The 60,948-nt window shown below is 53.8% G+C and overlaps 7 protein-coding genes and 2 pseudogenes across 9 annotated transcripts; 5 read left to right on the plus strand and 4 right to left on the minus strand.

The window, feature by feature from the left end:
- Positions 1 to 4,906: 4,906 nt before the first annotated feature.
- Positions 4,907 to 14,362, minus strand: MMP25 (matrix metallopeptidase 25). The gene is made up of 10 exons (XM_016211406.2): positions 14,276 to 14,362; positions 13,751 to 13,883; positions 12,078 to 12,213; positions 11,691 to 11,983; positions 6,865 to 7,041; positions 6,680 to 6,764; positions 6,430 to 6,512; positions 5,664 to 5,816; positions 5,338 to 5,595; positions 4,907 to 5,178 (listed from the first exon to the last, which is right to left on the minus strand). Exons 1-10 carry the CDS (start codon positions 14,360 to 14,362, stop codon positions 4,913 to 4,915), a joined length of 1,671 nt encoding a protein of 556 aa, XP_016066892.2. The 3' UTR covers positions 4,907 to 4,912.
- Positions 14,363 to 23,726: 9,364 nt separating this feature from the next.
- Positions 23,727 to 25,961, plus strand: LOC107535830 (small ribosomal subunit protein uS10 pseudogene; annotated as a pseudogene).
- Positions 25,962 to 32,374: 6,413 nt separating this feature from the next.
- Positions 32,375 to 38,379, plus strand: BICDL2 (BICD family like cargo adaptor 2). 2 transcript variants are annotated; one of them, XM_087815131.1, is made up of 9 exons: positions 32,375 to 32,656; positions 34,960 to 35,175; positions 35,297 to 35,413; positions 35,520 to 35,684; positions 36,480 to 36,671; positions 36,776 to 36,925; positions 37,620 to 37,747; positions 37,995 to 38,115; positions 38,218 to 38,379. In XM_087815131.1, the coding sequence occupies exons 1-9, from the start codon at positions 32,375 to 32,377 to the stop codon at positions 38,377 to 38,379; spliced, it is 1,533 nt and encodes a 510-aa protein (XP_087671257.1). The 2 variants fall into 2 exon arrangements, with proteins under 2 accessions (XP_087671257.1, XP_016066915.2); XM_016211429.2 differs by having other exon boundaries at positions 35,520 to 35,666.
- A 347-nt stretch (positions 38,380 to 38,726) lies between these two features.
- On the minus strand, positions 38,727 to 42,207 carry THOC6 (THO complex subunit 6). 2 transcript variants are annotated; one of them, XM_016211421.2, is made up of 13 exons: positions 41,959 to 42,207; positions 40,716 to 40,831; positions 40,545 to 40,609; positions 40,353 to 40,456; positions 40,225 to 40,262; positions 40,093 to 40,141; positions 39,902 to 39,973; positions 39,721 to 39,823; positions 39,586 to 39,635; positions 39,421 to 39,483; positions 39,212 to 39,322; positions 38,984 to 39,118; positions 38,727 to 38,906 (listed from the first exon to the last, which is right to left on the minus strand). In XM_016211421.2, exons 1-13 carry the CDS (start codon positions 41,995 to 41,997, stop codon positions 38,826 to 38,828), a joined length of 1,026 nt encoding a protein of 341 aa, XP_016066907.2. In that variant the 5' UTR covers positions 41,998 to 42,207; the 3' UTR covers positions 38,727 to 38,825. The 2 variants fall into 2 exon arrangements, with proteins under 2 accessions (XP_016066907.2, XP_016066906.2); XM_016211420.2 differs by having other exon boundaries at positions 39,721 to 39,973.
- On the plus strand, positions 42,034 to 43,669 carry HCFC1R1 (host cell factor C1 regulator 1). Its single transcript, XM_016211423.2, has 3 exons — positions 42,034 to 42,486; positions 42,936 to 43,064; positions 43,305 to 43,669. Exons 1-3 carry the CDS (start codon positions 42,392 to 42,394, stop codon positions 43,438 to 43,440), a joined length of 360 nt encoding a protein of 119 aa, XP_016066909.1. The 5' UTR covers positions 42,034 to 42,391; the 3' UTR covers positions 43,441 to 43,669.
- Positions 43,670 to 44,385: 716 nt separating this feature from the next.
- Positions 44,386 to 45,264, minus strand: TNFRSF12A (TNF receptor superfamily member 12A). The gene is made up of 3 exons (XM_016211385.2): positions 44,973 to 45,264; positions 44,604 to 44,738; positions 44,386 to 44,521 (listed from the first exon to the last, which is right to left on the minus strand). The coding sequence occupies exons 1-3, from the start codon at positions 45,022 to 45,024 to the stop codon at positions 44,466 to 44,468; spliced, it is 243 nt and encodes an 80-aa protein (XP_016066871.1). The 5' UTR covers positions 45,025 to 45,264; the 3' UTR covers positions 44,386 to 44,465.
- A 1,242-nt stretch (positions 45,265 to 46,506) lies between these two features.
- On the plus strand, positions 46,507 to 49,645 carry CLDN6 (claudin 6). The gene is made up of 2 exons (XM_016211424.2): positions 46,507 to 46,662; positions 48,266 to 49,645. Exon 2 carries the CDS (start codon positions 48,294 to 48,296, stop codon positions 48,957 to 48,959), a length of 666 nt encoding a protein of 221 aa, XP_016066910.1. The 5' UTR covers positions 46,507 to 46,662; positions 48,266 to 48,293; the 3' UTR covers positions 48,960 to 49,645.
- Positions 49,646 to 50,332: 687 nt separating this feature from the next.
- On the minus strand, positions 50,333 to 51,202 carry CLDN9 (claudin 9). Its single transcript, XM_016211425.2, has one exon. The coding sequence runs from the start codon at positions 50,984 to 50,986 to the stop codon at positions 50,333 to 50,335; it is 654 nt and encodes a 217-aa protein (XP_016066911.1). The 5' UTR covers positions 50,987 to 51,202.
- Positions 51,203 to 55,205: 4,003 nt separating this feature from the next.
- LOC148093561 (ferritin light chain pseudogene) lies at positions 55,206 to 59,630 on the plus strand (annotated as a pseudogene).
- Positions 59,631 to 60,948: the final 1,318 nt, after the last annotated feature.

The following is a 60,948-nucleotide window of genomic DNA, read 5'->3' on the forward strand; positions in this document are numbered from 1 at the left end:
CAGGAGGAAAGACTGGAAGAGAGCCATCTAAGGTCTCTGGAAGCAGAGGGCATGTCCCTAAACTCTGACCATGGGTCCTCCACTCTCTGAACCAAGGAATCTCTGAGACCAGGAATGGGCCTCTTCCCCATCTTCCCATAGCCTGAGACAGAGGAGGGGCAAGGGAAAGTCCAGATTGGGGAAGCAGGTTGGAGCATTTTCCAGAACTTCCAGAATAAAGTCACCCAGTTGGGGGTTCAAGGTACAGGGGAATGTCTGCCAGGTCCCTTGAAAACAGAGTGTACCCCAGCTCCAATGTCCAAAGAAGGTTCTATGGCAGCTCCAGGCTCAAGACGTCACAGGACCTGCAAGACTCCTAGGTGGCTTTGTCCCACAAAGCCTTGCCCACTTCTCAGCTCTGGACCAAAGCCCCACACAGCTCAGCACAGCCATGGTCTTGCCCTCTTAGTGCCCCAGGGCTGCCAGAACAAAGTACCACAGACTCGGTTTCTAGACAACACAAATTGATTTTCTTACACTTCTGGAGGCTAGAAGTCTAAATCAAGCTGTTGGCAGAGTTAGTTCCTTCTGAGGCTGCGAGGGAGGCCTCAACCCTAGGCTTGTAGATGGCTGTCTTCATGTTCACATGGCATTTTCCCTGTATACATGTCTGCCTCCTAACCTCCCACCTTTATGAGGACACTGGTTATATTGGATTAGGGCCTACCCTAATGACCTCATGTAACTCGATTCCCTCCATAAAGGCCCTGTCTCCTATTAAGGTGATATTCTGAAGTACTAGGGGTTAGGACTTCAGCTTGTGGGGGAACACAGTTCAACCCCAAACATCCTCAAAGAGAGCCTGGGCTCCTGAGAGGCCACTCCTATGAGGCGCATAGGGACAGAACTACAATTACACTTCCTTGGTAAAAGTCTCACTTGGGTTAACTGGACCTCAGGTGACGTCTCCCTGTCCCTTAGGAACCCATTCAATTGTCTGAAACCCCCTTTCCACACCTAGGAAGTGCAGAGCCTTCCTTGAGCTGTCTTTGAATTCCAGGGTGGAAGAGAAGGGAGCTGTTCCTGCTTCAGGTACAAGTATCATTTCTGGGCTTTATCTCCAGAAACCTGGCCTCCTGATCCACCCTAACACTCATCCCCTCCATGACTGTCTCACAAAAGCCACCATCTGAAGACATTTTGTGTTTCATTGTGCACTGTACCACTATTTAAAAATATATTTTTATTGATTTTTTAGAGAGAGAGGAAGGGAGAGGGAGAGAAACATTGATGAGAAAGATACATAAGTTGGCTGCCCCCTGCACACCTCCCACCAGGACTGAGCCGGGAACCCAGGCATGTGCACTGACCAGGAATCGAGCCAGCGACCTCTTGCTGCATGGGACGACGCTCATCCAACTGGGCCACACTGGCCAAGCCACTGTACCACTCTTTAATATGGCTAGTAAGATATAATCCACAGACAATACAATTCACCCAGTAAAGTGTACAATTCAATACCCAGAACTGTTCAACCATCACAATTAATTTCAGAGCATTTTCATCCTCAAAAAGAAATTCTGCACTCCTTAGCCACCATCCCCAAATCCCCACATCCCCCTCCCCACCAGACCTAGGCAACCACTAATTTTCTTTTTGTCTATAGATTTGCCTATTCTGGACATTTCAGGTAAGTGGAATCATACTATATGTCACCTTTCTGTGTCAGATTTCTTTCTTTTTTTATTTTTTTAATTTTAAAAAAAAATATATCTTTATTGGTTTCAGAGAGAGGAAAGGAGAGGGAGAGAGACAGACAGAAACATCAATGAGAGTCATTGGGGTGGAGCCTGCAGCCCGGGCATGTGCCCTGACCGGGAACCGAACCCCGATCTCCTGTATCCTAGGTCGATGTTCAACTGCTGAGCCACGCCCGGCTGGGCAGTGCCAGATTTCTTTCACTTAGTGTAATACGTTCAAGGTTCATCCAGTTTGCAGCAAGTGTCCGTGCTTCATTCCTTTTCATGGCTGAAGAATATTTCACTGTACAGATAAGACTGCGTTTTGTTTACCCATTCATCTATTGATAGACATTTGGGTTGTTTCCACCTCATAACATTGTTATGAACATTCATGTACAAATATCTGTGTGGTTACGTTTTTTCTCTTGAGTATACGCCTAGGTGTGGAATTGCTGTGTCATATGGTAACTATGTTTTTTCCAACCATTTTACATTCCCAGCAGAAATGTAGGAAAGTTCCAACTTCTCCACATCCTCATCAACACTATTATGCCTTTTTTATTCTAGGCATCTAGTAGGTGTGACATGGTATCCCATTACGGTTTTGATTTGCATTTTCCCAATGACTAATTGATGTTGAACATCTTTTCATGTGCTTATTGGCCATTTGTGTGTGTGTGTGTACATTCCTTAAAGAAATGTATGTGCTATCCTTTGCCCATTTTAAAGTTGGGCTATTTGTCCTTTTATTATTAAGTTGTAAGAGTAGTTTATATATTCTAGATATGAGTTCCTTATCAAATATATCATTTGCAAATATTTTTTCCCATTCTGTGGGTTATCTTGTTACTTTTTTTTTTTTTAATATATCTTTATTGATTTCAGAGAGAGGGAGAGAAAGATAGAAACTTCAGTGATGAGAGAGTCATTGAATGGCTGCCTCCTGCACGCCCCCGAGTGGGAATCGAGCCCGCAACCCGGGCATGTGCCCTGACCCGGAATCGAACCCCCATCACCTAGGTCGACGCTCAGCTGCTGAGCCACACCCGGCCAGGCTCTTGTTACTTTTTGATAGTGTCCTTTGAAGAACAAAAGTTGTGTGTGTGTGTGTTTTGTTGTTGTTTTGTTCATCCTCATACAAGGATATTTTTTCCATTGATTTTTTTTAGAGCGAGTGGAAGGAAGGAGAGAGAGAAAAACATCGATGTGAGAGAGATACAGGGACTGGTTGCCTCCCGCACGCACCCCTACTAGGGCCTGGGATTGAACCTGCAATCCAGGTATGTGCCCTTGACCAGGAATCGACCCCACGACCCTCCGGTGCGCAGGCCGCCGCTCTAACCACTGAGCCATGCCGGTCAGGGCTAAAGAACAAAAGTTTTAAATTTTGATTATGAGACTGTATCATTTAAAAAATAATGTCAGTCCATTCAACCTGACATTTTTGTGTAGTAGACTTAATACATTCTTAAAGGCAGGAGAAGTTCCCATGTAGCACTGAAAGCAGTCTCAAATTTTATGCTGGACATTCATCCTCTGGGCTCCCCCAACCCAACCAACTTTGGGGTTCCTCTGTTTCCTCCTCCCGCTCATTCTTCTTCCACCCCCTATCCTGTGGCCCATCAACTCTGGATTCCAACTCCAGGATGATTCAGGTCCCTCAAGTTCCTGCCACCAAAGGTCAATCTGTGCTCCAAAGACAAGAAGGGCTTTCTCTCCAGTCATGTTTATTGTCCTCATGGGTGGGGCTGATAAGCTTTTAAAATACAAGTTTCCCCCTCCTCATATTTTGAAAGGATCCTGACAGAGCCCCAGGTGGTTTTCTGGTAGCTTAGAATTCTCATGTCACAGGCTGGTCAAAGACTCGCCTGGCTGTTGCCTTCACACTGGTCTGCTTGCCTTGGCAAACAGCAGGCACTCTTTGCTCACTGGGCTTGCAGCCCGCAGACTCAGCTCCAGTTAGCACTGTGGACCCATGAGGCTGGAGAGTAACCCAAGGAGAGGTCACTAAGTGACTCCAACCATGGGGGTGACCCCTCTCAACCAAGGCCATCAGTTTGGCTCTGTAGGAGACATGAAAAGGTTGGCTTCTGGGAGAACATGGCAAAAACACAGAATAGTCACAAGACAGAGATGGGCCCAGCCCCCTTGCCCATCAGGCCACCCCCACCCCCACCCCCACCCCCACCCCCACCCCAGCTTGTTCAAATGCAGACTCCTGGCCCCATCCCAAGTGAAGATTCAGGGTGAGGGCATGGGATCTGCATTTTTAAGTTCCCTGGGTGATTCTGATGTGGAATATTCCAGAAGCATAGTTCCAGAGGCACTGATTTAGAACCTGAATTCTGTGGAGTGTAGGGAGGGAGGGAGATGGCCCAGGTTCCACCCACTCTTTCTTCACCCAGGAGTGCTGAGGAAGCAGTGACCCCTGATTAAGAGGATATTCAGTCCACTGTCTTTCCATCAGCATTGAGAGGACAGGCGCTGAGCCGAGCCAAGCCAAGGAGTTCTCCCTGAGGGAACTGCAGACACCCCAGTGTGGAGGCAGAAAGAGATTTTTAAAGATAGGAGGGCGTCCTATTGAATGGAACAATTTTGGGTCCAGGGTGGTGACCAGCAAAGAGGTCCAGGGGCCAGATTGTGGAAAGTCACCCTTGTGGCCACTGGTGTCACCCAAAAAGTGCAGCACTGTTGCCACGAGGTGGTCTCAGGACTGGGTTCCAGTTCCCCACCCATGTGGTGTTGACTGGGACCTGATGGAAACAGACAGGGTGAGAAACTTCTGGAGAAGCTAGGGGGTGTGGGCGGGCTGAGGTTCAGTCTCCCAATCAGGCCTGTCCTCTAAAGACCCAAACAGATGTGAACCGCTGTCGCCAGGCAGGGCGTGGGCTACAGGGAGTCAGCCTGCTGTGCTCCGAGAAAAGCCAGCAATTCCGGGAAAACGACAGTCCTGCGGGGTCACCGAGGGTCGCAGCAGGTTCGGGGAAAGGGAGACCGAGCACTTCCGCTTTCGGTCCCAGGGCCAGCCCTTGTCCCCCCTCCCCCATCCCCAGGGCTTAGCGCCACCCCCCTCGGTCCCGCCGAATCCCTGCTGAGCCCGCCCCGCGAACGCAGCAAGGGGCTCGGCCGCGAACACAGCCCCGACGGGCGGCGGTGGGAGACCCGCCCGCAGTGCGGCGGCCCAGCCCCGCTCAGCGGGAGGTGACGCCCCCCACCAGCAGGGGCAGGAGGGGCAGCAGGAGGGGCCCCGACGGCGGCCTCGCGGCCCGGTTGATCTCGCACTGACAGTTGCAGGTTCCAGGCCTGAGAGTCGCTTTGGGGAGCCTGGGGGAGCGAGGGCCAGGGGCCGGGCAGTCCAGCCACTGGGGGCCCATGGGTTGGGGGGAGTCCGGGTCGGCCTTGACGCTGCCCTTGGGAAAGCGCCAGTAGTGGACGCCCTTGAAGAAGTAGGTGTCACCTGCGGGGCGGACGGAAACGCTGCAGGGCTGGCCCGGGCCGCCCCAAGCCCCGCCCCTCCCGAGGACTGCCCGACCCCCCCAGATGACCTCTGGCCCCAACCCCGGGGACAGCAGCTTGCAGTCCCGGGGCCTCAGACTCTCCCCGCCGGCTCTCTTACCTGCGTTGCTGACGGTGACATCGTCGGGGGTGAGAGGAGCCCCCTCCCAGAGACTCAGGTCGCGCGGGTAGCCAGGGTCCGGTTGCGCCGCAGCCTCGTCGAACCGCCAGTAGCGCTGGCCGCGGACCAGGTAGGTCTTCCCGTTCAGCGGCCACGAGAACACGGCGTCCACCTCCTCCCCGGGCGGCAGCCCCAGCTCGGCCAGCGGCCGCGGGGCGCCCTCTAGCTGCCGGTCCTTGAACACCCAGAACTGCGGGCCTGCGGGGAGGCGGCTTGGTGAGCACCTGCTCCCGCGCCCTGCCTGTCCCCGCCGGCGCCCCACTCACCACTGAAGAGCAGGATTCGGCCATCTGGGTGCCGGGCGTAGGCAGCCTGGATGACAGTCACCTGGAGCGGCAGCCCCTCCCAGAAGCGGTGGATGCGGGCAGGCCGGCGGGACACCAGCTGTCCTGAGGGTTGGACGCGCCAGAACCAGGGGCCTGCGGGAGAAGGGGTGGGCAAGGAGCATGAGATGGCAAAAGGTCTTGTCCCCCTCCCCCGAGTGTGTGGCTGGGACTCGGTGCTGTGTGGAACGTCCATCTGGAAATTAAAGGGTCCAGTGGCTCTAGGGTGACCAGCTGGCCCAGGATTTTCCTTCCACCCCTGCCCCCATCCCCACTCCCAATTTTTTTGTTTTGTTTGTTTTTTTCAAATACAAGCAAAAGTTTATTTAGAAAGTCACACAGGTAGAAGAAGTGAGCCCTGGAAGAAGCGAGCCAGCTGAGCTGTGTGGGATCAGGAAGCAAGTTACAGAGGCAAAAGTAAGGCCCTTGGAACTTAGGAGAAAGCCAGCAAGGACATAGGCGCCTGGGAGAACGACGGGGGTGGGGGGGTGGGGGGGTGGGGGGGGTGTCAGGGTGCTTAAGAGAGAGTGTGCACTGGACTGGGGAAAAGGGGGATGGGGAAGGGCAGGCACTGATGTGCTCCGCAGAGAGCCACTCCCACCCCCCAATTTGAAAGTCTTGCATCTTAGGGAACCCCACAGGCCTGGTGTCATCCTAAGTGGTTAGGAAGCCAACTCTATGAGGTCCGGGGAGATCCCAAGTGACTCACCTTTAAAGAAGAAGGTTTCCCCACGGATGTTGGCGATGGCATCAAAATTGCCATCACATCGATCAGGGACAGGGAGGGAGGGGCTGAGGAGGAAAGGAAAAGTGAGGAGAAAGGGATCAGGGTTCCTCCTCTCTTTACTTCACTTGATGACAATCCTATGGGGCAGGGACCCTTACCGTGCCCATCTCACCCAGGAGGACACCAAGGGTAAGGAGCTCACCCAAGACTGAAAAGCTGGAGGAGGACTCACCTGTCTGGGGGCAGGGCAGGGGGTGGGGGAGGAGGAGCCAGGGGTTTCCTTGTGGGCTCATCAGATGGGTTCCGGGGCGCTTTCCCTGTAGAGAGAGTCAGAGAGGTATGGGTGCCCTGACCCTGCTGCAGAGGCCACATGGGAGCACCCCCCCCCCCCGCCCACACACACACAACTCCCTGTACCGTAGAGCTGCTGCAGTCCTTCACGGTCATCCTGGGACAGGCGGTACTTGGTGGGATCCCCAACAGGGCCCTGGTAAAAGGGCCTCATGATGGAGTCAGGTGCAGAGGAGTGGCCCAGGCCCAGGGCATGGCCAAACTCATGAACAGCCACAGCAAACAGGTCAGTCCCCTCACCATCTGGGGAGGAAGGGAGAATGGGCTGGAGCTGTGGCAGCCAGGAAAGGGCAGCAAGGAAACCCTTGGGAGTGGGACTTCCTGGCAGACAGGAACAGCCAGGAGACTCTCCAGAGGTGGCCACAGCCATCTCTGCCCAAAAGCCTCCCTGAGCCATTTCATCCTTCCTGTATGTGTTCACTTATTTGGCAAATATTTTTGTTTGGCAGTGCTAGACATTGGCATGCCAAGCTAAAAAGATCCATGGAACAGGTTAGGGGAAGGACAGGAGGAGACAGTCTGGACAGAGGAGGGACCAGCTTACACTGATGGAGGCCCAGCCTGCAAGAAGGGAAATCTGTGCATACAGAAACATGGGGGAAGGAAAGCAGGAGTCTGGGGGTGCATACAGTTCTCTCGAGGAAGCCTCAGCCCTTGGAGTTTCCTCCCTCCCAGCTCCAACCTTTGCTCAAAGGTGCCCACCCCTCCCCACTTTCCCACTCCCACCCACGAGAAATGTTGGTCAGTCTCCTTGGCCCCCACTCCCAAGACATTCAGAACCCCATTCCCACCCCCATGGTCCTTCCCTCCTCCCCCTTCCTTCCATCTGCCCACATCCTCTCTATCTTTATAGCTCTCCCCCATCTCTCCCTCCCACAGCTTCCACCACTCCCCACCTCCCTGGGGTCCCGGCCTCTCCTCCCCCCACCTGCAGCCTTCATCCATCTCCTTAGAACCCAAAGCCTCAGCATGCACTCTCTGACCACAGTCTGCTGGCCTGGGCGCCCAGCCTCTCTGAACACAGAGGCCTCTTCCTTGAGGACCCAGCCCAGGCGCCAGAAGCAAGCCTCTTCACGCTCCCAGTTGCTGGCCAAATATCAGTTCCTCATCTATCCACAAGCTGCCTGCTGACTCCTGCTTAGCAGGTAAGAGGCCAAAAGAGACAGAGACAGCAAGAGGGGTGAGCAGCCCCCAGAAGGCATAGATTTCCCCAGATGTTGATCTGCTTCATGGAAATCTCTAACTAGGGTCAGCAGTGTTGAAAGTGGGTTTAATGGAAGTGACCTGGTGAACTGAGAAGCAACTTTCTCTCAGCCACTAAAGGCCACGAGATGACAGTCTAAGAAAGAAATGCGTAAGTCATAAAAAGAGTAACAAACACTTGTCCTCATTTACTTCTCACAAAACCTCTACCTCCAACCCCATTTTACAGGCCAGGAAACAGGCGCAGAGAAGTGAAGTTAAATGACAGAGCTGAAACTAAGGCTGAGTACTCTGGCTGTGCTGTCCTGCTTTCAGCAGTGATTTCAGATAGTCTTGGTCATGCTCATATGTACTGATGAGTTCCCACATTGACTGTGGGTTTTCTGATTGCTGAGTCCTTTTTCTGAAAAGCTAGAGGAAGTTTGGTGTCTTAATCAGGTAGATCTCTTTCATCTCCCTCCCCCCACTTCCCTGCCTTGCCTCTCCTTTGGCCACACCCCTTACTTGCGTTCTCAGGCTACGCAGCTGGGGGAAATTACCCAACTGTGCCGATCAAGCCTCACAGATTAGTCTATGGGAGTCCTCAACACCTCTTCTCATCCTTGCCCTGAGCCTCAGCCCGAAGCTCCTTTGCTGTCGGCATTCAGCCTCAATTCCAGGCCCACAGCCCCTCAAGCTGCCTCCCAGGTCCAGCCCTTAGATGACAAATGCTGGCAAGTGCATTTCCTATTGCATCAAGACAGGCCATCCTACGTAATCTGTAACTTCCTGTGTACCCAGAATAGATAGCTTCATCTCCCCCATGCTCACCTCCCGCCCTGCCTCGCTCACCTCCTCTAGAACAAGGACAATGCCAGACCCATTCGTCCATTCCCCCACCCATCCGTGCTTCCATCCACCCATCTGTTCATCCATCAACCCTCTCAGGGCTCCCCCATCCTACCCCGTCTGCCCGCACCCACAGCCCTCTCCCTCCCCAGCGAGCAATTCGGTCAGTGGTCTAGATTCAGTCCGCACGTCCTCAGTTCCTCTCATGCCTAACCTCACTATGGTCTGGATCCTTCCCCCACCCACCATGCCTACAGACACTAAGGTCACTTCATTCCCAGATGACCAAATTGAAACCATATAGCCTGCTGCACTGGTTTGCCACTGCTGTCCACCTCCTCTTTTGCTCTTGCTCTTTACCACATTTGGCCTGTTCTTTCTCTGTTTCGTTGATTCCTCCTCCCCTGACGCCTACCCCTTTACTATGGGGCTCTCCGCAGCTCTGTACTTGACCTTCACATTCCACATTCTCCCCCTTATCAACGCCCCCAGTTCCGCTGACTCTTAAATCTGCCACCAGGCCCAGCTCTGATAGCAGCTGGCCATGAAGAGAGCGCCACTGTGTGAGGCCCTGTGCAGAGAGCTGGAGGTAAATGGCTCGCTTAATCTGTAAGTCCGTGCTACCAGCAGGTAACGTTATTAGCCCCATTTCTCAGATGCAAAAACTGAGCACACTGAAGCCAGGTAACTTACACACTTAGCAAACAGAGGATCCCTGCCTTGAGTTCCACTTCAAGCTTGCAATCCTTTTTATTTATTTTAGAGAGAAAGGATGAGAGGAAGTGAGATGGAAAGGAGAGAGAAGGACCAATAAGGCTGCCTCCTGCACGCCTCCTACTGGGGATTGAGCCCAAAACCCAGGCATGTGCTCTGGGAATTGAACCTGCAACCTTTCAGTGCAGGGGACAACGCCCAACCCACTGAGCCACAAGGACCAGGACAAGCTTACATCCTTAAATGCTGTCTTACACAGTCTCACTATTGTGGATGTTAGCTGCACCTCACCCAAATCATCTCTGAGCCCATGTGCCCATCCCCTTCCCCAGAAAAATGGCTCTCCCTCCGAGGCCACCCCTGCCCAGCAGGTCACGATGGCTGGCTGATACAGGACTAGGAGAGCTGGGCACCTCACCTTCATGCAGAGCCAACCCTGTGGCACCATTTGTGCTCTAGAGCTCCCAGTGGGGTCAGGCTCCTCTGGTGCTGAGACCACATCCTTGCTCAGCTTCTTTCCCTAGGCTTCTCCTGCTTCCCTTTCCCCTGAGAACGTGTCCCCAAGAAACTGCTTGCATAAGAATTTCCATCTTGAGTTTCAGTTCTGGGAAACCTGACCTAAGCCAGAGGAGTCCAAGCTCTAGAGCAACGTACTGAACTACCATTCACTAGCTGCACTGACTGCCCATAAGCGCTGCAAACACCCCCCACACACCTGAACTCACCCCTACCTTGCCCCAGCCTGCTCCTCCCCCTCCCACACTTCTCACCTGCATTAACAGGACTCTGTCCTCCAGGGGCCAGGGCCCCACCCTCCTATACCCTTTGCCGCCAAGATCCAGTCAGACCCCAATCTTTGCCCATCCTAGTTAAACTTCACTCACAGCCACTGCCCTCCATTCACCAGTGCCCACCGCCCACCACCATCTCTCACATTGACCCTGTAGCAACTTCCTGCCTCCCTGCCCCTATCTTGCCCTGCACTGCAGCCAGTGGCATTTCTAAAATGCAAAACCTTCCACATCTATTGCCTTCAGAATCCTACAATTCAGACTCCTCCCCATGCTCTCCAAGGCCCTTTGTATGGTATGAAGGCTTCCATCCATCCTCTATAGTCTCCCTCCCGACATTGTAGTTTTTGCCTTCCAACCCCGAATGTCCCAGGCCATTTCTCACCCCAGTGCTCCCATCCCTGACCACCCCTGACTATCCTGCACTCAGCTAGCCCACTGGCTTGAGCTTTCATATTGTGCCTCACCCCCTCCCTGTATACTCCAGGAGAGCGGGACCTTGTGTGCTAGTTGGCACTCAGTGTGTGTTTGCGTGTGTGTGCGTGTGTGTAATGAACAGGGTCACTGCTTCCAGGGAGTCCTCTGCAGCCAAAAGCCTCATATCAGTCCTTCCTCTGAGCACCCACAGGCTTGAGAACTTCCCTGTAGCTGTGTCATCACATGTGGCAATTGCCAATACTCTTCTGACTCAACTGCTGGACAGAGATGTGTTTTTACCTTTTTAAGTTCTCAGCCCCAGCTCGAAGCTGGGCACCTAACAGGCCTCTTTGATGAGTAATTTTCTGTCAGTGTGGCCATACTATGGTGCCCAGTTGCTTGGTCAAATACCAGCCTAGGCGTTGCTGTGGAGGTTATTTTGTAGACGTAATTAACATCTACAATCAGTTGATTGTAAGTAAAGCAGATTATTCTCCATACTGTTGGTGGACCTCATCTAATCAGTTGAAGGGCTTAAGAGCAAAAACGGAGGTCTTCCAGAGAAAGAATTCTGCCTCAAGACTGCAACATAGAAATTCTGCCTAGGTTTCCTGCCAGCTGGCTCACCCTACAGATTTTGGACTCAAGACTGCAACATCAATTCTCAGGTGAACTTCTAGCCTGTGGGCCTGCCTTACAGATTTTGGACTTGCCAGTCCCACAATTCTGTACCAGTTCCTTAAAATAAATCACTTCATGCACATGTGCCCGTGTGCACGCGCGCGCGCACACACACACACACACACACACACCTTATTGGTTCTGTTTTCCTGGAGAAGCCCAACTTATAGAGCCTCCATCAATAAATGTAATTTATACCTAATTCTTAAGGACAGACAGACCTGGAGAGAGGATGTCTCAGGAGAAGGGACATTGTACCTTTTGACCCAAAAGTCCAGATTTCCTCATCGTCGAAGTGAGTGTCCCCAGAGATGGAATGCTCCCCGGGGAAGAAGGCGTGGGCTAGGGTGCCCCCCTGCCCGTCGAAGGGGTAACCGTCCTGGTGGTAGGCCCGGGCAAAGTCGATGAGGATGTCAGGCTCTGTTCGGCCCTGAGAACCCACCTCCTGGAATTTGAGGCCTGACTCAATACCCCAGGTGGTCAGGGCATGGTGCATGAGAGTCCGCACAGTCTCCTGGTTCAGTACAGAGTTGCGGGGGAAGGACTGTATCCTGGGGAAAGAGAAGTGGGAAATAAGGATAGCCAAGGTGACAGACTAGGGCCTAGCAGGCCAGCCTGGGGGGGGGGGGCGGCAGCAGGACCTACCTCCATGTCAGGGTTCGCTTCTTCCAAACACCGCCGCTCAGAGCATAGCGGCGGCGCCTCCTAACCAGCCCTGCCACCCCCAGCACATCGGGCAGGGAGCAGCGGGGCTTACGCATGGTGGCCACTGTCACTGGGTCTGTGGGAGAGGTTGGGGGAGTGAGATCAGCGGAAGGACAATCTGCCCTAATCATGGTACCAGCTAACTTTCTCCATGGGGAAACAGGTTCAGAGAGGTTCAGAAACTTGCCTCACTTGGCTTTGATTCCATGAAGTCTAATTCTGTAAGCCAGCTCATACCAAATTATGACACTGCCCCTCTGCACCTGGCTCTAGGAGGACTGACTGGCTGCCTCCAAGTGGTGCCTAGAGCCTCAGGCAGGGATCTTGGGGTCCTGCTTCCCTGAGCCTTGGCAGTTGGACTCAAGAAAGGAGCCCTGGGGGTACAGTGAAAACTCTTCTCTTTGAAGCTGAAAACCCCTGGGAGGTTGCCCGCACCCCACACCATAGCTCTCAGGACCCCATCATGACAAGATAAAGTCCAAAGTCCCCATGCCAGCTGGGTCTCTGGTTTCCTGTAGCTAGCCACCCCTTCCCAGGGGTCAGAGCTGCCTGAAATCCCCTTTTCCAGCTGAGCTCAATTTCTAGAAGTCTCCTCATCTTCAAAAGAAAGTCAAATCTCACCAGATGGTTGAGGTCACAAAGTGTAATTGAGCACATGTAGATGCCAAACCCTGCTGGTCAGTGGACAGGACAGGGGAAGACTCTGCCTTCCCTCATAGCTAGCCAGGAATCTACCAGTTCTCTCTCCTTCCCCATTTAACCCAACAGATGAGCCTCTCGGCTCTACCTCCAAAATGTGCACCCTGGATTCAACCACTTCTCATCACACCTTCCACCTTAATCCAGGCCACCATCATCCCTTGCCTGGACACTGCATTACTTCTTCCTGGCCTCTGTGTTCCCCACCCGCCATTCTCCATCAGCAACCAGAGGAAATGTAAAACTGCAAAACAGACTAAGTTGCCTTCCTCCTTCAAACCCTCCCATGGTTTCTTACTTACTGACTTTGGAATCAAACCCAAACACCTTTCAAGCCTCCTCCCCCAATCAGGCATTTGCTTAGCTCCTCAGTCCCCTTTCTTCACAGGCATACAGCCTGTGCATGCCACAGGGCCTTTGCACTGGCCTGGTACATTCTTCTCCCACATCTTCCCATGGCTGGCTCCTCCTCTTTGTGTCCTATGAGTTCTTTGTCTTATAGGAACTCCTTTTGACTCATATGACACCTTTCAGAGCACCCTGACCTGACCAGACCCTCAATACCATTAGCACTTTATTTTCTTCCCAAAACACCACTATCTGAAATTATCTTGCATATTTCTGTTTCTGATCTCTAAAATGTATCTGTCTCTAAAAGGTCAGCTCCATGAGAGCAGGGACCTTATCTACTTTGTTCACGGCTGTACGAGCGGAGCTGAAATGGCCTCTCATGTAAGAGATTCTCGATAAATATTTATTGAAAGAGGAATACTTGAGAACTTCTTGGGTTAAGACCTGGGATCAGCACTGTCATAACTCCCGTGATTCAGGTGCATGCCGAGGTTTAAGAAGGGCTGGGTAATGGTCAGGCTGGGTGCAGAGGCAGGGCTGGGAAGGGGCTGGGGGCCACCTACCCAGGACGCCGGTCTCAGGCAGCCCAGCAAACCTCTGCATCACCTTGATGGCATCCCGAAGCTTCGCAGGGCTCTGCAGCTGGGCCTGGGATGGGTGGGGTGGCGGCAGGTAGCCATAGCGGGTCAACCAGTCCTGGACCGTGGAAGTGAACAGGTGAAGCGGGAAGGGCGGGAGGGATGGGACTCTGCCTTCCCACCGCCTTCTGAACGTCCCACCTCTCACCAGTTAGGGACCCAGGCTTCCAGCCCCAGGTGCGTGCCTGCTCCCCTCTCAAGGTCCTGTCCTCCAGCCCCGGGTTTGCCAGCCTCCATCAGGACCCAAGAATCCTGGTCCCCGCCCTGCCACCCTAGTCCCATCCCAAATCTTCAAATCGGGTTCCCAAACTTGACGGATCCAAGAACCCCGGTCCCCACACCCCATCCCCAGTCCCTCTTTGGACGTTTGGCCAGCCTGACCTAGGTGGCACCGGCTTCCCTCTCCCCGACCCCCTACGAACCCCAGAAGCCAGGAGGCCCCGTACTCACTAAGCCCAGGCTCACGTCCTGCGCGGCGGGCTCGGGGGCGAGCAGGGACGGCGGGAGCAGCTGCAGCAGCAGCAGGAGCCCGAGCATGGCGCGCTCCCGCCGGGCAGCCGTGGGGCTCGGGGCCGGGCAGAGCCGCCGCGGGGGCCGGGGAGGAGCCCGGAGAGGCTGGGGGGGGGCACCTGCTGCTGGGCAGGACGCGCGGGCAGGAGGACTGCGCAGCGCGGAGCGGGGTTCCTGGCGTCCCGCGGAGGGGCTGGGGCGCTGGGGCCTCGGAGGGTTGCGAGAGCGCAGAAGGGGCCGAAGTCCGAACTCGGGGGCCGCTGAGCCGCCTCGCGGTGTCCCGACGGGTCGCGTCCCTGCGAGGCGGACACACCCTGATCGGCTGTGGCGGCGCCCCGGGGAGACGGCCCAACTCTCAGACGTCCAGCGAGAGGAGGCGGGCCGCGTGGTGGCCCCGGCGCCGACCCAGAGACCCTCCTTGGAGCTCAGGCCGGGCGCGGGTGGGGACGGCAGCGAGGGGCCCTGGCCTCGAGTTTCTCTTCCCAGATGCCGGCTCTGGTGGGACTCCGGGCTCGGCTCGCTTCTGCTTTCTCTGACCGCGGAGCGGGGCCGGGAAGGTGCGGCTCGGAGCCCGCCCCCTGCACGCCCGCCCCCAGCCGCCCGCCCCCAGACCCTGCGCCCCGAGGCGGCCGGAGCGCTGGGGCGGTTCCCGGGGCGAGGGCTACGATGCTTCCCATCGCCGCTGGGCCGGGTCGCTGCGGGTGCCCCCCGCGTCCACTCCCGCAGCCCGGCGCCTCAGCCTTCGCGCGGTGGCCCCGGCATCTCCGAACCCCAGGCCCGGGAGCTGCCCGGGACCGTGCCCTTTCTTCGCAGGCAAGAGGCATTTATAATCTAGTCACATCCACGGAGGAGCTCGGGCCCAGGGGAAGCAGAGCCCAGAGCAGAGATTTGGGGGCCCGTGGAGCCCCGCCTGCCTTCGGCAGTCCCCTGGGCTGCATAACAAATGACCACGGGCTGCCTGACATAAACGACAACAGGTATCTTCTCACAGTCGTGGAAGCTGCAAGTCCAAGATCAAGGAGCAGGCAAGGCTGGTCTCTCCTGCCATTTCGAGGCCCCCTCTCCTGGGTTGAAGGTGGGTGCCTTCTCCCTGTGTCCTCACACGGCCTTTCCTCTCTGCGCCCGTGCAGCTCAGGTGCCCCTGTGTGTGTCCACATGTCCCCTTCCTTAGAAAGACACCAGGCAGGCCCTGGCCGGCGAGCCCAGTGGTTAGAGCCTGGCCTGCACAGTGAAGGGCCTGGGGTTGGATTCCGGGTCCAGGGCACCAACCAGGTTTGCAGGTTCTACCCGGCCCGGGTGGGGGCGCCTGCCGGAGGCAGCCAATCCATGTGTCTCTCTCACATAAGATGTTTCTCTCTCCTCCCTCCCTTCCACTCTCTCTGAAAATCAATGGAAAGAATATACTCGGGTGAGGGTTAACAAAACAAATAAATTTTAAAAACCCTGGCCGGATGTGACTCAGTGGTCCAGCGTTGACCCAGGAACCAAGCAGGAACCGCTCCATTCCTGGTGGGGACACATGCTGGAGTTGCAGGCTGGGTCCCCAGAAGGGGCGTCCAGGAGGCAGCCGATTGACGATGTTTCTCTCTCATCGATGTTTCCATCCCTCTATCTCTCTCCCTCTCTCTCTAAAAATCAATAAAAACTTATTTTTTTAAAAAAAGACACCAGTCAAGATTTAAAACAGACACCAGTCAGTCAGATAAGGACCTACCCTAACACTTTCATTTTGCCTTAATAACTTCTGTACGGGCCCTGTCTTCAAATAGAGTCACATTCTGAGGTCCTGGAGTGGGGAGACACAATTCAGTCTGTTACAGATCCCACACTCCTCCTGGGTGTTTCCCCTCTACTCTCTCCCTACTACCACACTTAACAACACTTCTGACAGCAGATGGGTGGGGTTCCTTTCCACATGAAGTAATTCTCTGTGACACTAGCTGGGTGTCCTAAAATTCAATTCCAACACTAACCAAAGTTAGCACATACCCCACAGGTTAAGGGCTCTGTCCCAGGAGATTGCCCCCACTTCAAATGCCAATTGCAGATAGTGGGACCGTTTACCCACAACTTCTGCTGACTTGACTACAAATCGTAGGTTCCCGTGACCACCACACGCATTTGCTAGAACAGCTCATGGAACTCAGGGAAATATGATAAAGGATACAGATAAACAGATACATCTGGTGAAATCTGGAAGGGTCCCAAGCACAAGAGCTTCTGTCCATGTGGAGTGGGGGTGCGCCACCCTCCCAACATGTAAATGTGTTCACCAACCCTGAAGCTCTCTGAACCCCATACTTTTGAGATTTTTATGGTGGCTCATCACATAAGCATGACCAGTTAACTCAATCTCCAGCCTCCCTCCCCTCCCTGAAACATGAGTTGTGAGGCTCAAAGTTCCAAGATGCTAACCATGGTCTTCTGGGTGACCAGCCCCCATCCAGGAGGTATCAGGAGCCCACTTGAAGTCCCCTCATTAGAACAAAAGACACTCCTCTATCACCCAGGAAATTCCAAGGGATTTAGGAGCCCTGTGTCAGGAACCGGGGGTAGAGGCCAAATATTAGAACAAAAGGTGCTCTTAGTGCTCTTATCATTTAGGAAATTACAACTGCTTTAGAAGCTCTGTGCCAGGAACCAGGAGCAGAGACCAATACACATATTTTCTATTATTTCACAGCCCACCCCCAGAACACTTACAGCAAAATGATATATTACTCAAAAGATACTGGCATATTACTAAAATCCCACACAGTCATTAGTATTCATTTCAGTCATCATATCATATGAAAATGTCCCCCAGAACGAGGCCACTCAGGTTTGCAGGCATCCATTCAATCTTGCAAAAGCAGGCGTTCCAAAAGCAGAGGTGGTCCCAGCAAACATGGGCTCATCCATTCAGGTATCTGATATAATTGTGCTAAGAGACAATATCATCTCTTGCTCTGAGCCTCTTTCGAGGTGTTAATGCAATATTGGTTCCTCATTACATAACCCATTTATTCATAACTTTTCCCTTAGCTTCTATCTCTCCTCTTTATTTATCCCCGAACTCTTACACCGTTGGAGGAGATGTTAGGCTTGGGCGCTGTGCTGGTCTAGACTGCAGGCGGCAACATTAGTCCAGCAAGTGCCTCTCCCTCGGTCCACTCTGTTCACGCAGGTACGGACCTTGCAGCCTGTTTTTACCTCCAGGCACACAGCTGCATTCACTGTTAACACCAATTTTGGCAGATGGGATAAAGGCATATCCTGCTCCGTGAGGCTTTTAGGCATTCTGACATAAGGCTTAAAATATAGTTGTAACCTCTTATTTAGGAATCATTGCTGTTTCAGGCACTTGCATTTGCAGCCCCAGTTATATGACCACTGAATCAGATATGAGAAAACAACTGAGGTGATGTGGCAAAGAAAGAAAGAAAAAAATAAGAGTCATTATAACAGCATCTTCTCTCCTTGGGAAGAATTGCAGTGCCTTACCAGCCTAATTCTCCCCCCCCCCCCCCCACAGGTCATCAGAAAAACAGAGAAATCTGTCCAGTGGGGAAACTCCTTTAGCTCCACTTGTGTTCATGTTGTGTGTGAGTACACACTCATGAAGGTGTGTAAGCCAGCCAGCTCTTCAGGTCTTTATCTCCTTTCATTTTAGACAATTAATGTTTTTATTGCCCATTTCAATTCTCTGTCAAATAAAATTCTGAGAAAGGACATCTCTCCATTGTTGGATATCATGGACTATAAAGTGTGGTCCTTGGCCTGAAGAAATGACGATTGGCCATAATAATTGGTGTACTATCTTCTGTTCTGTTTTTTTAAATAGCATCTGAGCATTTGCATCTACCCCTGGGTAAGCAAAGCCCAGTCCACAGTCAGCATCTGTTCTCATCCAAACCCATTTCTTGCCCCCTAGGGCCACCAGCATTAGTCTCACTTAACAGCTATGATCAAGGTCTTTCCCCCAGGGAATTTGGCACGTAGCTACTTTTGGTCTTCATGTACACTTATTTTATGGGCCCAGGGGGCCACCTCAAGTGAGCACACAGAGATATCTGCTTATAGATTCACCTTCCAAATCTGGAAGAGGGTTCTTCAGATGAACACCAACATGTCCTACTTTATTCACCCCTCAAACTCCCACAAGGATTTCCACAGGGACCAAGTCTCCATTTCCCTCCTGCCTACTCAGATGGTCAGACCGCTGGCCACTACCCATGAGTTGTAAAAACCAAACATAGGGGATCTTACTGTTCAATTCTTCCATCACTGCTGGGAAAGCAGCATGCGATTCGGTCCATGAGCTGATCTGTTTTTACCTTCTTCGATCAGAGCCTTCCAAACAGGATGTTGTCCATTTACTGTGGAATTACTGTCCACAAACCAGGCAGTTCTCTGTTGGTCAGTCAAGACTATTTAGCCCTGGCTGGTGTTGCTCAGTGCTTAGAGCATTGGCCCATGTACTGAAAGGTGGTGGGTTTGATTCGCAGTCAAAGGCAGGCACCTGGGTCACAGGTTTGATCACTAGCCCCGGTCAAGGCACGTGCAGAAGGCAACAAATCATGTGTCTCTCTCACATCAATGTTCCTCTCTCTCTCTCTCTGTCTCTCTCTGCCCTCCCCCTTCCCTCCACTATTCTCTGAAAAATCAATGGATAAAACATCCTCCAGTGAGGATTAATAAAATAAAATAAAAAGAGCTATTTATAGGGCACCATCCAAGTGACAATAGAAGCCATGAGCCCTTTACACCATCCCGCAGTTGGTCCCAGGGGAAAAAAGGCTCCCTGCTTGTATCTCTTTGTGTTCCCAGCAGCACCAGCCTGTACAAACCACTTCCATTTCATTATCTTACTCTCTGGGCCCTGCAATACCCATTAGAGCATTTCTCTGACATCACCAAAGACACTGTAGGTATTTCAGGTTTCAAGATCATTTTATGTCCTTCAGGCGTGAGTAGCTTCAATTTCTGTCTGACAGCAAGGTAGTAAATGCTCCACCAATGAGAAGTGTCTTGTCTAATGTACCAGTGGTCATCACTAGGAGGTGCTCATGGGGCGCGGCCACAGCCCGTTCACACTCCACATGGGCTATGGCCGAGAATCTGTTCCAGCTTCGCTTCCACACTGTGCAGGCTCAGGCAATCGCGCACATTTCCATTTAGCACATCCAATTTATGTGGCTTGAAGGGCGTTTTTACACACCTGTTTTACAAGACTAGGTAGGGAAACGTTCCCCAGTGAGATACAGTGTCCACCCCCATAACAAAATCAGGCAAAAGAGGCATGACTTCACATAAAGTCTGTTCAAATGTGCCAATTCTAACTTTTACCTGAATTCCATCAATCCTCACATTTCTTTCTTTCTTTTTTTTTTTTTTGGTTAATCCTCACCATTGATTCTAGAGGGAGCAGAAGGGAGAGGGAGGGGGAGAGAGAGAGGAGAGAGAAACCAGGACTGGGAACCTGAAACCCACGCACATCCCCTTGACCTGGAATTAACAGTGAACCTTCAGTGCACGGCTATTGCTCTAACCATTGAGCTCGCCGACCAGGGCCAAACCTCCCATTTCTAACTGCAGGCCCTATTAGGACTTATCAACAGGTCTTGGTTTTACAATACTAGGTAGGGGAAGTGTTCCCCAGTAGGACATAATACCCATTCCCATAAAACAGTAGTTAAAGGGGACACAACTTCTTTATATAAAGCCTGTTTAAATATTCCAACTTTCAGAATCTTTTTATGTCCTCTCAATCTAATTATAGCCCCAGTCAGGGCTTCGTCAATGGGTTTTGGTACCACCGTGTATGGGGCTCCTGTATCAAGCAGCCCTGGGAATTTTTTTCCTTCACTCCCTGACCAAGTAACCCGCTCTTACGCAAAAGGCCTTGGATTAGAGAGAATTCTGCAAAGATGGTAGAGTAGGAAGCACCAGGAATGTGTCTTCCCACCTGGACAATAATTCCACTGGCAGAATCTGTCCAATGGAACTCTGAAGGCTTACAACTTCCAGGGAAAGTGTTGATCAGTAATTCGTGGTAAATTTCATCTCTTAGCACAGTAGCAGCTACTCAACCCACACCCCCCGTCCTGTGGCAGGAAGCTGTGCATTTTACTGGAGCAGCTGGCACACAGCTTTCAGGGACTTGTTAAAATGTCAGTACTACCCAAAGCAATCTACAGATTTGATGCAATTCCTATTAAAATCCCAATGATGTTTTTTGCAGAATAGAAAAACCCTTCCTAAAGTTCATAAGGAGTCTCAAGGAACCCTAAGCAGCCAAAACAATCTTGAAAAAAGAGGAACAAAACAGAAGGACTCATACTTCCTGATTTCAAAACTTCTTACAAAGCTGCAATAATCAAAACAGTGTGATAGTGGCATATAGACCAATAGTACAGAATAGAAAGCCCATAAGTAAACCCTCACATATACAGTTAAATGATTTTTGACAAGGGGCCAGCCCATTTAATGGAGAAAGGATAGTCTTTTCAACAAATAGTTTTGGGAAAACTGGATAATCTACCCAAAAGAATTAAATCAGATCCTTACCTAGAAAAATTCACTCAAAATGGATCAAGGGCCTAAATTAAGACCTAAAACAAACTCTTTGAAGAAATATAGGACAAAATCCTCACAACATTGGATTTGGCAATGAGTTCTTGGATGTGATACCAAAGGCACAGGTAACAAAATAAAAAATAGACAAATTGAACTTCACAAAATGTTTTAAATTTTGTACATTGATACTATCCATGGGGTAAAAAGGCAACTCAGAGGATGGCAGAAAATATTTTCAAATCATATCCCTGATATCTATAATATCCAGAATATAGAGAGAGCTCCTAAAACTCAGCAATAAGAAAACAAATAACCCAATTCAAAAAACAGGACTTGAGCGGACATTTCTCCAAGGAGGATACTCACATCACTAATCATTAGTGTTTGCTCTTTGTTTCACTCCTATCAATATTTGCTTAATTTGCCCTATTTCTTTTTTCTTTGTTTCTTTTTTAAAATCCTTACCAGCAGATCTTTTTTCTCATTGACCCTTCGAGATAGTGGAAAGGAGGGAGGGTGGCGGGGGAAGGGGGGAGAGAAAGAGAAACATCGATCTGAGAGAGACACATCGATTGGTTGCCTCCCACACGTGCCCTGACTGGGGCCGGGGATCAAACCTACAACCCAGGTACATGCTCTTGACCAGGAATTGAACCCACAACCCTTCGGTGCGTGGGCCGACGCCCTAACCACTGAGTCAGACGGGCTAGTGCAAGACCTGTCTCTTGATTCTCTCCTCTGCCTTTCCCCATTTTTCTTGTTCATTAACCTAATATTTGTCTTAGTAGTAAGACCCATGAGGGAAGGCAGAGAGAACAAATTCTGTCTTCCTGAACTGTCCTTCAGTTTTGTAACAGTTAGATTACACGGGGCGCCTATGCAACAGGGCCCCCCTAACCACAGCACTTACCATGACCCGGGTAAAGAACACGCTTCCTGGGTGAACAGCCCGGTCCTCATCAAGCCAGTCCCGCGTGGCTTGCCCACAGAGCATTTCAGCTGCGGCGCTCCACTTGGCATTGATAGGGGGAAACCAACAGTCCCCACTCTCAGGGTGATCCGACCTTTCAGTGGCTTTTATCCAATCCACCCGGCTGGCTGCTCCCTTGGGAATGACTGTGTGTGTGTGTGTGTGTGTGTGTGTGTGTGTGTGTGTGTCCCCGAATGAGGACAGCCATCTGTGACGGCTCCATAGGAGCTGGGGGTCCTGTACTAACCTAAAAATGCTCTTCCACTCACTCTGCAGCATCAACAGCCCCCAGCTTGGTTACTCTCACAATCCATTTCAGTCAAGGTTCTTCAGAAAGCTGGTGATACCGATCTATGAAATGAAACAATTCTTTCACAGGGTACCCCTGGTTTCTCTAGTTTCTTGGTTTTGCCCTTCCCCCATGTCGACTACTTCTTGGTGACCACGGGTCTTAGAGGTTCTTGCTGTTCTCCCACATAATTTTCACCCTGGGCAGCCGCTGTGAAGCCAGTGGTTGAAGGTCAGCCTCACTAAAACCTGAACTTGGTCTAGCATCAAGGTCCAACCAGCACTCTCTTTTAATTTCGTTTTAGATATTACAGATAACAATAACTAAGAGATGGAACATTTTACCTTTTTCTTATTAGTTTGCATGTCCTTATAGATCCCATGAACCAGCTCCCCAGGAGAAGATTCATCTCTAAATTCTATTGGTACATGCACCGTTGGTAACCAAGGACAGCACAGCGGCTGCTCCAGCCGCGGATGACCATGTGGCCACCAGAAACCAAAGGCTCCTTCTTTTCACCCTTTCTCTTCCCAAATCACGTTTCCATGAGCCAGAGCCATACTAGCAAAATCCCACTTTTTTCATACTAACTGTAATGAGAACCCCATTTCTTGTAGCGCAAGGTTTTAAGAGCCCTGTGCCAGGAAATGGGGACAGAGACCAACATATATATTCTTTTCTATTATCTCACACCATGTTTGTCATCAGATTGGCAAAAACTAAAAAGTCTGATGATGCCAAGTATGGGGCAGGTGGGGGCCAGGTGAAATTCGTGCTCTGCTGACAGGGTACACTTTGTGGCCCCACGATGGGAGCAGCACTCCCCACAAAATCTGGTTCAGACGTGGAGACTGGTGAGGCCACACCCACCAAGAGACTGTCATGAGAAGGATTACTCAGATGATGAGGCTTTCGGTGGGGAGCAGGGTATTTCTGAAATGGCTTGAAAAAACAAAGAGGGGCTTTTCTTGTGGTTAGGGAGTGAGGCTGGGCTGAGGGCCCCTCCACACTGCCAGGGTTTCCTGGTTTCAGTTTCCCTCCCGTGCGAGGGAAGGAGCACAGGGCCTTCTCTCCATCCTGCCTGGCTGTGGAGCACAAGGTGGAGAGGGAGGCTTGGGGCTTTAAGACTGTCAGCAGTCAGACATCAAAAATGGAGTCACACTCTTTATTACAGAGTATAAATTAGTATGTATGCTTTGGAAACCAGTTTGGCAATGCTTAATAAAGCTGAAGAGCATAACCTCTGTGGTAGATAAAAGATGGTTGCAAGTTCTTTGCTGCTCCTCCCATTAACAGGTGAAATTGAATCCTCTCCCCTTGAACCCTGGCTGGCTCGGCGACTTGCTTGACCAGTGGAATGCCATGGAAGTGATGGTTCTGGGACCTCAAGGCTGCATCTGAAGGGGACCTGCAGCTTCTTGGAACTTCTCTTTGAGGGAAGTCAGCTGCCATGTCAAAAGTCTGAGATAGTCAAACTGTGAAGAAATCCACATAGGCCACAGGCAGAGCTGAATGGAGACAGAAAAATGCTGTCTGGCCTCAGCCGATGCAGCCATCCAGCCCAGGCACCAGACATGAGAGCAAAGGAACCTTCGGATGACTCCAGCCCTGGCTACTATTTACCTAACTATAGGAGCAGCAGCAAGACCCCCAGCAAAACCAGCCCACCCTCAGAACTGTGAGAGAGAAAACACAAGTATTGTTTTAAGCCTCTAAATTGTGGGATGGTTATTACACAGCAAGAGATCATGGGAACGCCTCTCCCCACTGATTCCACTTCTAGATGGATTGTACCATGAAACTCCCACCAATGTGTCCAGGCAAATATGCGAACAAAGGATGTGCATTAGGATGTTGTTTATAACACTGGAAAAGTACCAACAAACTAGGTGCTCATTGGTAGGAGAGTGAAGAAATAAAGTAAGGCACAGACATTGGATGAAATGCCATACAGTTATTACAAACAAACAAAATCAAAATGCATCATCCTGGATAAATCTCAGGAACCTTCTGGAAAATAGCTGCCTGGATTCTTTTTTTCAAAAAAAGTCAATATCCTGAAAGACACAGAAGAAGGCACAGGGGCTATTTTATTTTATTTTTTTATTTTTAAAATATATATCTTGCCCGGCTGGGCGTGGCTCAGTGGTTGAGCGTCGACCTAGGATCCAGACGATCAGGGTTCGATTCCCTGTCAGGGCACAGGCCCGGTTGTGGGGTTGATCAATGACTCTCTCATCATTGATGTTTCTATCTCTCTTTCTCCCTCTCCTTTCCTCTCTCTGAAATCAATAAAGGCATATTTAAAAAAATAAAAATAAAAAAATATATATATATCTTTATTGATTTCAGAGAGAGGAAGGGAGAGGGAGAGAGAGATAGAAACATCAGTGATGAGAAAGTCATTGATCGGCTGCCTCCTGCACGGCCCCCATGGGGTCGAGCCTGCAACTCAGGCATGTGCCCTGACTGGGAATCGAACCGCAATCTCTTGGATCCTAGGTTGATACTCAACCGCTGAGCCACGCCCGGCCGGGCTTGATTATTTTAAAGAGAGGAAGGGAAACGGATAGAGAAAGAGAAACAACCATTGGCTGCCTCTTGCATGCGTCTTACTGGGGATTGAGCCTTCAGCCCGGGCATGTGTCCAGACCAGGAATAGAACCGGTGACCTCTTGGTTCCTGGGTAAGTGCTCAACCACTAAGCCACACTGACGGGGTGACATGGGGACTATTTTAGATTAAAAGAGTCTAAAGAGAAATGACAGCTAAATGTAATATGTGATCTTTGATGGGATCCTGGATTTTTAAAAATCATTTAAAAAGGGCATTCCTGTAATAAACAGTAAAAAAGATTATTGTATCTACAGTATTTTACCAATGTCTAATTTATCACATGTGATAATGGTATGTGCTTATGTAGACTATATGTATCCTCAGGAGATGCTGAGTAAGAAACTGAAGTAGCCAACGGTTAGCAAAATGTGTGGCCATGTGTGTAGCGTAAGAGAGAGAAAGCAAATGTGGCAAAATGTTCACAATTGTGAGTCTAATATAATATTCATTATATTATTGAATATAATGCAACTTTTCTTTAGGTTTGAAAATTTTCAAACCTATTGGTTCCACTGATACATACAACACAGATGTATCTCAGAAGCATTATGCTAAACTTACCAAAGAAGTTTATAGTATAGGCACAAAAACCACGTACTACTTATGCTTCCATTTAGAGAGCATTCTGGAAAAGGCAAAATGATAGCGACAGAAAGCAGATCAGTGACCCCCGGAAGCTGGGGTGGAGAGAGATGGGCTGCAGAGGGTCACAAGGAACTTATGCGTCACGAAAGTGCTCTGTAGCTCTTTGAGGAAGACGCTCTGCCCACTCCTGTTCCTGACTCACCGCTGCTCATTCTCACAGAGGAACAAGTGGGTCAGGAAGCTGCACCTCGGCCGTGGCTTTTAAAGATCCTGCAAACACACCCATGGAACCAGAGGTGGCAATTCGCCGAATTAGAATTACTCTAACCAGCCACAGCATAAATTCTTTGAAGAAGCTCTGTGCTGACATGGTCAGAGGCATGAAGGGAAAGAATCTCAAAGTGAAAGGACCAGTTCAGATGTCTTCGAAGACTCTGGCAATCACTGCAAGAACTCCCTGTGGGAAAGGTTCTAAGACTTGGGACCATTTTCAGGTGAGGATCCACAAGTGGCTCATGGACTTACACAGCCCTGAGATTGTTAAGCAGGCTACTCCCACCAGTATTGAGCGAGGAGTCAAGGTTAAAGTCATCACTGCAGATGTTTAAATCAACTTTTTAATAAATTGACTATCAGTGGTTTTAAAAAAATGTGTTCTAGCCCGGCCGGGCGTGGCTCAGTGGTTGAGCGTCGACCTAGGATCCAGGCGATCAGGGTTCGATTCCTGGTCAGGGCACATGCCTGATGTGGGGGCCTGATCAATGACTCTCTCATCATTGATGTTTCTCTCTCTCTCTCCCTCTCCTTTCCTCTCTCTGAAATCAATAAAGATATATTTAAAAAAATAAAAAATAAATAAAAAATGTGTTCTATATCATGACTGTGATGGCAGTTATGTTACTGCATATACTTCTCAAAAACTCATCAAATGAAACACTTAAAATTGATGAACTTTATTATATAAAAATTATTCCTTGTATTGAATTGAATTGTGTCTCCAGAAAAGATAAGTCCAAGCGCTGGGCAGTGTGCTCAGTGGTTAGAGCATCAGCCTGTGCACCAGAGGGTCTCAGGTTTGATTCCAGTCAAGGGCACACGCCTGGGTTGCAGGTTTGATCCCTGGCTTGTGGGGCTCCTGGGGGGGGGGGAAACCAATCGATGTGTCTCTCTCACATTGATGTTTCTCTCTCCCCCCACTTCCGCTCTCTGTAAAAATCAATGGAAAAATATCCTCTCTCCTTGAGTGAGGATTAAAAATAATAATAATAAGTCCAAGTCCTAACCTCCAGTCCCCGAGAACAGGACGTTATTTAAAAATAGGGTCTTTGCAGATGTAAGTTAAAAGTCTCAAGATGGCATCATCCTGGACTTAGAATGGGCCCTAAATGTAATGGCTGGTGTCCTTATAAGAAAAAGTAGAGAGCAGTATGAGGCCCAGGGTCACAGAGAAGACCCAGAGGGGAAGTGAAAATGGGGCAGAGATTGGAGTGATGTGTCTACAAGCCAAGGAATGTCAGGGATTACTGGCAGCGCCAGAAACTAGAAGAGAGGCATAGAATAGATTTCATCCTAGGGGCATCTATAAGGAACCAACCCTGCCCATATCTCAATTTTGGACTTCTGGCCTCCAGAACTATGAGACAACAAATTTTTGTTGTTTAGTAATTTGTTACAGCAGCTCTAGAAAACAAATACCTACCTCAATAAAGCTGATTTTTAAGTTGGGGAAAAACTTGGAAATGTCAAGTTAAATGGATAAAGCAAGCTGCAGAACAATTCATTCAATGTGGAATATTTTATATAAAGGTTTTAAATGCTCCCAACAATATTACTTATGGTCCACAGACTTTGTATATGTCATAAAAGCCTGGAGGCCCCTCAGTCTGGAATTGTGCCATTCCCGCTGGGTCTCCTCGATGGTGGGGGCGGGGTGGGCAGTGGGGTATTCTGCTGACCTCTGGATTCCCCACATAGACTGCCCAAGGTATGTGAGGTCCCTGAAGGCTTCCCCAGGGAGGAGACCACAAGCTGAGGCTTGGGACCCCAGAGGCCCAGCAGGGGCTGGGAAAGTGGGGGGGGAATTCCAGGTTGAGCATGGGCCTGGAGACTCCAGGGAGCCAGCTTGTTTGGGTGCTGACTGGGGAACATGTGACGGCTGGGTTGACATTGCCTCCTTTACCTGGACATATGCCAGTTTCCCTCGTGCTTCTCTGGGGCTACCCTGCCCTCGCCTATCCATCTTCCTCCTGGGCTCAGCAGGGAGGCTGAGGGCCAGATTCAAATGTCGAAAGAGCGACTGGGGTTGGGAGCCAGGCAAGGGCCTACCAGGTAGGCACAGGCCTATCACTTCGCCTCCCTGAGCTGGTTTTCTGTTTGAAAGGTATGAACTCATCCAATTGCTATGAGGATAAAACACATCATAACATGCGTGGTGAGTCACCTCCTATGGCCAGGCTGAGGATCACTAGCATGGCCTAAGTATTTGTACTTCACTCCCATTTAATCCTCACAACCCTATGAGGTAGAAGCTGTCACCCCCATTTTACAGATGGGGAAACTGAGGGCTGAAGAGGTTAATCAGCTGAACAACACAGGCACGCACAGTTGATAAGTGGCCAAACTGGGATCTGGACTGAGGCTATATGATGTAGCTAGCACCCATAAGCCAAGTTCCTTTGCTGTACTGTTTTATTGGTTCATTTCTGGTTTATGGGTTGACACCTGTTCCAGCTCCTGGGTGGACTGGGAACCTCTTGGGAGCCAGGCCTTGACCACGTAATCTCCAGGTGAGCCCAGCTCCCTGCCCGGCAGGCGGAGCACTCAGGGAAGGTGTGCTCAGTGTGAGTGAGTGTGGGTCAGGCCCATGGGGACCCTGGCATTTGGAGGTGGGCAGGTGGGAGCACCAAGGGGAGGCTGGGGTATGTCCAGCCCTGCAAAGTCCACCAAGCTATTCCCGTAAGTGCCACAAGACAACATGGCAGCCTTGCTGGGCAATGTAGCCCTCAGACCCTTTTGCTAAGGAATTAGCCCCTCTACTCTGTAGTGGCAGCAAACCTGTCCCAGCCTCAGGGCTCAGGAGTCGCAGCCCCTAAAACACCCCACTGTTCCCAGCCCTCCATTTGTGCCTGCTCAGCAGGCCAGGAGTCCCTGTGACAGGAACCTAGGGAGCCCTGGAAATCTGAGGAGACTTGTGACAAACCACAAGGCATGGCTGGGGCATCGCCTGAATGCCCAGGCTGCATTGGGCTGGGCCTGGAACCCAGCCCTGGATCCTCCAGCGTCCATTCCTGAGACTCTATCCCTGACTGGAGCCCAGCACCCAGCTCTGCGCAGCCTGGGAACTGAGAGGCCCAAACTGGGAGCCACACAGGCAAGTCACTGTAACTGTCCTCCCCCGCAGCATGGAAATTAGTATACCCTAAAGTCACACTTCTACAGGTCACATTCAAGCTCTGTCCATATGACCCCAAGCAAGTGAGACCCTCTCTGAGCCTCAGCATCCTCATCTGTAAGATGAGCATAATAGTGGTTCCTGTTTCACTAGGATAACATAAAAGTACACAAGCTGTGCCTGTAAAAGATCTGACTTAGCAAAGTGCTTAATATGTATTAGACTTGTTGTTACTATAATTGTTAATAATTTCCTACCCCAAACCACAATGAGATAGCGACTCACATCTGTCAGAATGGCTATCATCAATAAATCAGAGCCCTGCCGGGCGTGGCTCAGCGGTTGAGCGTCGACCTAGGATCCAGGCGATTGGGGTTCGATTCCCGGTCAGGGCACATGCCTGGGTTGTGGGCTGCAGCCAATCAATGACTCATCATTAATGTTTCTATCTCTCTCTCTCCCTCTTTCCTCTCTCTGAAATCAATAAAGATATATTAAAATATATATATATATTTTATAAATAAATAAATAAATAAATAAATAAATAAATAAATAAATAAATAAAATAGATCAGAGAGCCCTGGCCGTGTGGCTCAGTTGGTAGAGCATTGTCCCATGTACTGAGAGGTCTCAGGTTCGATTCCCGGTCAGGGCACATGCCCAGGTTTTAGGCTCGCTCCCCAGTAGGGGGTGTGCAGGAGGCAGCCAATCAATGACTCTCTCATCATTGATGTTTCTCTCTCTCTCTCCCTCTCCCTTCTTCTCTCTCTAAAATGAATAAAAACAGACTTAGAAACCAATCAATCAACAAAGAACAAGTGTTGACAGAAATGTGGAGCGAAGGGAGCCCTTGTGCACTGTTAGTGGAATTGCAAATTGGTGTGACCACTATGGAAAACAGTATGGAGATTCCTCAAAAAATTAAAAATAGGACTGCCATATGACCCAGCAATTCCACTTCTGGGTATTTATTCGAAGAAATCCAAAACACTAATTTGAAAAGATATATGCACCCCTATGTTCACTGCAGTGTTATTTACAATAGCTAAGACCTGGCTACCTGTCTGTCTGATTGTCTAACTCTCCATTGATAGACAAATGGATACGGAGGAGGTGGTGCATATACACAGTGGAATATCTCTCAGCCATAAAAAAGAATGCGACCTTGCCATCTGCAGCAACGTGGACGGACCTAGAGGGTATTATGTCCAGTGAAATCAGTCAGAGAGAGACAAACACCATATGATTTCACTTATCTATAGAATCTAAAAAATAAAATAAATGAACAAAAAAGAAACACATTCATAGACACAGAGAACACACTGATGGTTACCAGATGAGGGGGGGTTGGGCGTAAGTGAAAAAGGTGAAAGGGATTAAGTACAAATTGCCAGCTATAAAAATAGTAATACCCTGGCCAGTGTGGCACAGCTGGGTGGGTGTCCTCTGGTTCAATTCCAGGTCCGGGCACATGCCCAGGTTGCAGGTTTGATCTCTGGTTGGGATGTGTGCAGAAGGCAGCTGATCAATGTTTCTCTCTCTTTCTCTCTCCCTTCCTCTCTCTCTAAAATCAATAAAAATATTTCTTTTTTAAAAATAGTCATGCCCTGCTGGGCGTGGCTCAGTGGTTGAGAGTCGACCTAGGATCCAGGTGATTGGGGTTCGATTCCCGGTCAGGGCACATGCCCGGGTTGTGGGCTGCAGCCATCAATGACTCTCTCATCATTGATGTTTCTCTCTGTCTCCCTCTCCCTTCCTCTCTCTGAAATCAATAAAGATTTTTTTTTTTTAAATAGTCATGGAGATGTAAAGTACAGCATAGGGAAAATAGTCAATAATAACTACTATGCATGGTGCCAGATGGTTACTAGAATTATTAACTTTGTAAGGTGAACACTTTGTAAAGGTATATAAATACCTAATCACTATGTTGTACACCTGAAACTAATATAATAGTGTATGTCATTGAAAATTTGAAAAATATAGAAAATATATATTGAAAAATAAAGAAAAAATAAACAAATGAAAATAATTTTCTATCCCATAGGTCAGTTGTGAGGGGAATAGAGCTGACATGGATGCTCAGCGCAGTCTGCACGCAGTAGGCCCTCAATTAATGGGCCCTGTTGTTCCTGATGGCAGCAAGATGGGACAGTGTCTCAGACCTGAGTTGAGGTGACTTTTCTTGGGCACTGCCTGGCCATTCAAGTCACCAGGGGGCGCCCCAGCCCCGCCCAGGGCACCGCCCCTCACCTGTGGACCGCGCACCAGGTGCCGCCTCCGGAAGAAGGAATCCGACGGCGGGGATCTCGGCAGGAGCCGGGCGTCGTGGGGTGAGAGCCTAGGGGGCGCTGAGGACAGGGGCCCTACAAACGGGGCGGGACAGAGCAGGGGCCGGTTGGTGTGCTTGGCTGGGCGATGGAGGCCTCGGGATGCAGGCAGGCAGGAAGGGGGCGCTGGGCTGGGGGTTCAGAGGGACTAGGGGCCCTGACGCCTGGTTTGAGGTACTAAAGGGCAGCTCGGTTCAGGGAGGGGAAAGAGGAGCGAGGCACTGGGATCTTCAGAGGGGGTCCAATTGCAGGGCCAAGTCAGGGAGACCCTGGGATCCAGACTGAGGGCAGCTGGACTGGGACTGCTGGGACACCTGGGTTCTGCTGGTAGGACGGGGCTTGGGCACCTGGTGAGGGGAGCAAAGGGAGGGACAAGTGTGCGTATGTTGGGGAGGGTACCCCAGAGGACTGGTAGTGCAGGAGTGTGCCAGGGAAGCCCCTGTGTGGTGTGTCCCCTCCCTCTGGAGTCCCTGAACTGCTAGGCCCTGGGAGGTCCTAGGGGAGTGCCACCAGGCTCCTGTCCCCAGGGGCGGGCCAGGGAGTAAACAGGAACCTGGATTGGCAGGACAGCAGTAGCTGGCACAACCTGTTGCCTCGCCCTGCCTGGGCCCTGGGAAACTAGAGGGCTGGTGCCAACACTCCAGAGGGGACAGCTGAGTGTCGGCACCTGAGTTCTGAGGGGTAAGAAACAAAACACCTGGCTCCTGAGAAAATAGGAGGACAGGGCCAGGGCCGGGATACCTGGGAGGGCATCTGAGTCCCAAGGAGGTGGGAACCCAGGCTTCTGAAAGAGGAGAGGGCTGAATTGCTGGGGGCTAAGGCGTCAGGATACCTACGTCCCCAAGGCCCTGTATTCTTGGAAGGAGGGGGGTCTAGACTTGTCCCTGAGTCCTTAGTTCCTCTGAACCTAGGTTCTGAGAAGTTTCCCAGCTGGTGAGGGGCTGGGAGCCAGAATCCACCTGGATTCTAGAAAGAGGGAAGCAGGAAATGTCAGCAGGGTGGCCTGTGTCCCAGAGCACTGGGAAAAGGTTGTTTGGGGGCAGAGAATGTCTGCCAGAGACAGAAGAGAGGGCAGCCCATTTCCTGCTTCTCTCTGCCTCAGTTTACCCTGGGGACATTACTGAGCTGAGTGGCCAAAACACAGATCATTAACCCTTCATGGCCCAGGGAGGCCCTGGCTGCAAGACTGGGGGGGCCAGTGGACAGGTGAAGAATTAAGGGAAGGGGGGGCTGTCAAACCCCAGGCTGCAGAGTAGAGTGTCCCACATACCTACCTGTCCCCATATGCAGTGCAGGCACCATGAACTCCCCAGAAGGGCCAAGCTTCAGGCCAGAGCTGTTCTCTGGTGGCGCCTCCCCGAGCTGTGATGAGGGCTTCTTCCCCTTCGTGCTGGAGCGGCGGGACTCATTCCTGGGAGGGGGCCCAGGCCCCCAGGAGCCCGAGGACCTGGCCCTGCAGCTGCAGCAGAAGGAAAAAGATTTGCTGTTGGCCGCAGAACTTGGCAAGATGCTTCTGGAGCGCAATGAGGAGCTGCAGCGGCAGCTGGAGACGCTGAGCACCCAGCACTCTGAGCGTGAGGAAGTGAGCTGGCAGCAGGGGTGGCGGCAGGGTGCAGGGGTGGGCAGATGGAGGACAGGTGAGCAGGGAGCAGAAAGCCAGGCAGGCAGATGCTTCTGGAATAATTCAGGGCTGGGCCCAGTTCCCCCGGCAGTGTTGTTTGGTGGTTAAGAGGATGGGCTCTGAGGACAAGTCAAGACCTGGATTCAGACCCCTGCCTGGCTGTGTGACCCTGGGCAAGCTGCTGGCCCTCTCTGAATCTTGAGTCCACCTCCTCAGCAGGATAGTGCAACCCCAGCCAACAGTTACTGGGCACCCCCTCCCCATCTGGCTCTGGGCTAAGCACTTTCCATGCATCATCTCCGTAAATTCCCACTCAGTCTTTGAGGTAGGAACAGTTCTTCCCTCTGCCCAGGTTCTGTTGTCAGCCACACTGTCACCTGGGGTCACATTTGGCCCCTAAACACCCTGGATACCACTAACTCCTAGACCCATGTCACCAGCCTCAGCCACTTCCCTGAGCCCAACCTGGGTAGCTTACCCCCTGCACCTCTCCAACAGGCCATCTAATGGGCATCTTAACACAAGTGGCACTCTTCATTCTGACCCTACCAGCCAGCCTCTGTCCCCATGCCAGCTTCCCACCGCAGGGCCAGACCCTGAGCATTTTCATGACCTCTGCTACCACACCTGCGAGCCCTATTAATTCTTCTAAACCAGATTCTGAGGCCATCCACTTACGTTTCTGCAGCCTCCAATCTGGTCACAGCCTCTGTTATCTCTGCCCCAGACACTGTGGCCACCTCTTCGCCGGTTCCCAGGTTCTATTCTTGCTCCCTGGAGCCCATTGTCTATGGGGCAGCTAGAGGGATCTTCCAAAATTACAAATCAGATCATTCCTGTTCTTGCTCAGAATCTCCCAATGGCTCTTCATCACATTTAGAATGAAACTGAAACTCCTCACCAGAGCTTAAAAGTCCCTGTGGGCAGCTTCCCAGACCTGAGCTCAGTTTACCACCCCTCCTACTGGGGGGGGGGGAGTAGGGGGGGCTCTTTTCAGTTCCTTGAGTAACCCAAGTTTGTTCCCTCGGGCCTTTGCACTTACTGTTCCTTGCATTTAGCTCTCTTCCTTCTTGCCCTGCAGGAGTCAATTCAGACATCACTTCCTACTGAGGGAGCCTCCACCCCCGCCCTCCTCTTCATCGCTTTCCAGGGTTTCTTTACAGCCCTTACTGTCCCCTCCAAAACTACCTAGTTTAAACATGTGTCCATTTGCCTAAGACCTCTGGATTTTAAGCTGTGTGAGGCAGGGAACTTTGTGGTCTCACTTACTGCTGACAGCCAGACCCCAAAACAGGAGGAGCTCAGGAAATATTGGATGGATGAATGAATGGATGGGACATGGTGATATTAAGGGACCTGGCTGACCACAAAGCAGCAGCAGAGTTGGGCACCAGCCAGGACAATTGGACCCCAATCCTGTGGGCTTAATCTTAGAGATGTGTTGTCCCCACAGTATTTGGTTAAAAGCTTGGCTTCCCTGCCTCACTAATTCATTGTGTGACCTTGGGCAAGGCATTTTACCTCTCTGAGCCGGTTTCCTCATCTGTAAAATAAGGATGTTAATTCTGACTCCAGTGGATTAAATAAACTAGTAAAGGTAAAGCACTAGCACAGGACCTGGAGGGAGTACTGCTAATAACTGTAACTGTGGCTAATATCACCTTCCAGCTTTGAGAATCTAAAGAAAGTGGAGGCTGACTTGCCTGCCTCCCCAAGCTGGGTATCTGGGTGTGCCAGGCTTGTCCTCCCACTAGTTGGACAGGTTTTGGGGAGGGCAGGAAGAGGCATGGGGCCCAGGTGGGGCTGGCCAGTGTTAATTAGAGGGAGCTGGCTGGGAGGAGCTGGGGAGAGGGCCTGAGCAGAGGCTGGGCAGAAGCTGAACCTCCAGAGCCCCTAGTTGTGTGAGGCCATGGGTCGGGGCTTAAATTCTGCCAGACTCAGGCGCCAGAAACGGCGCCTGCGACATCGGGTCCAGAAGCCCAGGCAGCAGCCAGAGGTGAGTGGGCATCAGGGAGCCCCACCCCATGGCTGGGGGTCAGCCCTGTTAGGCCTGGAAACTTCTCTCTACTATACCCCGCCTGCTCTCCTTTTCTCTGACTCTGCATTTTGCTCTCTGCCTGCTTCCTTCATGTCTCTTGCCTTCAAGCCTGTTTCAGGCTCCCTCAGTCTCTCTTTAGGTCTCTGTTTCTCCATCTGGGTCTCTCTGTCCGTTCAAGTCTCATCTCTCCCTCTCTGTCTCTGACCCTCTATCCTGGCCCCCACAGTGGCTGCAGCAGGAGAACCATGAGCTCCGCCGGGGCCTGGCAGCACGGGGAGCTGAGTGGGAGGCCAGGGCTGTTGAGCTGGAGGGGGATGTGGAGGCCCTGCGGGCCCAGCTTGGGGAACAACGCTCAGAGCAGCAGGACAGTGGACGAGAACGCGCACAGGCCCTCAGAGAACTCAGCGAGCAGAACCTACGGCTCAGCCAGCAGTTGGCCCAGGTGGGACAGCCTTGACCTATCCATATTCCTGGGTCCCAGTTGGGGGGTGGGTGCCCTGCAATTGGTATTGAGGCTTAGACCAGCTGAGGGCTCCACTACCTTCTCTCCCCACCCCCACCAGGCCTCCCAGACTGAGCAGGAGCTTCAGAGAGAACTAGATGGCCTTCGAGGGCAGTGCCAAACCCAGGCCCTGGCCAGAGCAGAGCTAAGGACACGACTGGAAAGTCTGCAGGGGGAGGTGAGTACTGGCTAGGGCTGGGGGCCTGTTGAGCCAGGAAGGCTAGGCTGAGGGCTATCTGGAGCTGGCCCAGCACCTCTCCTCCAGCTCTGAGACCTTTCTCTAGAACCAGATGCTGCAGAGTCGCCGGCAGGACCTGGAGGCCCAGATCCGAGGCCTGCGTGAGGAGGTGGAGAAGGGCCAGGGCAGGCTACAGGCAACCCACGAGGAGCTGTTGCTGTTGCGGCGAGAGAGGCGGGAGCACAACTTGGAGGTCACCAGTAGGGTTGGGGTGTGTGGGTGCATCCAGCTGGGGCCTTGGCCACTGTCTCAGGTCTTCCTGGGAGATGAGGCCAGAGCTGGGTCACTGGGAGCCCCAGCAGCTGGGCCACAAGAGCATAGGCATTAACCCAAGGACAAGTGGGAGCCATGGAATGGTATTAAGCAAGGGTGGTACACTCTTAGGATGCATCAGAACCAAGCAGCTGGGAGGTCGGGAGAGGCCAAGGCTAGAGCTTAGGCCTGAGATGATGGGAACCTGGACCAGGTCTGAGGCAGTAGAGATGGAGAAAAGGAAATGAAAAGAAGCAGCACTTTGGGGTCAAATTTTCTGGGTTCTTATCCCAGGATCTCTTATATTGTGGAACACCCAGCCTCAGTTTCCCAATCTGTAAGATGGGGTAGTAATGGTACAGAGCTTTGTTGAGGGTGTGAGGTACTGAGCACAGCACTTGCTTAAAAGGAAGTCTCAATAAATGCTGGATGATATCAACTAGTGAAAGAGTTAGAAGGTTGACTGGTCAGGGGCCAGGCTCTCTGAGAAGTTACCTGATGGAGTGCGGCTGGAGGGAGGGTGATGGAAAACTTTAAAGCCCGGGTTCCCACCCACACCCTGCTTTATAGGTGAGGAAATTGGTATAGGCTAAGGGGGAGTGCACAGCCCAATGCCGCTGGGTGATCCAGCAGTGGGGGAACAGGCGCCTATAGCTGGGGTGCACAGCGCACTAGCGCCCTCTGTGGGCCCACTGCGGGATGCCCGGAGCCGGTGCACCTGGCCGACCCCGCACGCTTGTCTGTCCGCCCACAGCTGGAAAGCGCACGCTCAGAGGCAAGGGAGGCACTGAGTATGCTGCGGAGGCTGCAGCGGCGAGTCTCGGAGCTGGAGGAGGTGTCACGCCTCCAGGACGCTGACACATCCGGGGCCTCACTGCAGTCAGAGCTTGCCCATAGCCTTGACAGCAACCAGGACCAGATTGCAGATGGACACACAGACACCGAGGTGAGCTCGAAGCCCACGAACCATCCAGGAGGGCTGCAGACTCCAGCCCTCTTCCTTTACCCATGAGGTTCAACACCTCACTGACCAATTCCTTTGGTGAACAGACCATTCTGTCCCCGGAGACCCAGGAGGTGTCCAGTCAGAAGTCTTCGCCCCAGGAAGAGACCTTGGAGCCTCCCAAAAAGAGAGCATCCCTGAACCCAGGGGAGATGCTGGAGGAGAAGGAGATGGAAGTGGCCCAGCTGCAGGATGAGGTGGGGAGGGGGAACATAGTGCTGGATGCAGAGCCCTTCTCAATGTCAGTTTCTCTTTTCCATCTATGACTCCAAGCCTTTTTCCACTAATCCCCCTCTACCTGGATAATCCTTCATCCCAACCAGCTTGCAGTCATACTTCAAGAGCCAGCCTGCCCCTGGCCGGTAGCTGAGTGGTTAGAGCATTGGCACACTTAAAGGTCACTGGCTCAATTCCCGGTCAAGGGCACATACCTGCAAGGGCACATACCTGGGTTGCTGGTTCGATCCCTGGCCCCTGGTGCATGCAGGAGGCAACCAATGTGTCTCGCTCACATGATGTTTCTCTCTTTTCCCCTCCATACCCCTCCACCCCTCTCCCTTCTACTTCCTTGGGTGAGGATTTAAGGAAAAAAAAAAAAAAGGCAGCCTGTATGCCACCTCCTCCAGGATGACTTCCCAGACTGCATTCCCCCCTTAGTCCCACCTCCCAATGCTTCACCATACACCCTTCCTGCAGATTTATACCACCCAAGTAGCTCTGCACTAGCCTGGGGGCTCAGAAGATTCGTCTTCAGCACAGGGTCACAGCTGCGTGGGGTGTTTGTGGAGCAGGCAAGGGAAGGATGGTGGGAGAGCTGAAGCCCGGGCTGCCAAGAAGAACAAGGGCTTGGAGACCCTGAGGCCTACTTGCCTCTCTGCCCCCTGCCCACAGGTGGAGCTTCAGCGGGCAGAGCTACAGTCCCTGAGGGAGGAGCTGCAAAGGCAGAAGGAGCTGCGGGAGCAGGACCCCGAGGAGGCCCTAAGCAGCGCCCTCTCAGACAGGGAGAAGGCTGTGAACAAGTGAGCTGCCTCTGCCACCATCCACTACGTCCCCAGCAAGAAAAAGGTCCCAGGGCACTCTGGTCGTTCTGGGCTTCACTGGTGATATAATTTTTCCCCGCTCCGATTCAGGGGCCCTCTGACCTCCTTGGTTTTGGTGTTAGGGTCCCACTCCCGCCCGGGTCCAGGAGGCCCCGCCCACCCCCGCTGCCAAGCTCGCTAAGGCCCCAATGCCCTCTAACCACTTCTTTGCCCCCGTTGCTTGCAGGGCCCTGGAACTGTCCCTGGAGCTCAGCCGTGTCTCTCTGGAGCGGGACTCCCTCTCCCGGGAGCTGCTTCGCACCATCCGCCAGAAGGTGGCGCTGACGCAAGAGCTGGAGGCCTGGCAGGTAAAGGGCGGGGACTGGGGGCGGGGCCGAGGGCGGGGCCTCGGCGCTGACCCGCTCCTTCCGCCCTGCTGACCTCCCGCCCTGCCGACCTCCCGCCCACAGGATGACATGCAAGTGGTGATCGGGCAGCAGCTGCGCTCCCAACGCCAGAAGGAGCTGAGTGCGGCTAGATCCGCTCAGAGTCGTCCAGCGCCCGGCTTCTCGCTGCGCCGGGGCCCTGGACATGCCGGCGGCTTCTTCAGCAACCTCTTCCGAAGGACCTGAGCGCCGCCCAAGGGGCCTGCCCGCCCTTGCCCTCTCTGGCTCACTTTCCTCTTCTGGCCAACGGGGCGACAGGGCCTTGATTGTCTTCCAAAGGGGGCTGGTACCCTCCCAACCCGGGGAGGCTGGGCAGGGGCTCATTGGGAGCAGACCCCAACTTTGAGGGTCAGGGGCCCCAGGTCGGTGGTAGGGGCAGGTGAGACAGAACTCTCTATTTTTTGAATCTATATAGGTCTTTTCTAAGCACTTGGCCCCCTGGCCCTGGCACACTCCTGGGAAGGGGAGGGGGGTATTTATGTATCAAGATCAGACAGAGTAATATATAAATCATTGCACCGACTTACTCTCCATTCTTGGGAAGAAAGCGCATGGAAGAAAAGCCTGAAATTTTATTTGTAAAAATAAAAAATAGTCCAGACCCCTGGAATGGGGAGTGAGGTTGCCGGAGGTCAGAAGGACAGGGAGAAGGCGCGGTAGCCCAGATTGGTGAACACATCCACCCGGCAGCTGTTGCCTGCAGCTGTCAGCACCTGGAGGCAAGAGGGGGGTGACTGACCTACCCACACCCCTGGCCTCCGGGGAACCCACAGCTCTCTGAAGGACCCACCTTGCACTCAGGTGCTGCTGGCTGCTGGTTGAGACTGAGGCTGAGCAGCCCTGGGGAGGAACCAGGCACCTGGGCCTTAAGCTCCCCACTCAGCTGCCACTGGTTGACGCAGGGTCCTTGGCCAGCTGACAGAATCTGTGGAGGGCAGAGAGGGGATTTAGGGGTCAGGGATGGAAACAGGAAACAGGAACCAGGCAGGGGTAGCAAAATCAAGACAGAGAGCCTCACCAGGTCCTGGTAGAAGGTGACATGTTTCTGTGGTGCCCACATGGGGAAGATGGTGGTAGGAGTGGAGGATCGGAGGTGCCAGAGGGTGAGTGCTGGGCCCCCTCCACAGACCTGAGCAAATAGGTGGAGGTCCCCAGCCACCATAAGCCACGGGCCCTCAGCTGTTAGGGCCCGGAGCTGCCACCCCATTTGCACTTTGCCTGGCTCACCATCCAGTCTGAGTCAGTTGCCAAACATCCAATCCAGCGCCCATTGTGGGGCCTCGAGCACTCCTGGGAGGGAGGAGGGGAAGAGAGGAGGGGAAGAGAGGAGGAGGTCAAGGCACAGGAGATGCCCAGGGAGAAGGGAGAACACGGTGTAGGGCATGCCCTCACCTCATGCTTGTAGACCTCAATTGTCTGGACTTCCTTGGCCATTCGGAGGTCTATGGGGGAAGAACCATGAGAGGTACCCTACTCACCCCAGCCTCCCTCACCACCATCTTTCTCTCCAACCAGATACTTCCTTACCCCAAAGCCGCACAGCCCCATCTTCACCACCAGACAGCACCTCCGGGTTCCGCTCCCTCAGTGCCAGGCAATGGACATAGTCTGTGTGGCCCCGGAGGGCTCGCTGCAGGGAGAGGGGCAGTGTCAGAATGCGATCCAGAAAGAATGCCGCCCCCGCCGCCCAGCTCCAGGGCCCTCTCACAGTGAAGGTCCCCGTCTCTAGGTCCATCGTATGCAACTGGCAGTCTCCCCCTGCCAAGATGAGGGAATTCTCCTGCAGAGGAAGGCAGAGTGGGGTCAGCAGTCAATGTCAAATAAGGACAGAGACCAGGGAAGGATCGGTTTGGGCCAAAAACAGGGCAGGGTAGAGCCCTAATCACAAAGGGCTCAGACCTTGGGAACGAGAAGCAAAGCATTGATCTCAGGCACTTCCAGGCTGGTCCTGGGGGAGGGAAAGCAGGGTCAGTTCTGGTGAGGCAGCACCTGTGTCCCCACATGCCCTCTGCCCATGTGGCCCTGGCTTACCTGTATGGGGGCTGACGGCGCCATAGCTCTTTACAGCCCTTTGTGGAGGGAAACACTGGGTGACCTCAAAGGCTCTCTCTGGGGCTGGGCACCCCAGTGCCCCTGCCCCTCAGCTCCACACTCCTTACCTTCTTGAGGATCTCTGCCCAAAGCCAGGCCTTCACTTCCCCGTCCCCAGCGCTGAACAGATGTCGATCAGTGGAGACCATGCTGTATACAGGCCCATCGTGGGCTAAATGGAAATGCAGAACCTGTGACATTCTGCTGCTCCCCTCCTCCACCCTGAGGTCCCCTAAGCAAAACTCAATGGCTGCACCCACCTTGGAAGGTCACTATGGGCTTCTTACTTTCCTCTTTGGCCTCAGAGCTCAAAGCAGCAGACAAGCTGCAGGGAAAGGGGATAGGGTGTCTGAGTCAGAAGCAGGGGGCATCAGTCCTGAGAGGGCCAAATGCCAGAGCCAATGGGTATTGGGGAGCAGAGGCAAGGGTACCTGAAGATGGCTATCTGCCCATAATTGTTGCCAGATGCCAGGAACTTCCCACAGGGTGAAAAACTCTGGGAGAAAATGGTCATGTGCAGCCGCTGCAGGGCCTGAAACACTTCCACCTGTGGGGAGAGGCTGGATGAAAGCTGTCTGGGAACTCTGATCCACAGACTCCTTCCTGGTTTCCCTACGACCAGTTTGGCCACTGCCCATACTTCTCAGACCTCCTTTGAGGCCCACCAAGCAGGCACCTGCCCATAAAGTCCCAAGGGTGGCTCCAAGAAGAGGGTGATGGAAGGAAGGGCAGAGCTGATGCGAAGTGCCTAGTGTGCTTAGGACCTTGAGCAAGCACCCAGCCTCTCCTCCAAGTTTTCTTAACTGTTAAATGGAGCTCACGGGAGATTCTGTCATGATTGTATGAGCTACTGTATATAAAGAGCTTTGCACAGTACTGTCTCCTTGAAAGCCTATAATAAGTCATTCTATTACCCCAATAAAGAAAAACATGCCCGGACGGCATGGCTCAGCAGTTGAGCACAGACCTATGATCCAGACGATTGTGGTTCGATTCCCAGTCAGGGTACATGCCCGGGTTGTGGGATCGATCCCCGGGATGGGGTGTGCAGAAGGTAGCAGGTCAATGATCCTCTGTCATCACTAATGTTTCTATCTCCCTCTCCCCCTCTCCCTTCCTCTCTCTGAAATCAATAAAGACAAAGAGAAAAGAAAAGAAAAGAAAGAAAAGAAAGAAAAGAAAAGAAAAGAAAAGAAAAGAAAAGAAAAGAAAAGAAAAGAAAAGAAAAGAAAAAAGAAAAGAAGGAAAAGAAAAGAAGGAAAAGAAAAGAAGAGGGGAGAGGGGAGAGAAGAGGGGGGAGGAGGAGAGGGAGAGGAGAGAATAAAGAAAAGAAAAAGTACTACTTTCTAATCCCTACCCTCTGACTTTCATGTTAGGCCCACGAGGTATTTCTGGGTTACTCTCTTCTGCCCCTGGTCAGAGTCTGAGTCCTACCAACAGCCCACGGGAAACAGGGTTCAGGACAATAGTGCGGCTAAGGCCTGGGGGAGGGGGGCGGGTGCTGGGTGGATGCGGTCAATGGGGGAAAAAGGGGGGCACCTGTAATGTTTTCAACAATAAAGATAATTTTTTTTAAAAAAAAACTGGCTTCAGGGTAGGACTCCCTGCCCGCCCCTTCTGAGCCGGGCGCCGACTACAAACCCCAGAAGACACCGCGCACCACGCCCACCTCACCTGACCCAAAGGCACGGTGTGCGGAACCGCTCGCTCCATCTCGAGAACTACAAGTCCCAGAGTGCTCCGCGCGCGACGCAGCCTCACAAGTCCGGACGTGCTCCAAAGCCGCTCACCGTTGCGGTGCCCCGCTAGTGCTATACCGCCGGGAGGCGGTTGTCGCGTACTGCCAGAGCCCCAGGACCTGAGGTGACCGCCGCCAAGACACCCCGTCCCCCAGACACTAAGTGGCGCCCACGGAAGCCCCGCTACGCCGGATCCCCTCCCCCACCCCGCCGAACAGCTCCGCCTTGCTGCGGCCCGCCACCGGTCTTCCGCGCAGCACGGCCTCTCGCCGCTGCGCGCGCCTAAAGCCACACCTCTCGCGTGTGGCCACGCCCTTGGAGCTCCGCCCCTGTCGCCGGGATTCCACCCCGCAGGACTCCGAACCCCAATGATCCTTCAGCAGCCCCTGGAACGAGGTCCCCCGAGTCGGGCCCAGCGCGACTCGCGGGCTGCCTTGGGGGCGCCCCGGGGCCTGGACGCGAGGTGTGTGTTGGGGGGGCCCCGGGTGGGCTTAGCCCAGGGGTGGAGGAGATTTGGCTGAGGACTCAGGGCTTGTCGTAGAATGACACACGGTGGGGCAAATCAGCAGGACGTGGGCATGAGCTGAGACAGGTTTGGAGACTTCCAAGGCAGGCTGCTGGATGGCCCGGAAGAGTGGGGATGACAGGCGTCAGCTGAGAGAGATGAGCCGGGGGATTCCTAGCTGACACTCCAGGCTCAGGCTGGCAGATCTGGGGTCTAGGGCCAAGAGGGTGGGGTGCACCTAGTTCTCCTTTCTTCTCAGCTCCCCTCTTGAGCACCAAACGCCTGGAGGAGGAGCTGTGAGTTTGGGGGCAGGGAAGGACTCCCAATAAGACCTGTCACTTCAGGTCCCCATCAGCCTGCCTCCCCTATGAATATCCCAGCCTATCTGCTTCCTGGTTTCTCCCCAGGGAGCCCCTGCGCAAGCAGTTCCTATCCGAGGAGAATATGGCCACCCACTTCTCTCGACTCAGCCTGCATAATGACCACCCTTACTGCAGCCCCCCCTTGGCTTTCTCACCATCTCTGCCTGCACTCAGGTAGGCACCATCCACTGTCCACTGACTGGGCCTTCTGGAGGATCACACCTCCTGGGAGCCAACCTCCAGGCCCTGCCTCATCCTGCTATTTTTAATTTCTAGTCAACCTCTGTTGTTTTTCCTCTGGGCTCCTTCGAAGGTGGAGGCAGCCCAGGAGCCCCTGGGGACCTGAACCTGGTGGGAGGTGGCTCTGCCAGGCCAGCCTCAGCCCTATGCCCTGGCTGTCATTTCCTCTTCTAGGAGCCCTTGCTCTGAACTGCTGCTCTGGCGCTACCCTGGAAACCTGATCCCTGAGGCCCTGAGGCTGCTGAGGCTGGGGGACACCCCTACCTCCCACTACCCTGCAACCCCAGCTGGGGAAATAATGGATCTCTGAGTGCTGGCAGGCAGCGCACCTGCCCACCCTCCTTCTCCCCCACAACAGGGGAGACTAACACCCCCGTGAAGGGACCAGCTACCCTGCTTTTCCGCCATACTAGGCCTTTGAGCACCAAGACCTTCCCCCAACAGAGGAAGACACTGAGCCTGGGGTAGGAGGGGCAGTAGCATGGAAAGGGAGGCATTCTCCCCCACCCCCCAGAACTGAATAAAGATTGCCGAGCAGATGATATCTTCAGTCTGGAACCTGGGGCCTTTGGGAAGAGAGGGTAAGGCTGGGGCACTAGATGCTGGGGTTTCTCTTCCAGATCTTCCCTGGAAAACGGTCAGGGCCTGGCCAGGTCCTGGCAGGCTGGGCTCAGGCATTGAGAATGTATGAGTCAGAGCCTCACCCCCGCCCCCGCGACTGACTCACTCCTCCAGCTCTGGGAAGTCTTGCTGGGGAATCATGCCACTCTCCAATCCATTTAAAGTTAAAGATTCTTTTATTAATAAATTCTCCCTCCCCTCCAAACTTTCTACCCAAAATAAATATCTCCCCCCCATTTGAGGGTTGGGGGGGCAGTGTCTCAGGGCCAGCCCCCTAGAGGGCCAGCCCCCTAGTGTTAGGAACAGGTCCCTAACCCCCAGGCTGAGACCCCAGTGCTGGGATTGCAGCACATCTGAGTAGGTGGGACCTGGTGTTTTATCTGTCCCTCACTTCAGCCTGACCCCCCAAGCCATGGGGATAGGGGACCCTTGTGCAAATGTTGCAGTTCCTAGTGTCAGACGTCTGGTGTGAGCCAGCCTGGTTCTGCTTTCCTGTCCTGGAGCCAGAGACAGGGCAGTCAGATACCTTCAAAGGCTCCTCTGAAGCCTGGATCCAGGCCTCAGAAGTAGTTCACCTGTCCCCCACCCCTGCACACCCTTGTGATGCAAGCAGCCTGGCTCTGGCTGTCTGGGAGGCAGGGGCTGGCTCCAGAATGAATGAATGAATGAAGAGTGTGTACAGTACAGCCTTCTGCTGACCAGGGACGCTCATTGTCACTGGATCAGCGCCACGCCAGGACAGCCCTCCCCGCCGGTCTCCTCGATGGGGGCTGCAAGATAACAAGAGGGGTCATCAAGAGCTGAGGAGATGTTGAGGAGTGATGGGGGGTGGGGAGGCCAGGGCACACTTACTGGTAAACTTCTCTCTCCGGCGACACCGTCTCCAAACCAGGAAGCCGGAAAGCAGCCCCAGGACAAGGGCTAGGCTGAGGGCGCCCCCCAAGATGGGCCACAGCAGCCCAAAGGAGGTTGAAGGGACCCCAGCGCCTGCAGGCAGGACTCAGAGTCAGACCTTGCCCCTCTCTGGACCAGCCCCACCATCTAGATCTGAGCCTCAAGTCTTTCCCCTACCGTGGCTCCTACCCGGATTGGAGCCCCTTCCCCACTCGCCTCCCACGTTAATTCGCCAGATCTGAAGCCACCTGCTCCCCTCTCTATCCCAGCAACTCTTTCCCTCATTCTGGGGCCCGCTGGCCCAGTCTGGCCCTGCCCCCCACTCACAGCCCAGGCAGAAGTCGCTCTGCGGTAGCACTCGACACGACTCGCAGTCCATACACTTGTCGAGGTCCGAGCTCCAGGAGCGGCCGCGGGAGCAGGGAGTGGTGCCTGGGGAAGGGGGTCAGAGGCTGGGGGCGGAGCACGGCTATTCTGGGGGCTGAGGTCAGGGTCGGCCGGCTCGTATAACGTGAGTCACCGGCGCCCTCCTCCCCCATTCCTCACAGGTGACCGCACCGCCTGCCCTCCCGAGATACTGGCGCGAGGGGCGGGGGGGGAAGGGAGGCTGTAGGGCGGAAGGCTGGGGGGGGGGGGTTCAGGTCTCCGCAACACCACCCCCCGCCGCCGCCGCCGCCGCCGCCGGCGGGTGACTCATTCCTGGGCACCGGGCCCGACCCCGGTCCCTCCCCCCCCCCGCATAGCTGGGCACTGAAATCACCGGATGGAAGGGGGCACCCCACATGGTATGGGGGACACAGACCCCTTGCCTCTCGACACCCCACCGCGACTCCGGTCACTGCGGCTGGGCAAGCCCGGTATTGACCAGGCTGGGGGGCTGCCCCTCACGGGAGGAGACACACTGCCTTCAAACTTCCTTTCTCCACTTCCGAGTTCGAGTTGGACAAGCGGGAAACTGAGGCCAGGGCTGGGGATGAAGCTCGGATCGAGATGGAACCTCCCCTGGCCTGGGAGCTCGGTGTCTGGAAACTACCTGACCCCCGATCTCATGTACCCCCAGTTCTGCCCCCTCCTCTAGTCCCCCAAAGCTGGCTCCCCGCTCCCCGGCCGGGGATTCCCCGGCCCTCACACCCCCAGCCCCAGCCCCAGCCTGGCGCCCGGCGTACCTGACACCGGCTCCCCCGCCGCCAAGCACAGCAGCGCCAGCCCGAGCCCCAGGACGAGCAGCCGCAGCTGAGAGCTCAGAAGGAGAAGCGCCATAGCGCGCGTCCCGCGGCCGCAGCGGTCTGAGACCGCCGCTAGACGCCGGGACAGACAACTTTGGCCGGACCCGCCCCCGCCTTCCGGGGCGGCCCCCTCGCCTGAGCCTGCCTAGCGGCTCGCCCCGGGACGCCCCGCCCCGTCGGGCCCGCTAAATTCAGTCACCAGCACTGCGAGCACCGTAAGCATGCGCGCTGTGGGGACCTAGCCCGGACACTGATTTGGCTGTCCCCTCGGTGCTCAAGTCCTGGAGGGGGATGGGGCAGTGTGTGTGTGTGGGGGGGGGGATCAGACACGAAACCACACATCGCAACTTTATTAATGACACCGGGGGTATAATAACAGCATAAAAATACTGATAATCTGTCCTTAAATTTCTACCTTAGGACATAGTTACCTAGTAAAATGCGGGCTTGTTGTTTCCATTTTGCAGAGTGTGAAACTGAGGCTCGGGAAGGTGGCGGAGCAGGGACCCAAATTCCGTTTGGCACCACGCCCTGCGCCCTGACTCACTGCGGGCCCCCACGTCAGCCTCTGATGTCCCCTCACCCGGGCCAGTTGCGGGGGCAGCAGCCCCAGTCTCAAGCCTCAGGACTGACGAGGTTGGAAACCTCGCGCCCCCAGTGGTCTGGACTGGGGTCTCTGCCCCTCCCAGGGGCGGTGGTCGAGTGACGTCACTGTCTCTTTAAGACCCCGTCTCCGCCCCTTCCCCACACTCGCGGCTCTTACGAATCTCTGCGGGGTCCTACCTGCTCAGGTGAGCCTGGGGCAGTGTGCGTGCTGGGGAGGAGGAGGTGGGTGCCTCGGGGAACGGGGTGCAGGGGGCGGGCAGCTTGGAGAACCTGGACTGGTCTTCTGGCGAGGCCCCGGCGGGGGGTAGATAGGGTCCCTCGGCGCTCGAAAACGGCTAAATGCCCCTCCTCTCTTCCCCTAGGACAAAGGCTCCGAAACCCGGGCGCCCCTCCCCCACCTGCGCTGCTCTGCGGGTCTGCCGCCCCTCCCCCTCACCTGAGCGGGCAGACCCTGGGCCCGCGCCGCCATTAAACTATCCCGCGCGCTCGGCTCCCAGGCTGGTGGGGGACTGAGGACACCCACCTTCGGGCTGGACTCCGAAGGGAAGTAGGGGTCGAGAGCGGGAAGGGGCGCCCTAGGACCGGGGGGAGCCCATAGTGTGTGTAAAAGGAATGGGTCGAGGGCAGGGGAGAAGCGCTGGGTAAACGCGACTGAGACGAACGAGGGCTGCCCACCCCGTCCGATCTCCCTGGAGGTCTTCAGCTCGTACCCAATGGGTGCAAATGAAAAGTGAGTGGAGAGTCTCCCCTCTGGTCACACGGCCGGGCTGGTGCTAAGCTTAAGTCCAAGACGTTGCACAGAACCTTTGGGCAATGGAGAACCACAACAGGAACCTGGACAGAACTGACCCGGGTGGAGACCTCCAACGCGAAGTGGGATGTGAGGGGAGACAGGTGCAGGGGGCTGCTGTGAACGAGCTGGCTCACTGGGTAGACCCCAAGGATTTTAGCTCCTTTTAGGGAAGTTGTGTCCTGGGAGGATGGCATTTGGGGCAAGAATACACAAGAAAATTTCCCCCACCTGGGGGGGGATGCTCTCTGGCCTCAAAGGGAGGGCAGAAGAGTGGGACCCAGGGAGGCAGCCAGTGGCCTGAGAGAAGGAAGTGCTCTTGGGTAGGAGTGCCCACCTCCCCAATCTCTCCTGCCCCTCCAAGGTTTGGATGGGGCTGGGCTGGGCTGAGCAGAGGCAGGCCAGGTGGGCCACGCAGAACACAAGATCTTTAAGATCGAACTGGTAACCACCTGCCTGAGGTACAGAACCATGTTGGGGTGAGGGATTTGGACCCTCCTGTTGGGTGGTGGAAGGAAGCTTGGCTCTCTGATCTTGATGACTTTGAGATTGAAACTCAATCGCTAGAGCCAACCTTCCATCTGTACGCCCTGCGGAAAACACCTGCAGACTTCGCTCTGTTGCTTCATCATGCCCTTTTTGTCACTTTGCTGTTTGATAAAATGTACCCATAGTGGCTGAGGCCAGGGACTAGCACTTGCTTAGGCTTTATATTATCTTTCATTTGTACTCAAAAAATCCAGGACTAGCTGGCTTACTTACTCACCATTGTAAGCCAGTGCCGATCACATAACTAGGGAAAAAGAAATATATGCTAAAGCATTAATGCTCATTTTGCCCATGAGAAAATGAGGCTCTGGGACAGGACATGGTATCCCAACTTCTAGGTTTTCTGTGTGGTTTTCTTTGTGGCCATGGCACATGGCATGAGGCTTAGCACTCATTGGGAGTGGGGAATCTGGCCAGCTGTTCTTAATATTACTGTGTTCTATCCCCAGTGCAGCTCCTTTCAGCCTCAACCTCGCCATGGCCTCTGCTGGTCTGCAAATCCTGGGGATCGTCCTGACGTTGCTTGGATGGGTGAATGCTCTGGTGTCCTGCGCCCTACCCCTGTGGAAGGTGACCGCCTTCATCGGCAATAGCATTGTGGTGGCCCAGGTGATATGGGAGGGGCTGTGGATGTCCTGTGTGGTGCAGAGTACAGGCCAGATGCAGTGCAAGGTGTACGACTCAATGCTGGCACTGCCCCAGGACCTGCAGGCTGCCCGAGCCCTCTGCATCATCACCCTCCTCATTGCCCTGGTGGGTCTGCTGATCTACCTCGGTGGGGCCAAGTGTACCACATGTGTGGAGGACAAGGACTCCAAGGCCCGACTGGTGCTCACCTCTGGGATTATCTTTGTCATCTCAGGGGTCCTGACTCTGATCCCCATCTGCTGGACGGCCCATGCTGTCATCCAGGATTTCTACAACCCTCTGGTGGCAGAGGCCCAAAAGCGGGAGCTGGGGGCCTCCCTCTACCTGGGCTGGGCAGCTTCAGGCCTTTTGTTGCTGGGTGGGGGGCTCCTGTGCTACACCTGCCCCTCTGGGGGGTCCCGGGGCTCCAGCCATTACCTGGCCCGATACTCAGCATCTGCCCCGCGAGCCAACTCTCAGGGGCCCTCTGAATACCCCACCAAGAATTACGTTTGATGTGGGTAGGGGAATGGGAACTCCCTTGACCATGGAGCTTACCCCATGAGCTGGAGTCATCAGATGCATGACAGTTTCTGGGTTGCTTTTATCTTGTTTTTCCTTTTTATTGGGCAAGGGAGATATTTTTCTTTTAATCCATTTAATAAACACCGAACCAAGAAGAAACTCAGTCTCTCACCTGGGTTCTGCTGCTGGCATTTCTCACCTTTGGATGATGAAACCAAGAAGGCAGCACTTCAGAGTTTCTGGATCTTTCTCCACCTTGGACATCCCCATCTTAGAGGCCAACCTGGAGCTGTGGCCCTTGGGTGAAGGCTGCTTGCTGGCCAGGTGCTTTGTGACAAAAGGTGCTTTGATGGTCTGTCCCCAAGAGTTCCTGCTGCTGTTGGGGCAGGGCCTCCCTGGGCTTCCAGGGATAAGCCCTGCCTTGTTGGTAAGGCCTCTGGAACTCCAAAGGCTCTTGAGCCTCAAGTAGCCTTGAGAAGAGCGGGTGATAAGTTACCAAAAAGCGCCTACCTCCAAAGATTTCTGACCTCTGGCTCTTCCATCCTTTCCCAGAGTTGCTTCCCAGCCATGCTGTAGACCCCTGACCTTCTCATCTCCAGGCTCTGCACACTTCTGCCATGCCACACCCACACTCACCAGTTTTTACTAAATAAAGTGTGTTTCGTTTTGTTACTTGCCATTGGTGTTGCTGGGAGGCTGTTGAGTTCCAACCTGGTGTAAAGTGAACATGGGAGACTCGCCTCCATTGTTGCTCACCTGCCTAGCATGGCCTAAGTGGGGTTACTCACAGGGCAGGACCTGGAGCAGACCTTGGCCTGACAGCCCTGGTGTTCCCTGCCCAATCACAGATCAAGGCAGCTGGAGGCACAAATATTCTTTATTCAGGGAACTCAGGGGTGGGGACAGGGGGTGGGCTGGGCACTTCTGGCCTGAAGGAGACTGGTTTCTCCCGGAGGGCCTGGCCTGGGTCTCTGAATGCTGTTGGTGGGTGGCCAGACTAGAGGGGACCAGCTCCAGGGCAGGCAAGGCATAATTTCCTTGTTTGAGCCAAGGAGTACTGCCCTTCGGGTAAGGCCCAGGTTCCAGGGGCAGGGGAGGCCTCAGGAAGGGGAGGAGAGCCAACCTATGTCCTGGAAGCGGAAGAAAGCAACTGGTTAGGGGAGTTGGGCAGCCAGGAGGTGGGGACTCCATTGAGGAGGGTCTGGGCTCAGCCAAGCCATCTTGAGACGAGCCCAGCAGCCAGACTGGAGCTCCTAGAAAGTAGGTTTCACCTGGGGAAGGGTTTGATGGTAGAAGGCAGGGGTTAGAGAGGGCATTCAGCAAAAAGTCAAGGCTCTGAGCAGCCTCCGGAGACACTCTCCACCTCATACATAGTCCCTCTTGTCCATCCCAGAGGTGCCCGAGCGGGAGGGGATGGAGTAGCCCAGCCTGGGTCCTCGTGGCCGGTCGATCTGGGGCGGGGGGCATGTGCAGCAGAGGAGGCCCCCGCCCAGCATGAGCAGGGCAGATGCTGCCCAGCCCAGATAGAGGGAGGCCCCCAGCTCCCGCTTGAGGGCTTCAGCCACCAGGGGGTTGTAGAAGTCCTGGATGATGGCGTGGGCCGTCCAGCAGATGGGGATGAGAACCAGGATGCCTGAGAGAAGGAGGATGACGCCCGCCGTGAGCACAATGCGGGCTTTTGCACCTTCGTCCTCCACGCAGGTGGTGCACTGGGCTCCCGTAATGGCCACCAGCAGGCCGAGCAGGGCCAGGAGGAGGGCGATGACACAGAGGGCTCGGGCAGCCTGCAGGTCCTGGGGCAGTGCCAGCATTGAGTCGTACACCTTACACTGCAACTGGCCTGTGCTCTGCACCACGCAGGACATCCACAGCCCCTCCCACATCACCTGGGCCACCACAATGCTGTTGCCGATGAAGGCGGTCACCTTCCACAGGGGCAGGGCGCAGGACACCAGGGTCCCCAGCCAGCCCAGCACAGCCAGGGTCATGCCTAGGAGTTCTAGGCCAGCTGAAGCCATCTGTCCTCTCAGTTAGGTCTTCTCAGCCGTTGGTGGCCTGGTTACGTGAGGAGTGGGTTAGACGCTGCCAAGTAGGGGTCTTGGTGCCTGCCGGGAATGGGCAGTCAGTGTCCTCAGGCCAGGACAGTCCTCACATTTGTGAGCCTCTTGCAAGGCACCTCTTCGCTCTGTGCCCCTCACAGGTGTGTCGCCGGTCCCCGACAAACAAAATCTCACAGTCCTGCTCAGTTAAGTGGTTGGTGATCCCTCGAGGTGCCTGTCACCCATCAGTTGCCTAGTGGTTGCTTCTCCTGCCACCCTGTAGCCACGTCCTACCACTGTCTGACTAGCTACACAGAATCTACCCTCTGACCCACCTTCAGGCTGCGGAGGGCCTTCCTTGTCCCCTCTGGCTGGCGCAGGTTCAAGATGAGCAGTGGGCCCTTGCCCGGTGCCACTTGGGGACTGCGGGCTCCTGGCCGTAGGCATGGGGGTTTTAAGGAGGAGGCAGGGGAGGAGCAGCTAGGCCAAGACTGGGGAGGCCAGTGCTATGGGGAGGAGGCGGGGCTGGGAAGGGAGGGTGGAGCTCATGGTGGCAGGGGTGGGGGGAAGAGCATATCCTGACCAGAAGGGGGGGGCGGGCATCCATGCCTGTGGGAACCCAGAGACAAAGGAATGGTGAGCCCTGGCCGGGTAGCTCACTTGGTGAGAGTGTCCTCCACACATGCCAAGGTTGCAAGTTCCACGCCCGGTCAGGGTACATACTAGAATCAACCAATAAAATGCATAAATATGTGGAACAACAAACTGATGCTTCTCTCTCTCTCCCTTCCTCGCCATCTCTCAAAAAAAAAAAAAAAAGGAATGGTAAGATTGAGGATCAGCTTGGGAGAAGAAATGAGGCTCAAACCATGACTGTTGGCTCAGGACAGAAAAGTGGGGGCGTTGAGGGGCTCAGCCCGCCTTCCTGAGCCTCCTCCGCCCCCCAGCCACCTCCCTACTCCCCCCCCAGTCCCTGCTCTCCCCCGGGCGGGTTCATTTCATCATAATGCAAACGTACCCCAGCTTTCCCAGTTCCGCGCACCCCCGCCCGCCCCTGTCCCCCGCTAGGACTCTGAGGAATTCGATCCGTCTCCAGCCTCGGCCCAGCCGCCCGGCGGCTCCCGGGGGAGAGGCCCCGCCCGCGCTGTTCCCTAGGCGACAGGTGCCTGGCGCCTAGCTCAGGTGACATCGTCCCGGCAACGGCCTAGAAAACCACCCCCTCACTTCTACCTCAGCTCAGGTATGCCCTCTCCACCTTCTCCACTGAAACTGGGGGGCCGAGCGCTAGGTCTCTAGGGGCCAGGGGATAAAGAGCCTGTTGTGGAAGTGGGGGAGGCGCACTCAGGGCCTGGGGTGAAAGGAGAAGAGTAGCAGGGACAGGAGCCCTGGGCGGCGCTGAAGCTCAGGACCCCACTCTTGGCCATGGGGACTGAGTACTCTGGATGAGGCGCCACGAAGGAAGCCAACAGGGGTTAGGCCCAGGTGACTCAGGTCTCCCTGAGCCCTGCCTCACAGTCCTCAGGAAAGACCCTCTCCTCAAGACTCCTGGGAGCCCTGGGACTCCCCTTGGTGGGGGCAGCCTGGGAGTCAGAGACCATGGCTCAAATCCTGCCCCACCCCACCTGGAGCAAATCATGGGAGGTCAAGGTCCTTAACCCCCTTGGGTCAAAGACCCCTTCGAGAAACCCCCCAGAAGCACAAACATGAGCCCCTCATTTGGGGGGGGGGTCATGAACTCCCTCAATCCCCTCCCTGGGTGCTAAGAACTGAGAATTATTGTGTGAAAAGGGAGGGACTAATAAAAATTCCACTTTCCAGGATGGTTGGGAGGACTCTCAAAGGCAGCCTCCCCTGGGAGAGCCTCTCACTTCCATGCCTACTGAGGAAGACCAGAGGCCCGACTGCCCTGGGAGGAGGTGCCCTTCAACAAGTGCCCAGGAGGGCTGGGAGGACCCCACAGGCACACCTGATCACTGCACCACTCTACAAGCCTCGGGGAGGGGAGGGTGCTAGGTGCTTCCTCATCTGCTCAATAGGGCTTTATTTATAAATAATTCTTTTAAAAAATTTTTTTTAATTGATTTGAGAGAGAAAGAGAAAGAAACATCGACCCATCAACCCCGTTGTTCCACCCATTCACGCTGACTCCTGTATATGCCCTGATTAGGGATCAAACCCCAAACCCTGGCACATTTGATGCTTCAACCAACTGAGCCAGCTGGCTAGGGCTATAAATGATTCTAACTTCAGGTTGGTGCATTGCTCTGGGGATGGGTTTTAGGATATTTTAAGAAAGGTTTGCCCTAGCTGGTTTGGCTCAACGGTTAGAGCACAGGCTGGAGGACTGAAGGGCCCCAGGTTTGATTCCAGCCAAGGGCCCGTACCTCAGTTGCAGGCTCGATCCTGGCCCTGGACAGGGCTCATGCAGAAGGCAACCAATTGATGTGTCTCTCTCACATCAATGTCTCTCTCGATGTCTCTCTCTCTCTCCCTTCCACTCTCTCTAAAAAGCAATGGAAAAAATATCCTCAGGTGAGGATTTAAAAAAAGAGAGAGAGCTTTATACTTTCATGAGAAATTCAAAGGGGTGGTTGACCCAAAAAAGCTTAAGAACCCCTAAAATGGTGAGGCCAGAGCTAAACAGTGGGTCTGCAAGTGGGCTCCTGTGGTTGGGGCTTCCTTCATGCCTGGTGCCTCCCCACAGGGCCTGGTGCCACCTCACAGGGCCACGGGGGTAGTGCTGTCTAGTAAGAGGGCCTGACCCTGGATGCCTGAGAACTGGGAGGGGAGTGCAGATAACAGCAGGCTGTGATGGGCACAGGGAATCTTGCAGCGAGTTTGGCCAGCTCCTCTAGCATCAGAGGCCTCACATTGCACAGGGAGAGGGGGTGGCTAAGAAGAAGGGCAAATAGAAGCAAGCCTTCAGTGGGCTCCCTCTACAGTGTCTGCAGGGCTGCCAGGAATCCAGCCCCACAGGTTTGGGCAGGTATCAGGCAGACTCAGAGAGCCCCTGTCTCTGGATGGGCCCACTGACCTGCCCACAAGGCCCCCCATCCTGGGCAGCCCCAGGCCAGGGCCTTTTGTGGTCTCCAGGCCCAGTGCAAGTCTGCCGCCTGCCTTGGCCATAAGGTGACTAATTCCTCCCGATTTGCTAAGGACATTCTCGTTTGAGCACTAAGTCCTGCGTCCTGGGGAAACTGGGACAGTTGGGCCTTGCTTCCAGGGTCCTCCAGTTCCACAGGCAGCTCTGCAGCTCTAAACCCCCAACATTGTCACCGGGCCTGGGGCAGTGCTGCACACACCAGGTAATCATAGTGGCCCGAGAAGGCACTAAGAGGACCCTCTCGTTAACTTAAGAAACATTCAAACCTGTGAAGAATTTTGTGAGTTTATTTGAGCCAAACTGCCAACACTGTGCAGGAAGCAGAATATCAACGGATTGAGATAATGCTCCTTTTGCACTTGGTTTTATTTGTTTTGTTTTTTAAAGGCTTTATCTTCTTTCTTTATTTATTTTAATCCTCACCCAAGGATATTTTTTCCATTGCTTTTCAGAGAGAATGGAAGGTGGGGAGTGGGGGGAGAGAGACATCAGTGTGAGAGAGACACACCTATTGGTTGCCTCTTGCAGGCACCCCGACCAGGGCCGGGGATCCAGCCTGCAACCGAGGTACATTCCCTTGGCCGGAATCAAACCTGGGGCCCTTCAGTTTGCGGGCAGACACTAACCACTGAGCCAAACTGACTAAGGCTGCACTTTGTTTTACACATTACAATCAAAAGAGGAGACGTAAGTGGGTTACATGAAGTCCATTGGTGGTAGATTAGGGGAGCGGGATAAAGCAAGGTGGGGAGGGGGTGAACTTCTTGGATTGGGTAAAAAGTAAAATGATAGACACACACTTCTTTTACTTAGGTGGGTGCAGGATAGTTAACAGTCAACAATTAACTCAATAACAATGAGGGGATTTGTGGTCTCTGCAGAGAGGTGCCTGTGCTTTGAGGGGTCTGGAAAGAGGAAAATTACTTTCACATTCCAACGATATGTTATCATAATTAAAGACTGACCTTTGTCAGAGAAGATACCAGCCTAGGACATGCCTACCCACCATAAGCTGCTTTTTTAGCTTAAAAAAGTTTTAATTTCAGACCATCCTTTGTGGTTACTTTAGGTCTCTGAGTTTGCAAGGCTGCCACCATGCAGGCCTTCCCTGAGCTGGTCAGGTTAGCCTGTGGTCCCTTTTGGTCCACACTATTATTTTTAGATCTCAGCTCTTTGGCCCAAAATCTCTACACTCAAGCAAGGGAAGACACCGTGCACTGCTAGGGGCTGGCCAGCCACGTGGGAGGTGGATGCTCAGAGGATTAGTATACCCCCGACTTTTACTCCCACCTCCAGGGACCAGTCCTTGCCAGAGGTACCTCCAGGGTGGCCAAGGGCTTCAGCTTCCTCCCTCATGTCGCCCACTCTTCCCCCATTTAATAAGGCACCTGCCTAGAGGGAGAGTAAAAATGGGGAAATTTGTCAGAGAAGAAGAGGCCCACAGGGGGTGGGGGTGGCCAAGTACAGATTCCTAGGGCACCTAGGCAAGAATGCACTTCCAGCCCTCAGCCTTCCTTGGAAAGAGGCCTGGAAGTCCCAAGACCAAACCTGGTCCACCTGGTTTTAGTTGGATCTGGAAACTGAAGGGTTAAAGTTGGAGCCTGAAGCAGGGTCTGAGAGGGGGCTGGAATGCCATTGATATGGAGAGTCAGGACTCCCACCCAGGCTAGCATTTCAATGGCACTTTAACACTTTCCCTACCCCCACCTGCCTCTGTCTTGGAAAGTGGTTGGATAGAACATTCCCCTACCTAGGGAGGAAACCCAGGCAGGGGGTGGCCCTCCACCAGCCATTTCAGGGCGTGACCGAACTGGACCTGGCCTTTGTTCCCTTGGGAGGGCCGAAGGCAGGGAGGCTCAGGTCGGCCGAAGAATCCAAAGCCCCATCATCTACCTTACTCTTTTTTAAAAAAAATTTTCTCACTTGAGGGTATGCTTTTTATTGATTTTAGAGAGAGGAAGGGAGAGCGAGAGGAGAGAAACATCATTGGTTGCCTTCCATATGCTTCCCGGCCAACCCCGCAACCTGGGTATGTGACCTGACTGGGAATCAAACCTGCCACCTTTTGGTGTAAGGGATGACACTCCAACGGAGCCACACTGGCCAGGGCATCTGTCTCACTCTTATAGAGGAAGTGTGTGCCAATGATAAAGAAGAATTAGTGGTCCCCATAGCCACCGTGGTGCTAGGAATGGTCTTGGGTAGGCTTAGGGGCTGCACAGCCCTGAGTACCACCTACTGCTTTGGGGAGGCACCCGAGCCCCCCCCCCTTGTAGTGCAGATAGAAAAGCCTGTCCAGGTTCCTCCTAAGCCAAAATGTGTGGCTCAAACTTTGAGGTCCCATAAAAATTCTCACCAGGTCCTGGCCAGCGTTGCTCAGCAGTTGGACATTGGCCAACTGCTGTAGGGTCTTGGGTTCGATTCCTGGTCAAGGGCATGTACCTGGGGTACAGGTTTAATTCTCAGCCTCGATGTTTCTCTCTCTCCTCCTACCCACACCCTCCACCTCCCTCCCACTCTACCTAAAAATAATGGAAAAAATATCTTCCAGTGAGGATTAACAAAATAATAATAATAATAAATTCTCACCAGTTTTACAACCCCAATTTTCCAGACATAGAAACAAGCTAAGGAAATGTGGCCTAAGTACATGTGAGTGAAACAGGACAAACCTGATGCAACACCAGACCCTGACTTCAGAGCCAGCTCTTTGCCCAGCGCCAAGGAGAGGTGCAGGGTAAGCTGGGCCTCCTGGTGCTCTTCTCTGAGGGCAGCACAGCAGGGCAGTCCTGTGGCTGAGACTCACATGTGCCACCCCACTTGTATCCCACCCTAGAGCCAGCAAGCCCCTCCTCCCCAACCACTCCTAGAGACTCCCTATGCCCGGAAATATCTGCAGAGAGCCACACCTGCATCTGATGCCACAAAACAACCACCCTCCACCCTGGCTCACTTTCACCACATTTGTGTCCCTGAAGCAGAGAGCACCAGTGTTTGCTAGCCACCTGCAGCAGGCAGCTTACTGGACTCTGGGCCAGACCTGGTGTCAGGGCCTCACTGGGCAAGTCACAGCTGCCCTAATCTCAGGTGCCTCCTGGCTGTAAAATGAGGGAGAAGTCTGCCCTGCTTACCTCCAGAGTCACCAAAGGCATTTGCCCAGGCTGCCAGCCCCTCATATACCTTGGGGATCACTACAGGTATTGACAAGTGTATTTTGTCAAGAGCATAATGGTGGTTTCACTTGTAAACCTGGGCAGACTCCATTGATAGGGTAGCAATTAACTTTATCATCAGTTGTAATTGTCAGCTTTCAACCAGCAGCAGTTATCCAGCTGGAGTTTTGAAGGTGGGTTGTCCTCTCCTCAAAATTGTCTTCTTGACTGATACACATGGTCTTGTCCTTCCTGCTTACTGCCCGATCCTTAGCTGAGAGGAGAGGAAGGCTACAGGATCTAAAGAGGGTAGAGGAAGCAGCAGGCCAGCAAGAATGAGAAGTTGGCCATAATTCAACAAAGGGGAAAGACCATCAATTTTCCTGTACCACTGAGAGCTATATCATGGTACTAGTGCCTTAGGCTCCTGCCAGGGGACTCCAAGGGCACCCAAGGCTCCAGGTCAACAAGGGATAGAGCCTGAAACACAGTAAGGGAAGCTGGGAAGACAGCTCAGGAGATGGGCTGGCCCCTTAGGGGGGAGGACACTACCTATATGGATTGGATGGTGGCTCCCAATGCTGGGTGGCCCTAAGCCCTGGAACCTGTATGATCTTTGAAAAAAGGATCTTTGCAGATGTAATTAGGTTAAGAATCTCAAGATGAGATCATTCTGGACTTAGGGTGGGCCGTATATCCCATGACAGGTGTCACCAGAAAAAAAAACAAGAGATTTGAGACACAGACACAGGGCAGAAGGCCCTGTGAAAATGGGGGCAGAGACTGGAGTGATTTGGCCACAAGCCAAGGAAGGCCAGGAGCCACCAGAAGCTGGACAATGCAAGGGAGGATCCTCCCCTTGACCCTTGGTAGGGAACACAGCCCTGATTTTGACTTCTGGCTTCCAGAGCTAGGAAAGAATAAATTTCTGTTGTTTTAAACCACCCAGCTTGTGGTGATTTGCTACAGCAGTCACAGGAAACTCATACACTGCCTTTCTTGCTGATAGGTCCCAGGATCTCAGAGGTCCCCCAAGGTCAAGTTGGCTTTGTGATACTGCTCCTGAGTTGCTACAGAAGTGCCCATTGAGATAGGACGTCTGCCTGGTTACCTGAGCCCAAGCTACCGAGTAACAAAGAGAACTTTATTCTGAGTTGTAGTATGCTGGGGAGAAACTGGCAGGGTGGCAGTGGAAAGCAGGTGAAGACGGGGAAAGAACAGGGGCTTCCTCTCATGACTCACCGTGGAAGCTTTCCTGTCTCTTGGGGATGACTTCACAACCCTTGCTCCAGGTCCCAGTATCGATTGTCCATCAACACTGCTATTTCCCTGGTGTGCCCAGGCCCTCGGGTCCCCTGGATCTATTTCAGTTGAAAGTATGACTTAAGATTTGGAAGGCAGGATCTGAGTTTCCAAGAAGCCATACGAACCTAAGCAGAGGAGGGCCTTAGCAGTGGCATCCAAACCCTTCCTCAACCTCTTCTCCAGTTACCACCTTCGGAACCACCTCAGACACCCTCAGTCTCCCAGATCAGCCAACACCGGTTTTGTTTGTTTAACCCTCACTTGAGGATATTTTTTCCATTGCTTTTCAGAGAGAATGGAAGGGAGAAAGAGATAGAAACACCAATGTGGAAGAGAAATACTGATTGGTTGCCTCCCACATGCACCTGGACCAGGGTGGGGACTGAGCCTGCAACCGAGGTGAGTGCCCTTGTCCAGAATCTAACCGAGACCCTTCAGTCCTCGGCCCGATGCTCTAACCACGGAACAAAACCAGCCAGGGCCCAACAAGGTTTTTAGACTTTAAAACAACTAAAATAACTCCTTATTGCCGGACAACCATGAGCTCCCAAATTTGTTGAATTATTCCACCAAGGTGGAGGCTGCCAGCCACCTGGCCAACCTGTATCTGTGAGCCTCCTACACCTGCCTCTCTCTGGGCTTCTATTTCTACCATGACAACATGGCTTTGGAGGGCCTAGACCACTTCTTCCACGAGCTGGGAGTTGGCTGAGGAGAAGCTTGAGGGCACCGAGCTTCTCTTAAAGATGCAAAACCAGCGCAGTGGCAAGTTCTCTTCCAGGGCATGCTGAAGCCTTCCCAGGATGAGTGGGGTAAAACTCAGGACGTCATGGGAGCCACCACGGCTCTGGAAAAGAACCTAAACCAGGCCCTTTTGGATCTGCGTGCCCCATGTTCTACTGGCACAGACCCTCAGCTCTGTGACTTCCTGGAGAACCACTTCCTAGATGAGGTGAAACTCAGCAAGAAGACGGGTGACCGTCGCCTAACTCCACAGGCTGGCTGGCCCCAGGCTGGGCTGGGGAAGTGTCTCTTGGAAGGGCTCACCCTCAAGCGCCACTAGGAGCCTTTGGAGCAGAGGCCTTTGCCAGCCCCTCTGCACCCCCCTGGTGTCTGGCTTTGGCCTGAGCCACTCCCTGAAACCACTAGGCATCCTTTTAACCACCCTGGAGCCCTCTCCCACGCACTGGACCAAATGGAAACAACAAAGCTTTTTGCAGCAAAAAAGAAAAGAAAATGAGACATTCTGAGTACCTTAGTTAAAGCACTTAAACTTATGTTTCATTTCTTCAAGCCACGTGCTGTGGCCCCGAGCCCCACCCGCCCTGATTACCAGCCAGCTTATCAGCACGGGATGAGTTACATTCTCAAATAACCAGGCAAGAGGCTTGCTACAGAGCAGGAAGAGAAAATGGAATAAACGAGTTTATTTTCAGACTTGCTGCTTTCTCCCCCAGACCTGGGCTTCTCCCCGCCCACTCCCCTCTTCCCCACTCAGGGCGCGGACCCACACCTCCTGGATCTGCCCGTGGGGAGGGCGGCGAGGAGCACAGCCCTGTGTCCGGGGGCTGCCTACCCACCGTCCGCCGGAGGGCCCGGCTGTCAAATGGGTGGCGACAGGAAGAAGTGCGGCGGCGGCAGATGAGGCGGCAGGGGCGGGGGGAAAGGCGGTAGCGGCCAGGGGTCGCGGGGCGCGGGCGGCGCCAGCAGGCTGAAGGGCGAGGGCCGTGTGGGCAGCGGCGGCAGCGGTTGCGGCGGCGGCTCGGCTACGAGCGGCGGGCGGCCGCGCGCGCCCACCGGCCCCGGGGTGGCAGCGATCGCGGTCTCCGGCAGCGGCGGCAGCGGCAGGTGCGCGGCCGGCGGCGCGGGCGCAGGCAGGCGGGGCAGGTTCTGCAGGGCAAGAGCAGCGGCGGGCGGCGCGGGAACGTAAGCTTCGGGAGGCAACTCGGGCAGCGTCAGGTAGGCACCGGGGCCCCAGGGAGTCAGCGGCTCGGGCCGCAGCGGGAGCGCGGGCAGCGGCGGCAGCTCGGCCAGGGCTAGCGCCGAGGACGGCGGCGGCCCGGGCCGCAGGTCGGGAGGAAGGTCAGGGAGCGGCAGGTGCGGCAGGGTCGGCGCGGGCGGCGGGGTCAGCGATAGGGACGCGCGGGCCCGGCCCAGCCGCGAGTGGGCGCGGGGGAGCCGCGGGTGCGAGCGGGAGCGGGAGAGTCGCGCCGCCAGCTTGCTCGTCGTGGTCGCCGCCGCGGTCGCCACCGCGCCAGGGCTCGGCTTGCGCCGCCCGCCCGGGCCTCTTTCCTCGGCTGGAAGCCACGCGGTGTCCAGCGGAGCGGCCGGCCAATCAGAGCAGTGCGCCAACTCTTTCCAGCCAATCAAGAGACAATGCG

Source organism: Miniopterus natalensis, chromosome 3 (genome assembly GCF_054644295.1).
Source record: "Miniopterus natalensis isolate mMinNat1 chromosome 3, mMinNat1.hap1, whole genome shotgun sequence".
NCBI classification, from domain to species: domain Eukaryota; kingdom Metazoa; phylum Chordata; class Mammalia; order Chiroptera; family Miniopteridae; genus Miniopterus; species Miniopterus natalensis.

Bases quoted from the DNA above. Each gene is read 5' to 3' on its own strand.
- THOC6 (XM_016211420.2), bottom strand. From the start codon at position 41,997: ATGGAGCGAGCGGTTCCGCACACCGTGCCTTTGGGTCAG. The intron at 40,832-41,958 runs GTGAGGTGGGCG...CTCTCCCCACAG, and splicing joins ACACCGTGCCTTTGGGTCAG to GTGGAAGTGTTTCAGGCCCT. The intron at 40,142-40,224 runs GTAAGCCAGGGC...TCCCTCCCCCAG, and splicing joins CGCCGTCAGCCCCCATACAG to GACCAGCCTGGAAGTGCCTG.
- CLDN9 (XM_016211425.2), bottom strand. From the start codon at position 50,986: ATGGCTTCAGCTGGCCTAGAACTCCTAGGCATGACCCTGGCTGTGCTG.
- CLDN6 (XM_016211424.2), top strand. From the start codon at position 48,294: ATGGCCTCTGCTGGTCTGCAAATCCTGGGGATCGTCCTGACGTTGCTT.
- HCFC1R1 (XM_016211423.2), top strand. From the start codon at position 42,392: ATGATCCTTCAGCAGCCCCTGGAACGAGGTCCCCCGAGTCGGGCCCAG. The intron at 42,487-42,935 runs GTGTGTGTTGGG...GTTTCTCCCCAG, and splicing joins CCCCGGGGCCTGGACGCGAG to GGAGCCCCTGCGCAAGCAGT. The intron at 43,065-43,304 runs GTAGGCACCATC...TTCCTCTTCTAG, and splicing joins CCATCTCTGCCTGCACTCAG to GAGCCCTTGCTCTGAACTGC.
- TNFRSF12A (XM_016211385.2), bottom strand. From the start codon at position 45,024: ATGGACTGCGAGTCGTGTCGAGTGCTACCGCAGAGCGACTTCTGCCTG. The intron at 44,739-44,972 runs GTGAGTGGGGGG...TCCTGCCTGCAG, and splicing joins GAGCGACTTCTGCCTGGGCT to GCGCTGGGGTCCCTTCAACC. The intron at 44,522-44,603 runs GTAAGTGTGCCC...GTTATCTTGCAG, and splicing joins CCGGAGAGAGAAGTTTACCA to CCCCCATCGAGGAGACCGGC.
- MMP25 (XM_016211406.2), bottom strand. From the start codon at position 14,362: ATGCTCGGGCTCCTGCTGCTGCTGCAGCTGCTCCCGCCGTCCCTGCTC. The intron at 13,884-14,275 runs GTGAGTACGGGG...TCCACGGTCCAG, and splicing joins AGGACGTGAGCCTGGGCTTA to GACTGGTTGACCCGCTATGG. The intron at 7,042-11,690 runs GTACAATGTCCC...CTTCCTCCCCAG, and splicing joins CTGGACTTTTGGGTCAAAAG to ATGGTGAGGGGACTGACCTG.
- BICDL2 (XM_087815131.1), top strand. From the start codon at position 32,375: ATGAACTCCCCAGAAGGGCCAAGCTTCAGGCCAGAGCTGTTCTCTGGT. The intron at 35,414-35,519 runs GTGAGTACTGGC...ACCTTTCTCTAG, and splicing joins TGGAAAGTCTGCAGGGGGAG to AACCAGATGCTGCAGAGTCG. The intron at 37,748-37,994 runs GTGAGCTGCCTC...CGTTGCTTGCAG, and splicing joins AGGGAGAAGGCTGTGAACAA to GGCCCTGGAACTGTCCCTGG.